We start from the raw sequence: 72089 nt of genomic DNA on the forward strand, positions 1-72089 counted from the left end.
CAAACTCGGCTCCGCTCGGCTCAGCATTGCTCCGAGCAATTATTAGGGTTGGCACCACTTGACTTCCTTTTGCGTGCACGACCACAGATAAGATAATCACTTGATTTTTGACAACCCTAAATAGCCGAAAGGGATAGTGCCATATATTAGAAAGGGACAGCATTATTCGACCCTGAACCGCTGTCAAACTTCGTTTTTGTAGGAAGTTTCCTTTCTGTACGGTAGTACTATTAATTATTCTGTGGTTGTGGTGGTTAGTTTAAGTGTTGCCAGAATGCAGCACTAGCATGTATTGTAAACCATAGAGTAACTTATGGCTTTGCGCCGCGATTCCCACACGAGTGTGGAGCGGGCTAAACAGTTTTTTGTCAACTTTTCACTATGACATTGATGCATCAAGGTGATTTGTTTACAAACGGCCTGCCGCAAAACGCGATAATCGAAAGTTCGTTATCTGCCTCTCCGTCTATATGCAGAGAGGCAGATATCGAGTGATAGAGGCAGAAATCGAAATTCTTATTTTCGTGTTTTGCAGTAGGTCCTGGGGTTAGTGCTAGTAACGCCCCCTACGCAGAATTTTGCATAATATTCCCTATTTCCTGCCTAAAATTACCCAAAGGCACTAACTACTGAAATAATACAATAAAACTCTTCGTATATTTTATTGTTCTTAAGTATATTAATGAATATGGGTGGTATTCCACCATCCTGTCCAATTTCTTTGTCCAATGTCATTGCGTCTCTCTCTCATTAAGCTTAATATTAGCCTCAATACACATTGGGCAAAGAAATTGAATAGATGGAATACCATCCTAAGACGTGGAACGCGTCAGGGGGACCGCTAAATATCCCAAATAAAAAAATCATCTATGAGCCTCTCTTTCGCACAAATATATATAAGAGTGATAGAGAGGCAAATAGATTAACTAATGAAGTGGTTTGCAGCCACTTTTTATGTTCGAACTTTTATGAACATAAAGGCATGGCATGAACAGCATTCATCACGCTACCTAAAAATGTCTATCAAGGACTATTGGGAGTTTTGTTTTACTGGTAAGTCTACTGGATACAAAGTCCCCAATGGTCTTACTAGTAATTCATGATAGCATAGCATAGCATCTAAACTATCACAAAGTATCAAGCGGGAGGCGATGACTGAAGGTGGTTCTTCTGTGGAGTATGACACGAATCCCATAGCCTGATCCCTAGGCAGTCTAGGGGTCCTGGTTGCTGCTGCGGACTCTGGAGGTATTATAAGTTTGGTGTATTTGCCTTGTATTTATTAGAAAACCTAATTCCCCCAATGAGAGTGCAATTGGACGGTCGACGCAGTCTTAACAACATTTTGCCATCTTATTGGGTTTACCCTTGAATTGCCGACAGACATTACATCGAATATTATTTCGAAGACAACGTTTCAAGTATTTTCATTTCGTCGACAAGTTATTGCGTCGAAGAATCGATACTAGGAAATTTAAATCGGGGAATTTTAATTGGTACTTTAGTTATTTGGTATATAGTTTATATCGTGGTATTTCGTTACGGGTTTTCTTATTTCATTTTGGATTGTATTTAATAAAATTTACTACGCGTAAAATTATTTCAATTTGTAACATTTCGTTATAGAAACGAAACGCAATCACGTCGGTCGGCTCACTCTGCGCGATTATAGCTATGTGGGTAGGTAGTTTAAAATATAAAATTGTTTATCTGGACGAATGGTTGGTCTGAAGTGATTTCATTACTTGTGTATATTATTGTGTTATGAAAAATGAGTGATACAGAAGAGATAGTTGTATGCGAATTATTTAAATCAAATAGAGGAGCATTAAAGCTGTTTGTAGACGGTTTCACGTATAACAGGAATAAGTCCCGAAATGGCAATTTTTACTGGTGCTGTGAAATGTATCATAACAATATTTATAAGTGCAATGCGACTGTAAATACCATTGTTAATGAGGATGGCAAGCATATTATAACGAAACAAGTGCAAAATCACAACCACGGACCTGATCCATTGCGAAAAGACATAGCGGTGTTTAAAGAAAAACTCAAGGAAAATTCAAGCTCGGGCTTAAAAGTGTGCAATATAGTTCAAAATGCAAAATCAAACACAGACCAAGCTGTTTTAGAGCAATTACCATCTACCTCAGCCCTTAAACAAGTAATATATCGACAAAAAGCAAAAAATATTACATGTGCAGTTGAACCGACAGATATTAACTTTGAGTTAAATGCGGAAGAAACTCAAATAAGGGGTAACAATTTTGTCATTAAAGACAAAGTATTCGATAGTAAAAAAAGAATATTGATAATGTCTACACTTGAGTTAATGAAAACATTGAGTAAATCTCATTATTGGCTGTTGGACGGCACGTTTAAGGTATCACCGGCAATTTTTACTCAGTTATACACCATACACGGCAATGTGTTTATTGAAAATAAGAAAACTTTTCCATTGGTCCATTGCTTATGCACACACAAAGACAAGAGAACATACGATGTTATGATTGACCTGATTTTGGAATATGGATCTGAAAATGGCATAAACATATTTCCGAAAATATGCGTACTTGATTTTGAGAAAGCGGCAATTTTAAGTTTGCGCTCTAATTTTGAAAATATAATATTACAAGGCTGCCATTTTCATTTTGGCCAAATTATAAATAGGTTGGTAACAATAATTGTACTTACTAAGCCGTTCATTTCTGTGGGGGGTCGCAGTTCTAACCTAACCTAAACCTACCTTGAAAGCCGTTCGTTTCTGTGTGGGGTCGCAGTTCTAACCTAACCTAAACCTACTTTGATAGCCGTTCGTTTCTGTGTGGGGTCGCAATTCTAACCTAACCTAAACCTACTTTGAAAGCCGTTCGTTTCTGTGTGGGGTCGCAGTTCTAACCTAACCTACACCTACTTTGAAAGCCGTTCGTTTTTGTGTGGGGTCGCAGTTCTAACCTAACCTAAACCTACTTTGAAAGCCGTTCGTTTCTGTGTGGGGTCGCAGTTCTAACCTAACCTAAACCTACTTTGATAGCCGTTCGTTTCTGTGTGGGGTCGCAATTCTAACCTAACCTAAACCTACTTTGAAAGCCGTTCGTTTTTGTGTGGGGTCGCAGTTCTAACCTAACCTAAACCTACTTTGAAAGCCGTTCGTTTCTGTGTGGGGTCCTAGTTCTAACCTAACCTTAACCTACTTTGAAGCCGTTCGTGTCTGTGTGGGGTCGCAGTTCTAACCTAACCTAAACCTACTTTGGTAGCCATTCGTTTCTGTGTGAGGTCGCAGTTCTAACCTAACCTAAACCTACTTTGATAGCCGTTCGTTTCTGTGTGGGTTCGCAATTCTAACCTAACCTTAACCTACTTTGAAAGCCGTTCGTTTCTGTGTAGGGTCGCAGTTCTAACCTAACCTAAACCGACTTTGATAGCCGTTAGTTTCTGTGTGGGGTCGCAGTTCTAACCTAACCTAAACCTACTTTGGTAGCCATTCGTTTCTGTGTGAGGTCGCAGTTCTAACCTAACCTTAACCTACATTAAACGGCGTCCGTTGTGGGGTCGCAGTTCTAGCCTAACCTATGTAGTTCATTTTTGATATTATTATGCAATAATATTAATTTATTTTTCAGAAGAGTTAAAGAGTTTGGCCTTGCAAAAAAATATGCAAACGATGCAAAATTCAATCTCGAAATAAAATGTCTAGTAGCGTTGAGTTACTTAAAGGAAACTGAAATTCCTATTTATTTTCAAAAATTTTTAGAAAGTTTGCAAGATGACGATACTAAGGAAATAGCAGGTTGGTTCCAAGAAAATTACATTTTTGGAACTGCTAAAAGTCAGGCTAAATTTTCACCAGAATTTTGGAGCTGTCATTTAATTAACACGATGAACATACCAAGGACCCAAAATGCAGCCGAGGCTTGGCATCATAAAATAAATACATTGATAGATAAACACCACCCCGGCACATATGCTCTTATCAAGGAACTGATGAAAGAAACGATATCCAACTTAGCCGATATTGACAAGATTCTATGTGGTGACCCACCGCAGTGCAAAAAAAGGAGATACATCGACAAAGATACTCGAATAGATACCATTTTACAACATCAAGCGGAATATTCAGAAGTGAAGTTGCTAAAATGCATAGCAAAAAATTTAAAAGTATAATTAAAAGAATCAATAAATTAATCTCGCTCCTGCATTAAGGTGTGTTTTTTTGTTTTTGCATTAAGGTGTGTTTTTTGTTTTTGTAATAAACGATTTACATCAATCCCTGCATTAAGGTGTGTTTTTTTGTTTTTGCATTAAGGTGTGTTTTTTTGTTTTTGTAATAAACGATTTACATCAATGATTCTTAGTTTTATTATATTACCTATTTCTATGATATAATTAAAAATAAATTCTTAAGTTCTGTAGGTACATATTATTAAATATGGTGTATTCGGGTAATACCGAATGTCGGATAATTCCGAAAATCAGATGAAAATCACCCTAATTTCCATCATAATAAAAGTCTCTTTTCGAAATTATCCGACAGTTTTCGACATTCGGCATTACCCGAGTAAACCTTAAATACTTTTATACAAAAAAAATTAAATACTTAATTTGAAAATACTTACAACAGAAAAAGTGTATAATTGTGTAGTACGACATATAAAAATGTATTCAAGTAATACGTCGAACAAATGAATTGCTATGTTTTGTAGTTGTGCCAATTAAAATAATTTGAAATGAATCAACGATCAAGTAATATTCGTTGAATAGTATTTCTACGTAGTAAGAATAATTGAAGTAAATAGTATATGAAACAAAATAACGCCAATCAATATTACGAGTACTAAAGTTTCGATGAATCGTTGTCGATGAAATAATATTCGATGAAATGTCTGTCGGCAAAACAAGGGTACACCATCTTATTGACGTGCATTTTTACATATCAAACAGCAAAAAATAAACTATTATTGAATAGGTATTCATAATCTCCTTAGATGTGGCTGCTACAGTCTTGATTTGCCGAGTGATCATCTGATCATCGCTTTCCGGTTGCAACTTGGTGCCATCGAGGAATGTCCATGGTACATACATGAAAAAAAAATTGTTTATAATACCATTCATTGTATCACAATACCTATTTTGAGTCTATCGCGAAGATACATACACACTTTGCAGATCAAACGTACCTAACTAAGACGACATATCGCCAAACGTGAAATACGCGTCGTTAAGGTGTTCCGTCTGGTCTTCATCAAATGTCACTCACTTTCTTTAATGTAAATGCTTGATTTGTTGGTCATCATCATCATTAGTCGTGTGTAATGTTAGCCTTGCATTTTACAAAACTTACAATCTAGACGAAATTATTAACACCCTAATACCTAACAACTTAAGTTTTTATTCTATCAAACAGGAATTTACTAAGCAGCAATTACTAAGGAATGAGACATGAAAATAGACACTGGTACTATAGGAATAAATTCTTGCGGGATGATCATTCACAGAGGTAGAAAGACGGACAAAGAAATATGTGGGTCTTACCAATCTTATGATATGAGTATGACCTCTGTTCCAAGGGCTATGCTCGTTTGCCTCCTATTTAAAAAAATAAATACTACTTTACATAGCGCTGTTTTTTGGAAATGCTGTAGGTACATACATACATAATATTACAATTTGATTTATCTTCAAAGGATCGTAGACCTAAGTATATAAAAGGTTTAAATTTCAACTCGATACCTCCACTCGTTCCCGAGATAAAGGGTCTCGACAGACGGACGGACGGACGGACGGACGGACGGGCTGACGGATTGACGGACAGACGGACGGACGGACAGACGGGCAGACGGACAGACAGACGGACGGACAGACGGACGGATCCTTTAAGGGTTCCGTGTTTTCCTTTTGAGGTACGGAACCCTAAAAAATTACTTTTGGTTATATCATAGCGCTCTTTCTTCGGACATACTGTGTATGTATATATGTGTGTTCTTATTTCTCACGTAGTATGCAAGTAGGTACGTACTACTTGTATACGTGAAAGACATCACTATTAAGGTTATACTACTATTATTTCTAGAATCAAAAATTATACTTACCTACAGAACTTACCTATATATTTGAACTTCTAAACTAAGTAGTGGCTTACAAAATATACCTACTTTCCAAATTCGTTATCTTATACTTTTTGAATAAAATAGCTGTGACATATGGACAGACAGACAGACGGACATAATAATATCAATATCCAGTGAGGAAAACGGGAAATATGTTTGTATGGAGAACCGGTCATTCCCTTTCCTCTTAATAGCTTAATATGCTTCGGCACATGATTATACATATTTATTTGTAGGTAAGTACATGCCTATCTTACCTTAAACAGAGAACCAGACGGTGACTGCTGGATATTGGTTTCTGAATGTGATGTTCACTTAACATCATTAATCTAGTTTACTTTTAGAGGAATTATATTGATTATAGGTAAATAAAACAATTTATTATTCGGTCCATACAGAGCGCCCGTAACACCGCGGCCGCCATCATGCGCACCAGTGTTGCCAGCCATCTGCTTATTTATTGATGAACACCACATCTCTTCCTTTTTAACAAATTTGAAAGTGTAGGAGAATACATAAAATGAATCATTGTACAGTACTGTACAACCAAAATTAACTTGCAACACAACACATTTCTAATCAGCATTTAGCTTTAACCAATTGAGTGATAACAATTTGAACAATGCATTTACAGACACTGACATAACTATTAAACTCTTAAATCACGACACACTTTTATAACTCAGTGTTTATATGATGATAAATATGAAGAAGTCGATACTCCAATTACAAATAAGTAAACTTACAGCTTTCCACATAGTCTTAGAAACCTTATTCCTTGTAAATATACCCTTTAGTATACAAAGATAGATAAATAGAGATATTTATTTGCATACCAGGTATTTTACATACATATACATGGACCCTGAAAAGGGTGTAGTAAAATAGGAAGTTTACAATATCACAAGTCCATACGTATGACTAAACTACTAATAGTTAATTAATTTTCTAATTGCTGTTATAAGTAATCAAGTAACATATACATTTTTAAAGTAACAACTACAATACAGATAGCCTCTTTAATATGTTTACAGTCTGATTACAACTATATATTATCTAGCCAGCCATCATATGTTAAGAACAATGAGTGATGTTAGACCACAATATTAACCACTAGTTTGTAGTACAATATATATTTTTACTAGAGTCTAATATAGTCCTTAACATGGTTAAGGTAGACTGCTCACTGACACATCAATAACATGTAACATCTGTAACAATAACTGTTTCTTACTTATTAGTATTTACATACATGACATTTATTATTATTATCTATTTCCTCTCTCTTTCTTTAAAATTAAATTGTATTACAATGTATACTAGCAATTATCCCAATAAGCCTAGTTTCCCCTCTGGTTTGGAAGGTCAGATGGCAGTCGCTTCCGTAAAAACTAGTGCCTACGTAAATTCTTGGGATTAGCTGTCAAGCGGACCCCAGGCTCCCATGAGCCGTGGCAAAATGCCGGGATAACGCGAGGAAGAGAGAGTAGGTATACTAGCAATTATCCATACATATAAAATCAGTTGTATATTAACCCTCTACAGTTAAATACATGTAGAATATATTATTTTCATAAAAATTCCATGCAATAATTTAGTAGTTTAAAATATTTATGTAGGAGCCAGTTACCTTATCAAATTCCTAACATTCTATTCCATAATTTTAATCAGTAATCAGTCATTAGTTGCTTTCATAGGTACATACATAAGGTGGTACATTTGAATAAGAAACAGTTATGAACCCTGTATGGGCACTGCAAATAACAACTTTTAGTAACTAAAACTCTTAGCTTGCTACATTCTATAAAATAACATTTTATATTATTTAGTTTAGGTAAAAATATTAGTTTAAATGCCACTTTTATTACCCCTATAAGTATTATTAACAACTTGTACCTAAAAGTGTTTAATGCGACCAGATTGTCAAAAGCATCAACAAATAGTGAAATTGTAACGTAGTATAGCTTTCTTGGACAAGCCTGAGCTTTAGAATTTTCCTTTGCACCATAAAAATAGCATATTTCAAAATAAATAATAAATAGTGAAAAACATCTCAACAAGTTTCACATAGTTTTAAATTCCTGTATCATACACAGTTCTACAAGTAAATATAAAGATAAATATGCAAACAACGCAAATGCGCTATAATCGTTAAACATATCTTTAGGCTACAGACTTCTGTCACTTATCTAGTGAGAACCACTATAATCTGTGCATAAATTTTACATCATTGTTCATAAATAATTATGTATAGTTACTTACTGAAAATTTAAATATACATAGTTAAATATATCTTACTATGACTTTGCTGTTATCATATTAACTATGACTGCACTTTACAGATGTGTAACACTGAAAAGCTTATGTAGTAAGGAATTAATATGCTGAATATCTGGTCCAAATCCTGTGTTGGTATATCTATTAACAAAACTTGTTTATTTACTACTTGCCTTTGTTGCCTAATAGGTACTCGTGTATGAATATGATCTAAACTTGTAAATTTTAATCAGTTGTCTGGTCATATAAATATATACAATGTCGTGTCGTATCGTTATTTACTTAATAAAGAATCCAATACCAAACTTTGGAAACACCAAACAGGACTCCACAGACCTTTCGCCAGAAATCTGAACAAGCGATATACTGTAACGCACATGGTTTTGCATCACATCCCAAATGGACTGTTTAGCACGTAGCCAGTTGTCAGCCGCATATTCCAACATATCTTTGGCATTGTCACACTTACCCTATTTCCAGACATTTAGGGTTGTACAATATACTTTCCAAACATGGCTCGTAACATACCATATGTGATGAGATCCTTATACTTCACGCTGCTAAACCAGTCTCCATTTCTGGTCACTGATATTTCTTCGAAAATGTCGTACAACACCTATATAGACGTCTTGCAAATATAATTATATAGTTAACAACATTGTACTTATTTTAGTTGCTAGTCTGAATGTGTTAAACTATACTTTTTTATATTATATTTAGGACATATTGTGACATATCCATGATTTTAACACTTGCAACAACATCCAATATCTACATTTGCTCCGTAAGTTTGGAAAATCTGGTGATGGTCAAGAAACCTGAAAACTTACACAACCTGTTAGTCCATGTTTGCCACAAAACTGTAACGAGCACAGTTACACATTCCTGGAGTACATATAAGAATCTAGTAGATTCAATATTGTCTTGAATCTAATCTGGAACATTACTTTTATTTATTAACATTTAACTAAACACACAACATTGTTCTGAAACAATCTCTATCTGTCAAGTGTCAAAAGTGACACATCTGTGACATCTGACAGTAGCAATGGACTCTATAGTACTATAGATAGTTTAGCCAGGGACTGTCTCATTTCAACCATAGAGAGACAAAATCATACTGTCTTTTTCTTACGCTAGAACTAGCACCCAAAGAAAGGTTGAGTAGTTTTTCTATTCCATGTTACTAACAAATTTGTGTTTGCCAGCTTCACATTACAGGATTTGTTAAGAACTAATAAAGTACAATACAACTCACATTCACTTCTTTACGCTCCATTTACTCATGGTATTAAGTATATTATTTATTACATCATTAAATGTTGCTATTACTTTGCAAACTCAACCGTATGAGTTCCTTAACATCATAATATATGTAGGTATGGAAATTTCCCATTAACCATCTTGTTGATTCATGATCAACCATTAGTTCCCATCATTTTATGGGGTTGATGATGTTATCCTTTACGACTTGGCGTACAAATCGTTAACATCATCATTTCGGCAACAGCCAGTAGTCATTTTGACATTTTTCGTTTCAAACGATTTTTTCCCATCATTTTATGGGGTTTATGATGTTGTATTACAACTTGGCGTACAAGTTGTTAACATCATACTTTCGGCATCAGCCTAAGCCAATAACTTGTTGGCATTTTATGTACATATATATGTACACACAATCACTGCAATCGCTCATAGATCTTGAATTGAATAGCCTAGATGACAAACATTGTAATTAATTATATCATTTGTGCCAGTATATTTTGAGAATCATTAATGTTTACATGAGATCCGTTAAAGGTCAACACAAATGTTCTTAGTTTGACCATCATACTCCAAGCACAAAACAGACTTTACTATGCAGTACCTACAGCAGGTACTTAGACCTTTTGGAAATATGGAAACAAGTAAATTTATATTTTGCTGGTGAATATGTACATCGTTTATAGTTTGCAAGGCAACTACATAGGTACATGTATTCTTGCATAAAATGTAAAAAAGTATTTGAAACAGAAACTGCTACAAAATACAAGTTATTATTTTATAGAACATCTTGTATTTTACCATATGAAATAGATAAGGAATCTAATATTTGATACAATTATCCATTCTTCCCTTTTAAAAAGAAAAATAACTTTTAGTTATAACTTAATCTTGTATTGTATTTCCATATACTTAGGTATTTCTATATTATCAAATTAATTTTGACGAATTGCTCTATTATTTCAACAGACTGTATTATAAAATTCAACATTTGTCATCTACCAATGTACTTTATTTGGTTGAATGTCCAAAAGAACCATACACCATTTCCTAATCCTCAGACGCCTCCGAGTTACACCCATTACAGGCATCTGAAAGTCACTCATATCTTGTATTTCTCACGATTTCATTGTTTTGTACTTTATTTTGTTCTGATATACATGCGTTCGTTTTGCAAATCGTCGGCCCTGTTTACAAACCAATATGGCGCCAATATTTCATCAATTTGCAATTTGCGAATTTCATAGGTACTTACTCACGGTTTTACCTCGTCGCCACTTGTGATGTTCACTTAACATCATTAATCTAGTTTACTTTTAGAGGAATTATATTGATTATAGGTAAATAAAACAATTTATTATTCGGTCCATACAGAGCGCCCGTAACACCGCGGCCGCCATCATGCGCACCAGTGTTGCCAGCCATCTGCTTATTTATTGATGAACACCACACTGAAATCTTGTTTTTGTTTTACCAAACGTTGTTTAATTCTGTCGTGAACGGCTTCGAAAAAGTCTTGGGTCATATGTAAATAAAGCTCTTTACATCATGTTGTGTATTCTCATTTTTCCGAACGTGTCGACCAAAGTGGATGTACTCCCCATTACCTAGAGTATGCAGTAGCCTCTTCATTAGTCATTAAGGCAGCCAGCGCCAATATTTTGATTTTATTATTTCCTTCCATATCCGCTTACTTCCGATCGAACCATTTTTTTCAATCTGATTGACAGTTATTATGACATTTGTCATGAACAGTCAGCTCGGACGTCCCGGTCGGCTCGGATAGTGTTGGGTAGGACTCGAGTCCTTTCAGTCCTCTGCTTGAAGACTACTCAGTTTTTCAGACTCTTATAATTAAGTTAAAACTCGAGTTCTTTTCAACTAGAGAGAGACCCAAGTCTCTTGTAGAGACTTGAGTACTTTTCAGAGGACTCTCGTATTTTTCACTAAAAATTTCGAAATGCATTGTCTTTATGTATAACTTGTAGATTAGATACAGACATAAATCATACACTAACCCTTAATTTATTTACTGTTATACAGGAAAAACCTATAAAATTGTTCACGGAGTCTTTATTTGGAGGCTTGAGTTCTATTGATTTGCTTTTAAAAAAGACTACAAAGGACTCGACTCAGGAGAAGTTTTTTAAGCGCAGTCTTGTAAAAACGAGCTGTTCTTCAAATTCAGGCTCAAAGGACTCGAGTTTCTACAAACACTAGAGGCTCGGACATTGCTCGGACAGCACTAGTGTTAATGTAATAAACTAGTGTCGGGAGGCCCTGACACCCCGGTCACGGAACGGCCCGGTCACGGTGGCACTCCTGACAGCCCCTGTGTCGGCTCGCTCCGGCCCGCCCCGGTCCGGGCACGGCCCGGTCTAGCGTGAGTCATCCTTAACACAACCAAACGTCCCGGGAGAGCTCTGGACCCAAGGAGTCGGGTTTACAGTATGTATGTCTTCATTTATTTGCTTATTATAAATGTAGCAGAGCTTATATACTTAGTGTGGTATTGTATTGTATTTAATAAGGTTTATGTTTTATATTAAGTCCACAGTCTATACAGTCATCGCAGTCGGTGTAGGTGTAGACTACCTCCTCAAAATACCTTCTTTAGTCGCTGCAACTATCATCTGATCGCGGTGCTCCCATTTTGATCTGATCTGGTCATCGATTCCATATTCTCATTCTCACCTACTGTTTTTAAAGATTTTTTCCCTATTTCTGAGTTGTATAGTTGCAGCCCCACCCCGTATACAGGGGGTGTCTGACCATGGGGCTTTAAATCCAGGGCTCGATTCTACTCACTAAGTAAACTGAGCTACTTTTATTATGGCACCAACCCCGAAATCCCGAATTTTTTTTTACTTTTTCATACATTTTGGCTGATTAAAGGTCGACGTTTTCTATGGAAAAGCCAAAAATTTTTCCTCGATTTTAGGGTTGGTCCCATAGTAAAAGTAGCTCAGTTTAGCGAGTAAAATCAAGCCCTGAATTGAAAGCCCCATGGTCAGACACACCATGTATAAGTGCAGGCAGGTAACCAGCCACATGATGGCGTGCGATGTCGACGTATTGCAGGAGTACTACAGGAGGCCGGAGCAGACGGCGGCGGCGCTGACGCCGGACGGCTGGTTCCGGACCGGTGACCTGCTGCGGAAAGACGAACATGGATTCTACTATTTTGTGGAAAGGATCAACATACTCATTACATGTGGACTTCAGCGTGTAAGATAAATATATCACATGTACAATACAGGAGCACTAACCTATACTATAGGTGTAGGTGTAGGGACCCGTCATATGTACGCCGCGTCGTTTAATTAATGTAGGTATTGTATTGTACAATCTTCAGCCGTCTAGGTCCATGTGAATCATGTGATTAAGTAAATAGCATCAACATCCGTATGACTAGTTTCTGAACGAAACTGAATGTGTCGTGTTCACGAGCATGAGTATATAGGTTCCTGGCCTATAACCGCGAAAATCGAAGTTCGCAAATTGCGGGCATATTTCTCTGTCACTCTAATTACGCCTTCATTGGAGTAAAAGAGAAAGATCCCCGCAATTTGCGAATTTCGGTTTTCGCGGTAGCGCCTCTGTTCCTGTCGACGTCATAATGATACCTCAATCTGAATTATTTTTGTACGTACTGCGCAGATTTTCCCTTCGGAGGTAGAAGCAGTGATACTGAGCCACGAGGGCGTGCAGGAAGTGTGCGTGACCAGCGTGCCGCACCCGGTCGACCACGAGTGGCCGGTGGCTGTGGTCGTGCGCAAGCCCGGGGCGGCCGTCAGCGCCCAGGAGATCAAGGACCTCGTCGCAAGTTAGTATCCTGTCCCTGCGGCGGGTTGTTCGCACCCCTCACCCCGTGCGAGTGGCCGGTGGCGGTGGTCGTGCGCAAGCCCGGGGCGGCCGTCAGCGCCCAGGAGATCAAGGACCTCGTCGCAAGTTAATATCCTGTCCCTGCGGCGGGTTGTTCGCACCCCTCACCCCGTGCGAGTGGCCGGTGGCGGTGGGCGTGCGCAAGCAAGAATTAGCTCATTATTAATTGCAAAAGTAAGATTAGCCTATGTACATTGATCAGTATCATAACATAATAAATGCGTGTTGTTATTGATCGGCAGGTGAAGTATCGGTGCAGCTGCTTGGCGGCGTGTTGTTCGTGGCGGAGCTGCCGGCGACGTCGACCGGCAAGCTCGCGCGCGCCGACGTCACCCAGCTGGCCCGCCACGCACACACACACGCACAGCTCCAGTGACCGAGAGGTTGATGCTGGATGGAATTACAGAATACTCCTCTATTTACCAACAGACAAGAAAAAAATTATAAACTTTAACAAGGTTGTGTATTATTTTCACACACGACACAAAACCTCCTTATTTTTGGAAATGGTTTGAAATCGTAGCCCTTCGCTGACGCCTATATCACCCGGGCTATAAACAACAAGGTCCAAAAATAACACAATTCAACAATAAACCACCACTAATTGATATTGATATACTTTGTATAATTCAACCAGACGATACCAGAACCAGGCGAACCAACGATTCAACGGAGCCACGCCGTTTTGTCGCCTAAATAGTGTTTAGTTTTTTTAAGTTTATATAAAAGCCATATATATTGACGACCAGTCTGGCCTAGTGGGTAGTGACCCTGCCTACGAAGCCGATGGTCCCGGGTTCGAATCCCGGTAAGGGCATTTATTTGTATGATGATACAGATATTTGTTCCTGAGTCATGGTTGTTTTCTATGTATTTAAGTATTTATACAGGGTGGAAAGGCACGACGATCCTTTCCGGAAATGGGAGATAGTTTAGCCTAAGCTCTATATTTTCTCCATAGAAACTATGTTAATATGGGCAACCGTTTCTAAATTATGACCTTTTAAACATCCACGCAAAAAACTACTTTGTTCTAACCCTAACAGGTGACAGGGTCAATGAACTTACTTGTAAACAATCAGTATTCGACAGGAAATTATGCTAATTTGTTGCCATCTAACCATTTTTAGGTCTGCTTACAGCACGGTAAGAATCATTGCAGGATTTTCGCTTTCTTAGTGGTTCCACTTGTTCAATACTTGAATGAAATAGTTATGTTATTCCTTAATATTAATAATACTAACCACAACATTGTTTACAACGACAGTTCAAATGGTGACATTGACAACCACTCAAAAGTACGCAATCGTCTTATAAATATCTCTGGTTTCCTTGACTGATAAAAAGGTTTTAGTTTCTTAACACGTTTCACAAAATTATTTTCGAATAATTGGAAACTATCTAAAATAATTAAAAATAACAAGTAGGTTGTGTTAGTTGCACCAAATGAACTTGCAAAAATTAAATACTAAGAATAAATCAAGAATAAATACTTCTTAAATACCTAACTAACAAACCTTCTTGCGTGGTAGGAAATAGACAGACCGTCTGATGTTTGAAATTAAATTTTCATTGAACTATACTTATTGAATGTCATATTCTTCAAATAAAAATGTTAGATGCTCGTGGCTATTTAAATTTGTGGGGCTGTGTAAAAGATATGGTGTACCAAACCAAACGGAATGTGAAACTGCGGACGAAATGAGACAAAGGCTAATTGGTGCTTTCTGCGGAGGATAAATGACGAAGAGCATACACTATATCGCATGTGCATCGACATACTCGGGTACGGGCTGCGGCGGCGTTGTAATACACGGAGGTACATTTGAACACCGTATGTGAAAAGAAGATAGTATTAAATATTGGAAAAAAGTAATTATCTAAGAAAGTAATAAAATTGTTTGTAATATTTTTGCATGCATTTGATTTATTTGACATTTATGCGTCATTCATACATCATTGCGATACTGTCAACGATCGGAAAAAAGTGTAAAGTCCCGAGCTTTCCCGACGGAGATCCTTAATCTAGCCGTCATGTGCACATGCTATAGGGTTATCACCACAGTTAAAAAGTAGTATTTTTGCAATTTTTATTTTTTACTCAATTAACGATTCTTACCATTACCAATAGTCTCTGTATCACTTAAACGACCTAATACTTCCGGGAAGGATCGTCGTGCCTTTCCACCCTGTATATTCTATATATCGTTGTCTGAGTACCCACAACACAAGCCTTCTTGAGCTTACCGTGGGGCTTAGTCGATTTGTGTAAAAAATGTCCTATAATATTTATTTATTTATTTATAAAAAAAAAAAAAAAAATGTTAGTTTGTAAGGTATTTGTAAGATGGGCCTTGTTACCTGATTAAAATGTGAAATAAATAAATAATACCCTCTGTTTTATTAATATTTTTGACCTCATGAACTACCATACCCTTCCCTGGGCCCTTTATCTATTTCAAAAAAATCTTAACACCGCGATGTTATGCGCTTTGGCAAAGAGAATTCTTTTGGAACAAAGTGCCAACATTTAACTTTTTTTATTATATATTATATATAGTATGTAACTATCTGTTATTCCAAATATTTTACTGTTATTTGTCTTCTCAACCAAATTAAAGTAGGTAGGTACCTAAATAAATTTTCCAAACACCTACACTAACGCCATCTAAGGGCCTATCAGTGATTAGTGAATGAAGTCAATCTATGAAGTAGGTAGTAGGTAAATAAAGTAAATTTAGTGCCTAATGCCCAATAAATTAGCACGATATGTGATATGATAGCTCGTCGCCTAGAGTCTGGTGTCTAGTCTAGCCGCCAGAGCTCTCTCTGCCGGTTGATTTAAATAAACGTTATCTTATCACAGTGATACGAGTGACTCGTCTCGTACCAAAGTGTTATCGTATTTTTTCGATGCGCGCTTGTTGCTATGCCTAACTATAAGTAAGTATACGGGTAAATAACCAATGATGCACTTCATTTCAATTTAATATTGCGCTTAATTTTAAACATTAGTTAGTATATAAGTTACGTAATTCTTGTAAATAATGTTCGTCTATCTAACTGTGTCCTTTTAGTCTTCAACTTTGCAAAATTGGCAAAATCAAGGACATCTGATATAAGTTTGTTACAGAACCGGGGAAATTAGAGTTAGACTAAGTAAAGTCTGCAACGATTTTTATAGCATAGGTACTTAGGTACACAGTGCAAGTGTTATTTGTACGTCATAATTTCATAGAAGTTTATATAAATAAAATAACACTTGCAATGCGTGTGCTATCAAAATCGTTGTAGACTTTTCTCGGTCTAACTCTACCAAACAAATTTTCACTCATTTAGTACATTAATATAAATAGGTAGGTATGTAAAATGTAAAACAATAAGACACCTGTTCGATTAGGTTTGCGAATGTAAATGCACGCAAAATGCAAAACAATCTGCCATTTTCCCCCAAAATATCAATGTTGCGTCACTGTACCATCAGCAACACGCTTGTAACTGATCTTCGGTGCACCCTATTGTACTTGTAATAAGGTTGACGAATCGTCAGTTCACACTGTAGCCGCTACACCAGTATACCTACAGTATATACACCCATGATTCATCAATCGGTAATGTTAGCGTGACTTGAGGAAATCTACTTTAATAATTATTGAGTATTATTTAACCGATTACAGATGAGTAATGAATGTATTGTTTCCCGTGTAGTGGTGTTTGGGGGGCGATAGCGTCGTCGCCGCGAGTGGTGGGAGCGGCCGGGCGCGGGCGCGGGCGCGGGCGGTGCATGCTGGTGGCGCGTACTCTGCGTTTGTTTACCGCCGCGCTCCCACACTTTTATAATTGTTCTGTGCTATTTAAATACATTACTAGTGAATAAGTAGTGCGAAAGTGTTCTGTTGTGTAGAGTTGCAGGTGGACATCAGGAAGGGTGCGGCGGTGACGCCACCGGCGCGCCCCCAGGGCGAGGCCGCGCCGCGCCGCCCTTATACTTGACGAACTATGACCTCTGCAGGTAAAGCTCTGTATAACTATTAACTATTCACAATACGACATCACTGCCACATACAGTTCTGTAGTTTTGTAAACAGCGAAGTGTTCGAAAGTGAGTTTGAGTTGTTTATATTGGTATTTGAGTCCCCTGCATCGCACAGCTGGATCGTTTCATAAAGTTTTCAACTGCAGCAACTTCATAGCGATTCAGGATTTACCTGTAACTGCTAATGATGTACACTTGTATACTACTTTTACATTGGTAATCCATTGAAGTATACAATTATTTATATTGTTGTATAGGTATCGACTAAAGTGGAATCTTTGTCAAAGGGAAAACCCGGACTAAAATAGGTACGGAATTTCCTCTCGTTCGAATATAATGTCAACATTCTACAATCCTGATAACTACGAAACGGCCAAAGCTGATCTATATTCTGGAGCAGCCAGAGGGCCTACCGCGAGCCACGCTCGACGTGTTGCCTCTCTGTCGCACTTGTACATTTGTGCGTAAGTGTGACAGGAAGGCAACACGTCGAACGTGGTTCGCGGGAGGCCCCCAGGGCTACGTAAAACAGTTAATCACAGATTTATGAGCAATTGTCGTCATTGTTCCCAACTATTAAGTAAACAAATGCCCATAATTTTGATACACTCCAAAATTAGATCGGAAAGTTACTAACAGTTTTGGACGAAAAATTCACTCTTTCGGGAAAAAAGTGGATAACTTTTGTGTTTGTCTGTGTGACTGTGTATGTATAGATCGAAACGCAGACAGGAAATGTCTCAGCCGCTATCGGTTTATCATGCACACATTGTACACTCATTTGTTTTCTCGTCACGTCAAAATTACTGATCGAATTTTAAGCATGTTTATGGACTGACTGGAAAGATTTAGCGTTTTGATTTTTTTTCATCGTATAGTATTTACCTAACAATCCATTTTTGAAAGAGCCGTTATAGTAATAACTTGAAATCAGTATTTAATTGAGATGAGGCTTAACATTTTATAATCAGATTGCATTACATTGGTACTCTACCGACATCGACACGGTTCACTGGTATCAAGCATTATGACAGCGTTCGTTCGGTCCGCGTAGATAGATAGTGTAGATACTCGTAAAAATTAGACAATAAGACTTGTGGTTTGATGATTCCAGGCAAACGTACACCATCATCTGCCTCCGCGTGCCTCAACGTGCGGTGGTGGCGCGCGCGGCTCGCGCCTCTCGCGGCGCTGCTCGCGGTGTCCGCGCTGCTGCTGCTGCTGCTGCCGCTGCAGGACCCGCCCCGCGTCACGCTCGTGTCAGTTACGGCGCCGCTTCAAGTCCAAGCGCACGACCCGTCGCGTCCCGTGAACGAAGCGCGACCGACCCTGCCCCCTGAATGGACAAGTGACAAGGACGACGAAGTGCTCCCCGCGGGCGCGGTGCGCACTCTCGACCGCTACGTGCCGGGGCACGCGCGCGCGCACGCCGAGTTGTGCCCGGCGCGCGGCGTGGGCACGCGGCTCGTCGTGCTCGTGCCGTCCGCGCCAGTGTACTTCCGTCAGCGCGAGGCCGTGCGCCTCACGTGGGGGCATGCGGCACGACGCGCCGACATCACGCTAGCTTTCATGCTGGGCGCGCCGCCGGCCGCCCTGCGCGCCGCCGTCGACGCCGAGGACAAGCTCTACGGCGACCTCATCGAGGGCCACTATGTGGACAGCTACGGGAATCTCACTCTTAAAACCCTGTCGATGCTGGAGTGGTTCGTCACGTACTGCCCGCTGGCGGGGCGGCTGCTGAAGGCCGACGACGACATGTTCATCAACGTGGACGGAGTGCTGCGGTTCGCGGAGGCGCCGGCGCGCAGCCGCGCCGCGCGCACCGTGTGGGGCAAAGTGTGGCGCGACGGGCGGCCGTCGCGCAACGCCAGCTCCAAGTTCTTCGTGCCCGCGGAGGAGTTCCCGGGGGCGACGTACCCGCCGTACGCCAACGGGCCGGCGTACCTGATGTCGGGCGACGCGGTGGGCGCGTTGCTGCGCGCGGCGCTGGGCGGGCGCTGGCTGCGCATGGAGGACGTGCTGGTGACGGGCGTGGCGGCGGCGCGCGCGCGGGTGCTGCGCGCCGACGCGCCTGCGTTCCTGCGGCGGCGCAAGGACGTGGCGCACGCGTGCGCGCTGCGTGCGGCGCTGGCCGTGCACCAGGTGTCCTATGCCGACCAGTTCGACCTCTGGCGCAAGCTGCACGACCCCCACGTCAAGTGCCCCCCTTAAGCTATTGGTTAAAGTTTTGTTTGCAATATAAGGCTCGTGATGCACTCTGGGTATTTTAAGATCGCCTGGCTACTCTGGCCTTGGCGTTTAAAGGGTGAAAATCCAGTCGATGTGGAGAATTCAGTAACGATAAATGTACCAAGACTTTTAATTGAAAAAAGACGGACTTGCTAAATTAATATACATATATTATGTTTTATAAAACAGCTAAACAGAGCTCAGTCGTAGGTTCTTAAAAAAGGCTTAAGGTATATTTGGCTGTGTATATACGAGTATGTATGATTAAATAGGTATAGTTAAGTTAATCTTAATACAGAGAGTGCTATAGGCCCCGTGCATGAACGATAGGGGGCAGCATACGAGACGTCAGATTTTTTGCGCGAGGCGTAAATGTGTCGTTTATACTTCCGATGTAGCCCACAAGATGGCAGAACCTACTATGCACAAGGAAACGTACAGACGAGAACGGAAGATGGTAGCACTTGCTTTGGCAATGTACATATTGTGCACATATGTTTCCGATTCAGGCTACAAGATGGCAGACCCTACAACGCTCGCAATGGTCCGTATTTAAATCGAAAATATTGAATTACAATACTAGGTACATCAATACATTATATTCAAAAACTGTGTTACTTAATATCACCACAAGTGTCATAATAACTATGTATAATAATGTTAAGTAAGAACTTAGATATTAATAAGAGTACGTGTGAACCCGACAAGGGAGGCTTAGGAGCGAGCCAAACTCTGCCTCACACGTACTTGGTTTTCCAGTCAAAAGGTAACAATATCACCGGGCAAGAAGATGACCAAACTGCTGAAAGCGGTCGAAAAGAGAGCATCAAAGTGTTTTGCGGTAGGCCCTCACCCTCAGGCCTGTCATCGCCAGATCCTTTCAGATTTGCTGTAGGTATATATATAGTAATAGCAAATGAATTCTGCGCACATTTGCTTTACATAATATATTATAATATGGTTAGGCGCTTGGAGCAGAGTCTAATCAAATGACCACCGCAGGCAGTGTGTAAAGGCGTCACTTTCTGATGCAGTCAAGTTACACGTTTAATATAATTTTGGTAAAAATCCTGAGAGTTAGCGCAATGTTCCGTTTTAAATCGCTAGACAAGAAAACTTAGTTTTGTTAATGGCCACGAGTTCGGCGAGGTGTGGGCGAGGTGGACTATAGTGGTAATAGGCTCTAGGTTCTCGTTTTACGCTATACAAACTTTAATAGAATATCTAAAAGAAATGGTATGTACCTACGCCGTATCTGTTATTTGCTACTGCACAGCGTCATAGAGAAATATAGTAAGAATAGAGTGCTCACTCCATACATCAGTTTTAGTACCAAAACGACTATTATTTTCACAGTCGACATCTAGTATCGAGTAGCGGAATTATCAGTACCGCTACTTGATACTAAAATTCTCTAGTGTCGCGACTCACGAAAATTGTATTGAACAACAATTTACAACTAATATTAAAAGCAGAAGGAGTTGAAAATAGAGTTCCGGTTAATCTGGATATATAATATTAGCTGAAAATTGTTAAGCTTTTAGACTTTTCGATCGTTGCAACATCTATTGTCAAGCACTACCATATGCAGTACTGCTAATTCCACTACTCGATGCTAGATGTCGACTGCGAAAATAATAGTCATTTTGGTACTAAAACTGATGTATGGAGTGAGCACTGGGGCCAAATTCGACACGTACTTATCTGACATTTGAAATCCACTTCATATCCTCAGTTGATTGTATCGCATGTTCGTCGAATCGCATTCTATCGCAAACATGCGATCGAAAAAATAAGTAAGAAAAAATCAACTTTGTTTTATTACTACTATACGGTTTATTATAACTTTGAACTCGGGGTATGTCGGTTACGTCGGTTTGGTTTCGTTGTCACCTAACTGTGGATTGCTAATGTCAAATTTTGACAGGTGTGGATACTATCGCTAGACTTTTTTGTCCATGGGCTTGGGCACCATCTTGGAGTTTTTGACGTGCGAAAGGGTATTTTATAGCATAGAGTAAAGCTTTTTTTTTTAGTATATACGTTTACAGGAATTAATGACATCTTGTGAGCGATAGATGAACTAACGCGCTATTCACGGTGCGGCGGCGAGTAGTGGAACTATACGTGACAATTTCCATCAATCAAAAGGGGACTACACTGTTGATGGTCGATAAAGGCTATTATTAATTGAATTTTAACAGCACGAACGCCTTATTGACAAGCGTTCTTTTTGTTAAACCCACACCTATACGTCAAATAATGCTCGCTCCACACATTCACCTATGAACGCTCAAAAATGCTTATTCACGTTCATAAACCAAGTTGTACTTTAACCATATTTAGAAAAGTCCGTTTTTTATTACTGGGTGGAATTAGGGATAAAAATCCCGGAAAAAATCAAATGCTTATCGATCATTTCACAAAATTTAGTTTTTCCGGTTTTTTTCCAGTTTAGGATGACTCATGTTAGACCGGGCTGTGGCCGGGCCGGAGCTTCCGGAGCTTCGTTTTCTATGCAAAGCGTTATGTCATCACCATGCAGGGCTCGGGAATGGCACGGTGCGGGCCCGGCCCGGTCTTGCTATGTGCAAAGCCCTGACCCCCCGGAGTTTCTTCACAATTTTCACTATGATATTGATGCATCTAGGTGATTTGTTTACAGTACCTATGTTTACAGATGGCCTACCGCAAAACGCGTTAATCGAAATTTCGTTGTCTGCCTCTCTGTCGATCGAATGGCCAAGAGTGATAGGCCCTGGGTTGTGCTATTATTATTAACACTAACTGTCCCTCGCCTTCACTACTGACATGGACCGATACGTCCGTGCATTACAGGTAATGCACAAATACAAATAGTTTGACGGTAATAGAACCTTGCGGTACGTGGAGTACCGCAAGGTTCTATTTTGGGTCCATTATTCTTTGTTGCATTTATAAACGATTTAATATCTTATATAAATAAGCAAATGCCGCGTGTAAAGGTTGTTGTTTTCGCCGACGACACAAATGCAGTAATTTCGGCAAGTAGTATAACTGAACTCAATGAAGCAGTAAACGCGGTTCTTATGGGTTTCAATACGTGGTTCGGAATAAACAATTTGACATTAAATACCAAGAAGACAAGCGCAATACTATTTTCAGCGACAACGAGACAGTCGGATATTTTAGATGTTAAGTTAAATGGAGTCAGTATAAATCAAGTAGATGTGATTAAATTTTTGGGTATCCATATAGACTCACAATTAAACTGGAAACACGAAGTGCATCATGTAAACAGTTCGATGAGTTCTGCTTGCTATGCGCTCCGTAGTTTGAGAGACGAACTGACAATAAAACACTTGAAGATGGTATATTATTCGCTAGTAGAGTCAAAGCTTAGGTACAGCATTAAACTATGGGGCAATGGTTATAAATACAATGCGGACTCTGCATTCAAGATGCAAAAAAGGGCTATTCGTACCATTGTTAGAATCTCGCAAAGAGATTCTTGCGTGGATCACTTCACCGAACTTAAGATCTTGCCTGTGCCGTCCCTGTATATTCTTGTCCTGCTCTCTGATCTGATAAAACATTTACATCAGGTTGAAAACCAGAGCGAAAGAGAGAACAGGCTCTTGTCTAGAAGAAAAGACATTCCTAATAAAATTATAGCCAAGTTCAATATACCGAAGCATGCTGCTTGTGTCCAGGCTATTCAATTATTTAATAAATTACCAATCGAGTTGAAATCTATAGTAGATCATCGTATTTTCAATGCAAGGCTTAAAGCGTTTCTTTTAAGGAAGTCCTATTATTCTGTCCAGGACTTTATTAATGATAATAATCTTTATTGACTAAACCTATATTATACTTAACATTTCAATAATTATTCTGACATACCATATCTGTAAATATTATATAATAATATTATTAAGTCTTGTAAAATAATAGTTATAGCTGCATGATATAATTTAAGTTTTATTTTTAATTTTAATTATAATTTATATTCATATACAATGTAAATTGTGACTGAATAAATGAAATGAAATGAAATGAAACGGTGCATGTCATGTAATGCACGGACGGTAACGCCCTCTACGCAGGGTTTTGCGTAATATTGCCTATTTCCTGCCTCAAACTACAGTGCGACAGAAACCAGTAGAAAATAAATGAGGGCGCCACTTTCTACGTTACTATCCCTTTTTTGACGTAAAATGCTTAAACATGGCAACAATTTAGTATTGAATATTAATAGTTCCAGTTTATTTAATTTCTACTATTTTATGTCGCACTATACCCAAAGGCACTAACTACTGAAATAATACAATAGTACTCTTTGTATATATTTTTTTTATAATAAACTGAACGGGCATTGGCTCTAGTCACACCTGATGGAAAGTGAAAACAGAGCCTAAGATGATGGAGCTTACCGGCTCAGTAAGTAATAGCCTATTCACTCTTGCTTTAAAGAGACCGAGGTCAAATTTCCCAGGAAACACAGATGACGGAAGCGCATTCCATTCCTTAATCGTCCTTACCAAAAAAGATGAGGCAAATCGTTTTGTGCGGACAAATGGAATATTAACAACGAACGGGTGCATTCGCTCCTCGCGCCTGGACGTCCGGAAAGGGAAAGCTGGGATCAGGTCGTGCAATTCTTTTGAGCACTCCCTAGAAACACCGATAGACATGTAACTCGTCGGCGATGATATGAACAAGACTTTGTAACTTTGATTTGACAGCCATCGCCAAAAAGTATATGAGCCCGGCGCTCTATCGAGTCCAGGGCTGCCAGCTGATACTTGGCGGAACCGTCCCATAGGTTGCAGCAGTATTCCATGCACGAAGGGACCTATGCTTGGTGCCGCCTCACCTTAAATATTAGGACATCAAGTTTCTTGGCAGCAGTCCTGAACTCAATAGTTGACCCGAAATTTAGGTTGGATTATTATTCTTCTAATACAAAGGCCGCAATGAGATCATAGAAATGATCATATATATGGAACCCTATTTGATAGCAATCCTACAATTATGATCATACACGCCAAATTTGTTAAAATTGTGTGTGGTACTATACAGCACGTCCACGGATGATTTTATTATTTCTTTTGCGGTACATATTCATGAAAAGAAATGTACTTTTATGTACTTATGTTTTTAAAAAATGTACTCGCACGGTTTTGGCATAGCGACATACAGGTCGTGCTCGTGCTGGGTAGATACTGCCTGGCACGACCACACTATATTTATGGTTAATTTAATGTCAAATGAATACAAAACAAATGTACTCAAATTGTACTATGTACAAGCACATCAAAATGTGACAGTCATACTGCAAAAATCGCTGTCATGATTAAATAAGAGCACCGTGAACAAAGTTTTGTACGGTGCTCTAAAAAGGTGAACCTAAGGGCTGATTTAGACGGCGCGCGAACTCGCATGCGACTTTCATTACATTTTTTTTGATCGGCTGGTTGAAATAACTAAAATCTCATGAGAGTTCGCGCGCGCATAATGTCTAAATGTGGGATCATCAATGTAAAGGGACCTTATTGTCGATGGCGTTTACGCCGCACTGCGACGAGCAGCGTTGTATTTGTATCGGAGCATCGTTTATAATGGCGGAAACGATGCCACCAGCCGATCAAAAAAAATGTAATGAAAGTCGCATGCGAGTTCGCGCGCCGTCTAAATCAGCCCTTAGGTTCACCTTTTTTAATCATGACAGCGATTTTTGCAGTATGACTGTCACATTTTGATGTGCTTGTACATAGTACAATTTGAGTACATTTGTTTTGTATTCATTTGACATTAAATTAACCATAAATATAGTGTGGTCGTGCCAGGCAGTATCTACCCAGCACGACCACGACCTGTATGTCGCTATGCCAAAACCGTGCGAGTACATTTTTTTAAAACATAAGTACATAAAAGTACATTTCTTTTCATGAATATGTACCGCAAAAGAAATAATAAAATCATCCGTGGACGTGCTGTATAGTACCACACAAAATTGTTGTTATTACACCATCATCTGTAAATATGTAGTTAGTTAATAAATTTGTGTGTATGCCTACTAACATTCGTTGAAAGATTAAAATTAAAATGACGAAATTGATCCTTTGTTGGTCTTAAATCAATTTAATTTAATTTTTAATCATAGGGTAATTAAATAACAACAATTTTAACAAATATGGCGTGTATGATCATGATTGTAAAATTGCTTTCAAATAGGATCCCATATTATATTAATATGATCATTTATATGATAGTTTAATTAATTGCCTTGTATTTTTTAGAAATCATAATTGCCCCAATGAGGGTGCCATTGGACGGTCGACGCAGTCTTAACTAATAACATCTTATTGACATACATTCTTACATATCAAACGAGAAAGAATAAACATTTTTTTTAATAGGTAGGTAGGTAGGTAGGTAGATAGGTATATCTTTCTTTGACGTGGCTGCTATAGTCTTCAGGATTTGATTTGCCGTGTGATCATCGCTTTCCGGTTGCAACTTGATGCCATCGAGGAATGTCCATAGTATATATATGAAAAAAAAAAATTATAATACCATTCATTGTATGACAATACCTTCTACTACTAGAGGGCATTCCGGGAGTGGGCAGTCAACGTTAAAAAATGTTCAAACGCTGGAAAGTGCAGGGGTCAAAATGTCCATACGGAACCGGCTGTCTATGCAACTAGACGTAACTAGACGGAGCCCCGCTTCGCGGGGCTCCTATTTCTCGGCGGTTTGCCCTTCGGGCATCTGAAGCTACCTAACGAACCTAACCTACCTACTTTTTGCCACATAGACAGCCGGTTCCGTATGGACATTTTGACCCCTGCACTTTCCAGCATTTGAACATTTTTCACGTTGACTGCCCACTCCCGGAACGCTAGAGGGCACCTTTAACCTTCTTTTGGCAGTGATAATAATATATCCTTACAAAAATAGGTTAGGTGTCTAATTGTGTATCAATGATATTTTCAGTGGCTCATCTCTGTAGCTTACTGTTATATATATACTAGCTTTTGCCCGCGACTTCGTCAGCGTGGAATTATTAATTTAGGTAGGTAGCTATTATTTTATTCAATCAGTTAAAGGGTGATTTCTTGAATGAAAATAACCCTTTGTCGTTCCCCGGGAGTCAAACTATCTCTATTCTATGGTGTACTTTCGTTTGGGCCAAATACCTTTTGCCAAATTTCACTTCCCAACAAACTTATCGCAATAGTTTCATTTCCCAAAGGAACCTTTAGCAAAGTTACACTTCGCATATAATTTATTTGGTCAAATTATCACTTGGCATGATTTTACTTTGTCAAATGTTGTTAGGACAAAAAATTATTTAGCAAACGATTTTTATTGACTAATATTATATTCCAAAAAAGCCGTTAAGTGGGTTAGGTTAGGTTTACAGAAACGAAATGCTACTAGAAAAGTGGGTTTGTTTAGGTTCGAACTGCGATCCTCACAGAACCGAACTGCTATCAGAGAAGTGGGTTAGGTTAGGCTAGAACTAAGACCCTTACAGAAACGAAATGCTACTAGAAAAGTGGGTGGTTTTACCTCCTTTTCTACATAGTGCACCATCTACAATAATCTTTCACCGGCCCCCATAGAAATCGGTATTTTTTTTCTTAAAAATTATAATGTTTATGGTTCAACTAATCACATCCGTAGGGGGAAGCGGGGCAGCTTGGTACACCTTTTTTTGAAATCGATTTTAGGCCTCAAAATGAACTCTAAACACTTTGATACATTACATGGGACACTTTGATACATCGTTTTGGGGTACTTTGGCACGTGAATCAAAGTGCCCCGTAAGTGTTTCAAACTGCCCCGCAGAGCACACTTTACAGATCAACTCAGTTAGCTGACCAGTAGTAAACTTTTTAAACATTACAAAACGTCTATTAAGTGCGGTGCTATTAGAACATACTACAGTTATGTCAAAAATGCATTTAATTCGGTCGACCGCGGTGCTCTGTTAGCAGAAGTAAAAAAAGAGCTACCAGAACTTTACAAATACATTTGGCAATGCTACGGAGCACCTTCAAAATTACTTTTTGGAAATGATATTATCTTGTCAAGTATGGGCTGCCAACAGGGAGATCCGCTTGGGCCTGCCATTTTTAGTTTGGTCATTCACCCCATCATCTCTAGTCTAAATTCAAAATTCAATTGTTGGTACTTAGATGACGGCTCCCTTGGCGGAGACGCACTAACCGTACTACAAGATATACAATCTATCATAGATAAATTTTCGAAAATCGGGCTTGCATTAAATTTCACTAAATGCGAAATTTTTATTCCAGATCACGTTCCATTGAATACAAAAATAGATATACTAACAAATTTTAACGCAGTTTTACCTAATATTTCCGTTCATTCAAAAACATCCCTCACCCTTTTAGGCTCACCAATTTTTGACGAATCAATCGCACCCGTCATTAACTGTAAATTAAATTTATTCAATAATACATCAGACCTCCTATTTAAAATAAATTCCCATATGGCTCTTTTCATCATTCGTTTTTGCTTATTTACACCCAAATTTATGTATTTACTCCGCAGTTGCCCAATTTGGAAATTTCCGTCCATCCTGTCTTCCATAGACTCCTCCCTTCAGGCAAGCCTTTCCAAAACACTGAACATTCATCTCGACAATAGTTCATGGACCCAAGCGGTTCTACCCATAAGGCTGGGTGGACTGGGCGTTCGCACTTCGGCCAGTTTGGCTCTACCCGCGTTCCTGTCCTCAGTATACGGCTCGCTATCTCTCGTCGGTATTATTTTAAACCTTCCTCAGATACCTGACGATGAGATAGCGAATCTAAGTGAGGCCAGGGAGGCCTGGTGTGAGTCGTGTCCGGGTGAGGACATCCCAGTCGCCCGTCACATTCAGCGGGCTTGGGACTCCCCTCCCTTAAAAGCAGCTCATACCACACTTCTTCAGGATAGTCCGGACGACTTCGAACGTGCCCGAATTCTAGCCGTATCAGCCCCCGAGTCGGGCCATTGGCTACGAGCACTCCCTTCCCGTCAAATAGGCACCGTTTTGGACCCAAGTAACTTGAGAATAGCTATATGCTTAAGGCTTGGGTCCAAAATATGTGTCCCTCACACTTGCGCCTGTGGCAAAAACGTCGATCAGCTGGGCCGACATGGCCTTTCATGCCCCAAAAGCGCCGGCCGCCTATTTCGCCACGGTACCATCAATGATTTGGTCCGTCGGTCGCTTGCCACCGCGTCTGTGCCTGCGATTCTCGAACCCGCGGGCATGGCGAGGGACGATGGCAGGCGCCCCGACGGGGCCACATTGGTGCCGTGGAAACTAGGTAGGGCCCTGGTGTGGGACGCAACGTGCGTAGATACCTTCGCACAGTCCCATATCCAGGCGACCCGCACCCAGGCCGGCGGCGCGGCTGACCAGGCCCAGGTTCTCAAGCGCCGCAAATATTCGTCCTTACTTAAGGACTACGAGTTTGCGGCGCTCGCGGTAGAGACACTGGGCCCTTGGTCAGCCGACATGCAGGCCTTTGTGAGGGCCCTGTCGGGGCGGCTGATTGACGCCACAGGGGACCCCAGAGCTGGCGCGTATTTCTCGCAACGAATCGCCCTGGCGGTTCAGCGAGGAAACGCCGCCAGCGTAATGGGTACCATGCCACAGGCGGACCTGCTAGAGGGGGTATTCTTTTTATAATTAGGTTTTTATTTTATAGGTAAGTTTCTTTTATTTTAGTTTTAATTTTAATTTCTTTGTAGTTTTAGTTTGTTTTAATAAGTTATTTTATATTCAATATGTTACATTCGTAAGTTAAAGTTAATTATGTTTGTCATGTTGGTATATAGTTATTTCGGCGTTTTTTTACACGAAGTAAAATAAAAAGTGCTGACAACCAGTTATTAAGCAGGTGCACTAAAACTACAAAAAAAAAACTTTTAATGAAATCAGTGTCAGTTTTTCACAGAAAGCTACTTTGGTTGTTGGTTGTAACAAAAAAACTGGCAGGGGCACTTAGATACACTAGAGGGGCACTTTGACATGTTCAAAACTGCCCCAATCTTTATTGTACCAAAGTACCCCAATGGTCAAATAAATGAAAAATAATTTATTAAAAATATACTATTAAGTATTAAGTATTAAGTACTTTAAAATAATAAGCTTACTCTATTACTGAATAAACGTACTAAGCGCTCATTACGATGTTCATCCGGTAAAGTCTAAAATTTCGCACCACAACTCGATTAAAAAATCATAATTTATTTACTATGCGACCGCGGAAACACGTTTTCACGCACTAAGCGGCAACGGCTGGCAGGAGAGATGTGCCGAAGCTGGTACCTCACTCACACATACAAAGCCACGTTTTAGTGTTGCAGAAGGTGAACATAAGTTTTTAGTTAAGGAATTAGTGTGGGTGTTCAAAACTGCCCCTTGTGCCTATCTGCCCCGCTTCCCCTCTATGCGTAAAACATAACCAAAGGTCGGGATTAAGTATTTCAAATAAAACAAAAATAAAAATATCTATTGGTATGTAAATTGTATCCCATGCAATGTTATGCTTATTTGACTAAATAATACTTGGTAAAATGAAACTTGTCCAAGTAATTATTTGCTAAACAATAACTTGCCAAAAAAGACTATTGCTAACTGAAAAATTGCGATAAGTCGTTTTGCCAAACATTTTTTTGGGAAATGATAATTTGGGAAACATAGTTTGGGATGTGATACTTTGGGAAACGTTTTTGGCCCATTCGTTAGTAAACCCTATTCTATACCCAACTAAATCGTGCACCAGCGCCGGTACTACACCGCGCGGGCGGGACAGTTCCTATTGACAAAGTTTGTTGTGCAGTTGGTGTTAAGTCCCCATACAAAACACCACCCCTTTAAGGGATGATTTCTGGAATAAAAACTATCCTATGTCCTTCCTCGGGACTCAAACAATCTCTATACCAAGTTTCAAATAAATCGGTTCAGCGGCTTAAGCGTGAAGAGGTAACAGACAGACAGACAGCCACACTTTCGCCTTTATAATATTAGTATGGATGGACATGCACTAGTTCAAGGACGTGTAAGGGCCATTTTATTTAAAGTTGTCCCATACACTTTCTTATTCATATTTGGGATTTTTTATGTTATTTCTACTCAGAATCATGAGCTTTTTTGATCCTAATAGGAGAAAAAAAGTGTCCCGAAATTTCCATAAAATTTTCGATCTTTACATTCCGTGACTGCCATACAAAGTCTATGAAAAATGGTACCGGAATGGAAATAAAAACCTTGGCACACTTTTTTTCTTCTAGTAGGATAGAAAGAGCTCTTGATTCTAAGTAGAAATAACATAAAATTTCCCAAATTAAAAAAAAAGTGTAGGGGACAACTTTAAATAAAATGACCCGTAAGCGATAAGATAGAGATTCCGTGTCGGTAATAAAAGAGATAGATAGGTATATTAATAGTTGATCGCTGGCTGTTCACATTGCACGAGGACTCTCTTTAAAGTACTATGCCTTATGGGAAACAGTCGAAGAGATAGCTCAGAGCCGGAAACCGCTACCAACTTTTAGTATGTTGTTGCGCATGGTATTGGGTCTCCAAAACTGCCGGGAGACAGCGGCGCCGGCCATCTACTTCAGGCCTTCAGCGGAATGATATCATCAAAATGACTCCCGTCTCGTTGCGAATATTGCATATTGCACCCAAACTATACATGGCACATACACGTGTGGGGTATTAAATGAAAGGTAATGAAATATTCTATACTTCATTTATACAGTGTGTACCAAAATATACAACAGTTTAAGAGCTATTTACAAAATAAACAAAATGAGGTAAAAAAATATTCGATTATTTGGATTTTATAACCAAACCAAAAGTCGGACGTTAAAGAAATGTACTACAACATTAAAGATGACATCTCAAGGCATACACTGATATCAAAAAAATCCAAATTTGACCAAATATGTGGAAATTATGAAATGAAATGTATTATAAGTCACCTAAACATTGTTTGCAGAAAAAAAATATGGTTTAAGAGCTATAAACACAGGAATACCATTTTTTATGAAAAAAGTAGGTGTATATCGATTTTATAGCTAAACCACAGAATAAATGTGTCGCTTAACTTCAAACTCGGGTAAATCCATTCGACCCTCTCAGCAAATATCTACCCTATTACCTTTTCTTAATACCAAAATCGCATAATCTGACAGATGGATTTACCCGAGTTTGAAGTTAAGCGACTCAAATAATAGTACTATCGTACAGAAAGGAAACTTCCTACAAAACCGAAGTTTGACAGCGGTTCAGGGTCGAATCATGCTATCCCTTTCTAATATATGGCACTATCTCTTTCTGCTATTTAGGGTTGTCAAAATTCAAGTGATTATCTTATCTGTGGTCGTGCATGCAAAAGGAAGTCAAGTGGTGCCAACCCTAATAATTGCTCGGAGCAATGCTGAGCCGAGCGGAGCCGAGTTTGGCCGAAGTCAGGAGTTTCGCACCCCTGGCTAAACTAAAAACGTTAATAAAATGTTGCGTATAATATTAAAGAAACCAGTTATTCAACTATACATTACAATTTAAATTTTAAATTTCCGATAAAAACTGTGAAAGTTGTAGAAAAAAAACTAAAGCGCGCCAACAATTCTACTATTTTTGTATTTGTATTTGTACAATTCTATCTTAATGCGCTCTTATTATGCAAAGAATTGTTCTAATTATCGAGTATTAAATGAAAGGACATTACATAAAATACATGAAAACGACATTTTCGACTGGAATCTTAATTTATAAATTGAATTTGCTTGTTAAACAAGCAAACGAACTGTACCTTCCTCCTTTGATAGTTGGTTAAAATGTGGCTTTTGTCACCTGGGCTACAAACACGAATGAATTGACACCTCGTTTATTAAATCAGTTCAGTAGTTTCATGTAAACAGTACATGCACGCATAGACAGCAAATTCTGCCGTAGTTGAGCACAAGATTAAAATTAATTAGACCTTTATTATCATTGCCTGGCACTACAAATATAAACTATAAACTCTGTGCGGAAAGAGAAGAGTCGTGGAACATAAGGGAATCAATACATTCTATGAGTCGTCTCTCTCCGCACAGACTCTAAGAGAAATAAAAAGCAGTAGGTAGTACATCATTTCTCTAACATTGAAACCCTCAGGCCATAGAGTAACTGTTAGGGGCTTAGCGGGCGTCGCCTCTATGAGTTAGCAAGATGCCTTATGGAGGTTTCAAATGACCAGAGGGCTGACCTGTATGTATTTCAGAGGATCAGAGGGAAAATACTGCCAGCCTTCACAGCCTTGAAGCCCTTGCAACACTCAAGATTCCACTTTTCGAACTACTCGCTACGCTCGTAGTTAAAATTTGCTTCTATAAAAGGCTAATCGAGGCTGAATGAAGTAGATGGTCGGCGCCGCTGTTTCCCGGCAGTTTTCGAGACCCAATGCCATGTCCAACAACATACTAAAAGTTGGTAGCGGTTTCCGAATCTGAACTAAATTCCCATAAGGCAGTGCACTATTACACTCTTTACTCGCAGCGATAAAAGCTGTCAACGATAAAATCGCTCAGCGGTAGGTACTCGCTAAGCGATGTTCGCTTGGCGGTCGGAGAGACAATGCAACTAGAAAAAATAGTCGTATTGTTTTACCACATCTATATCGATATTACTAACGAACCTCTGTAACTCGAAAAAAAAGAAACTGTATTTCTACGTTTCTATAATTACCTGCCTAACCCAATTTTTTAATGTGTTTTTAAGACGAACAAAAACCTACAAGAACCTCTCTAAGTCGATGCCCTCTATAAGACGAAACCTCGTTAACACGAAGTTTTTGACGTTTCCCTTGAGATCCGTGCTATCGAGGTTCCATTGTACTTCTATTCTGTGACTAAGGTTACAATACTTAATTCACGAAGGCTGATATTTCCTTGTAGACCTTGTTAACCTTAAATACAGTGTTTAAAACGTCAAACTCGCATTCGACCACTCGCTTTATAGCCGGGCGACAAAACTATCAGAAGTAAGTACCAGAACTATACTCGCTTCTCGCTGCTCGCGCGCCATCTTATTTCTAGTTTTTAGCTCCAATCGCTTCTCGCTCATCGTTCTTGGTGAAACCAGTGCCAGTCCATTGAACCTTAAAAAATAATATATTATATTTACATTTATAACAGGAGGTACTATAAATATACCAATTATTTTACACTACTGAAAACTGCAACTAAAACGTTCGATATGTTTCGGAAATGTTTGGGCACAGTCATTTATAAGGTCAAACATGCCTCCCATCACCCATCCAATTAAATGAAATGTTCCGTATGGTGTATGTATAACTGTATACAGGTGTATAAAGACGGGCCAATAACAACTGCTTTGTAGGTATCTATTGTTTTATTTTTGAAGATTCTCTACCTAAACCTACGTAAAATTGACACCAACTACGCCATTTTTGGTACTAGCATCCCGCCCCGGCTCCGCACGGGTTACAATACCTTAACAAATCATACACCTAAATCTTCCTCAAGAATCACTCCGTTGATAGGTGAAAACCGCATGAAAATTCGATCCGTAGTTTTTGGGTCTATCGCGAACAGACACACAAACAGACGCGGCGGGGGACTTTGTTTTATAAGGTGGAGTGATTATATACTCGCTGTGGCCAAGGCTTTGCCCGTGTGGAATTTGGTCAATGTCTCTTCCTTCGTCTCTCCCCACCCGGGAGGATATAAATAATAAATAATTAAAAGCCTAAGCCCAAACACCTATTAAATACTTGGCATGGACAAGTTACATTCTGGTCTTCATGAAAAAGTTCCATTCACCAAATAGCACTGTTTAAATGCAAATGTAAATAAGTTTTTGGCAAAAATTTCATTTTTGGTACAAGCTTTTATCGCTGACTGTACTTTTCTTACGATAGACAACTAATACTCATCGAGACAATTCTAAAACCCCTACACACACACAATTAGGTTGCTTTGTTTCATCACAGAGTTCCTATGGCCACCTGCTGTCTCCATCATCAGATCATTTCGACAGTACCATAATATTATTGTATTGTCATCAGAACTACATACAGCTGCCAATTTTCATGACGCTACGATCCTTGGAAGATGGTTAAATTAGTTACCTTAGATTCCATTACATAGTTAGTTACATACAGGTCGACCTAATAAAAGCTTTAAAAAAAAAATACTATCATCATTCAGGCCTTTAACATCTTGACAGATGATTTATGCAGCGTCTGTAAGCGAGGAACAACGTCTCTCGTGGCTGTATAAGCCAATGCGGGACCGGCATTTGCGACCGCATTTGTGGCAGTTGAAGCTGGGAGCCATGTCGGCATCATCAGGTGGATTGTGCCTCTTTACGCGTTTTCGGGAAATGTTTCATGAAACCATGCTTTGTCGTGGAAAAAATATACTATAAGTACCTGTATATAAAAGATTTGAAAATCTTTGGACATACCTACTGTACAGTAAATAATAATCGTATTTACTTTATTCCTCTTCAACTCGATACCTCCACCCTTTCCCGAGATAAAGGGTCTTGACATACAGACGGACGGACGGACAGACGGACGGATGGACAGACGGAAAGACAGATAGACACACGGACGGACGGACTCACAGACGGACAGACGGATAGACGGACAGACGGACGGACGGAAAACGAATTGATCCTTAAAGAGTCCCGTTTTTTTCCTTTTGAGGTACCGGACCCTAAAAAATTACTTCTGCTTATCATAGCACTCTTCCTTTGGACATACTGTATACCTAGTAAATAATAATACTCGTATTTACTTTATTCCTCTTCAACTCGATATTCCTCCTCCACCCGTTCCCGAGATCAAGGGTCTTGACAGACGGACGGACGGATGGACGGACGGATACACGGATAGACGGACGGATTCACAGACGGATAGACGGACGGATTCACAGACGGATAGACGGACAGACGGATAGACCCACCGACATGCGGACGGACAACGAAGTGATACCTAAAGGGTCCCGTTTTTTCATATCTGTAGTTAATGCAAATGCTCTATTTGTCAAAGTAAATAAAATCTCTTCACACGATCAGGGTTTTGGGCATGTTTTGGGGGACAAAAACATGGAAATAACTTGGGTGCGCATGTTTCGGATAGATAACGAAATCCTAAAATACAGGCAGATAACACAAACAACCTACACGATATTATACTTAAGCAAATACCTTAATTAGTACATTTTATGTTGTTATGTTACTCTTGCGTAGGTATTTATTCATACTTTAGTAGCTTTCTATAAATAAGATCACTATTTTTTCTCTTGACATGTTTATTTTACTATTCGAAAAACATGACAGCGTCAAATATTTAAAAGTCGAAAAAAGTATATAATTACGTAAAAAGGCTTAAGATAATTAAGAAAAAACCGGACAAGTGCGAGTCGGACTCGCCCGTACGATGTTCCGTACTTTTTAGTATTTCTTGTTATAGCGGCAACAGAAATACATCATCTGGGAAAATTTCAACTGCCTAGCTATCACGGTTCATGAGGTACAGCGTGGTGACAGACGGGCGGACGGACGGACAGCGGAGTCTTAGTAATAGGGTCCCGTTTTTACCCTTTGGGTACGGAACCCTAAAAAAAGTAAAACCGACTTCAAGCCTTCATCAGCAGTTCCACTTTATCAAATGGCACTTTGTAACTGTAAATGCTTAGTTATTTAGTTGATGAAAATACAAAACTCGCTGTATGTATGCTTATAAGATTTGAGGAGTTCCCTCAATCCCTCATGGAACCTATCATCAGAGTGAACCTTGATAAAAATGTTCTTTATAAATCTTACGGGCTTAGTAAACTTAACCAAGAGTACAAATCGCCAAAGTGAACTATGCATCGTTAAAGAGTTCCGTTTTAATCATCGTCAGCAGTTCCATTTCGTTAATTGTCACTTTAACTGATATAAATAAAAACTGAATGTAAATACCTACTTGCTTTATTGATGAAAACACAAAAAACGCTATATGTATGCCTATAAGATTCGAAGAGTTCCGTGGATTCCTCATGGATCCCATCATCAGAACTGGGATAAAAACGGGACCAACTTGGAACTATGTATATGTCGCAGTCGGATCGTATAATCCGCCGTATTACATTACGGCTAGCCGTTTTCAAAAACAGGGGCGTTTTGAAATGCGGCGGTTTAACGATTAGCCGGATTGAATGCGGCTGAATGGGAATCCGCCGGAATGTATTCGGCGCCATACGTTCTTCAACACGGCTAGCCGTAATGTAATACAGCGAGTCATTAGCCGCCGCTTTGACAGTTTTTAGTTCCCATTTTTAACACCCGTGGCGCTGCCTGACAAACGCTGGGGTGTACATCAAATCTGGAGTTCGTCGGACTGTTTCTTTTCAAAAAACATTTTTTTTCGCAACTTAACTAGACGGAGCCCCGCTTCGCGGGGCTCCTATTTCTGAGCGGTTTGCCCTTCGGGCATCTGAAGCTACCTAACAAACCTAACCTACCTACCTATTGATTAAGTGAGACGTCCGTGAAAACATTACACTTCGGGGAAAAAAGCGTAGGTAGGTAAGTAGGTTAGGTTCGTTAGGTAGCTTCAGATGCCCGAAGGGCAAACCGCCCAGAAATAGGAGCCCCGCTTGCGGGGCTCCGTCTATTTAAGTTGTGAAGGAAATGTTTTGGAAAAGAAACACATGTAGTGCGGTGGGACCATGGTAAAAATAAATTAAATTGCAAACATTGTCAAACTCCGGTTACGTAGGCGACCGAAAGAACTGGTCACTCTACAATCTAAAATAGTAGTACGATGCGGCTAAACGTTGGCCGCCTTATTGAAGAACGTATCGCAATGACAATCCGGCTAATCGTCGAACCGCCGCATTTCAAAACGCCCCTGTTTTTGATAACGGCTAGCCGTAATGTAATACGGCGGATTATACGATCTGACTACGACATATATACTTCCAAACTAAAAACTAATTTTCCAAATCGGTTCACCACCACCAACCGGTTGAACTTGTAACCTAAGTAGAGGTTTACAAAATTAAATATACTTAAGGTCACTGTGGGCAAGACCGGCATACTTTTTTTTCACTTTGGAGTGATCTAGTTCCGTTAAGAGCCAACAGGAGTGGTCATTCCTCCATACAAACGTAGTCCTCGTTTTCCTCCGTGGTTTTTGAAGCTAGAGCAATGATTTTTTCAACACAGATTAATATTGTCAATATCTGTGTCGGACCGTTTTGCTTTTTTTGATATTTTTGTTTTTTAAGGCGCTAGAGCCCTTCAAAAACGGCCAAAATGGCCTAATAGACTATGCCGCAATGAGAGGCGTGGTATTCAAAACTGATATCAATTAGCCAAAAAAGCAAAACGGTCCGACACAGATAATTTCATAATCATTTAGATTTCCAAATTTGGTTACGATTGGTTAAGTTTTGGGGGAGGAAAAAGAGGACTACGAAACCTCGATTTTTGTCATTTTTACGCAGGATTTTTCGCCTCAGCTGCAGTTGTCCCTATCGCACTAATTTTAGGGGCGGAGTCAAGTTTCTAAATACGTACACAGCCAGAAAAGTGATGGGCAATAGTCGACATTTAATGTCGATAATCTAGTGATGTAAGAAGTTATCGATAAACCGTCTTGTGTGAAAATATCTAGATCCTAAGATACAAGGGGTTTTGGGTTGAGAGTAGGGAACACATTTTTGTAGTTATGATATACAATCTATTATGAACTTTTTGATTCTAATATTTCAAATTAGAAATCAAAATCAAAAATATTTTATTGCATGGTTAAAATGGGTTAACAAAATTTTTAGGTACCTACAGGCACGCTTCGTAATTGTCGAGCAATTTAGGGTCCTAGCTGAATTGGTTGTTCCATACTTACTCGTGCTCTATGGAATGTCCAATTTAGCTAGAACCCTAAATGGCTCAACAATCACGGAGCGTGACAGTACTAATGATTCATGTTCTGTATATCCTGCCCTACAATGGCGTTAATATTTGGTTGTCATGTCTATACTTCGTTTTTAAGCATTATTGAAAAAAAAAATAGTAAATACTAATATTAACCACTAAGTACATAACTATTACAAAAAAAGCTAAATAATTATACGATTGCATGCTTAAAAAAGACACGTCACCTTCACTCTAATGCTAAACAAACGAAGAATAAGAACTAACAGCGATAAGACCGCCTGTTGCTACCTTTATCTACATTGTAAATCGGTTTTAGGGTTCCGTACCCAAAGGGTAAAACACGGGACCCTATTACTAAGATTCCGCTGTCCGTCCGTCCGTCTGTCACCAGGCTGTATCTCACGAACCGTGATAGCTAGACAGTTGAAATTTTCACAGATGATTTATTTCTGTTGCCGCTATAACAACAAATACTAAAAACAGGATAAAATAAAAATTTTAGTGGGGCCTCCCATACAACAAACGTGATTTTTGACCGAAGTTAAGCAACGTCGGGCGGGGTCAGTACTTGGATGGGTGACCGTTTTTATAAATAATGGTACGGAACCCTTCGTGTGCGAGTCCGACTTGCACTTCGCCGGTTTTTTTAAAATTTGTTTTTATGTTTGTGGTGTAATAAAGAATATTTTAGAGTCAGACCAAGAAAAGTCTACAGCAATTTTGATAGCACACGCAGTGCAAGTGTTATTTATATGTCATAATTTCATAGAAGCGACGTTTGAAATAATACTTGCACTGCGTGTTCTATCAAAATCGCTATAGATTTTTCTTGGCCTAACTCTACTTTAAATTACAAAGTAAGGCCTAAATTATAAAATAAGGCCCATCAATGTTTTTTTTTTGTGTTTATTAAACTTGATATTTTGTCTATAGTATTAGCGGACATGGCCTCAAAATTTAAACGCGCTTAAGAATCGGGCCTTATTTCGTGCATTATATACAATACTACCCATTTTTGTGTAGTCATTATTTATACTATAGAAGCATTGTTTGAGTAGCCAATTATTTAAACAGTATTTTTTTAAAGGGCAACGGTGGCAATATTTTAAGGTCTGGATAATAAGATACAGATCTTAATAAGGATATCAATGTAAGTGAATGTTACCATGACTACCAAATAAACAAATGTGATAGAATTTGCCAGCTGGCATTGTAACATTCAGACAGTTACCTATGTACCTAATCTGAAATATGAATAAATTAGTAATATTTTAAACAGGAAAGTAAACCGAATTTTGGCCTTTTGCTGGACACAATCACAATAGTAATTTGTTTTACAAGAGGGCAAAGTTTATCGCCACCGGTTGATGCATTTGCAGCACCAATGGTAGAAAATGCAAGCTCATCATCAACTGCATAATCGACGTTTGATATGACTACTGAATCCGAGCTTTTTGATCATGAATCATGATAAAACAAAATTTTAGAAGGTCGCAGAATAGTGGATTTAAAATATTTATTTTCTGTGATCTCAAATATCAGGCACGATCATACAAATTGTACATTTGCTGATCTTGCCTTTGTCATTGAAAGACGTAAGGGTTTACACAGAGAATATATATTTAAGTGTAATATGTGCAAAAAAAAGGAAACGATACACTCTGAAGACCCAAAAAGAAAATGTTAGTAAATACTGCTCCTCCCCATGGTTACTTGGTTCCTTATTCAACCTACCTGAAATTAAACGAGTAGGTTAGTAAATTATATCATTTTACATTATAAAGTTAAATGTTTAGGTATCTCAATCACTTACTCACTGGTGGACATGGACGCAAAATTTTTGCCCATCTACTTATACTATCTTATAAAAAATGAAATTTTGAAAGTTAGCACGCTTAAAGTTCGTTTTTTTTGCATTAAGGTAACAGATTTTGACATGTTTTATTAAAAATTACCATTGAAAAATAAGTCATAGCAAATATGTTAGAATTATAAATCATATTAATCATATTAATGAGCAAGAGCACCCTAAACCGGCGAGCGTGTATGAGGAATGTTATGAATGTGAAGGAAGCGAAAGTGGTATGTCAGGATCGTAGCAAGTGGAAATCCGTGGTCTCTGCCTACCCCTCCGGGAAATAGGCGTGATTGTATGTATGTATGTATGTATGTATTAATCATATACTTTTTTATATTCTTTTGCTTTCATAAGTAATATAAACTAATTTTTGAAAGCGTTTTTCAATAATTATTAATAAAAAGACACGTCATGATTGTTTACCTTCTTTCTAATGCTAAAAAATAACGAACTATAATAACCGGGCCTTATTTGGTACAGCACCTTGATTTGATAGGTACATCGGATATTCTGGGCCCCTGAGTTTGTTACGTAAAGGACAAAATGGTGACATGTGGTTAGAGCTGATACTGTTAAACTAGTGGTTCTGTGCGCTAAGTATAAAAAATAAGCTTCAGCGAACTCATTAAGCCTAGAAAAAACCCTACACCCTACTGCCACTTAAGTCAGTCTTGAGTCTTTGAATCAATTTCCGTAGTAGTACTACTACTACTAAGGTACTAGGAGGTAATAAGGCCTATAGTAGGTATAATAAGGCCTACCTGAAAAATAATGTTCTTACAACAGTGTAACCGTGTTAGTTATTTGAGTAACATATATGTAAAGTGATACAATTAAAAGCTAACAGCAAACCAGTACATAAATTATATCTTATGTACTTCTTATGAATTACACTCTTATAAAGGTTTCGGCTAATTACGCTTAATTACTTGAATAAAGGTAGATGAATTGCGTGCGGTCCAATAGGTAACCACAACTCACAGAGTCCAAAACAATAAGCTGATCAGCAAAGTCAAGTAAACAAAGCCAAGTCACAGTAGTAGAAAGATTATCGAGTTCCGTAAACGTAAGCCGGGTCAAAAAATTCAATCGCAACACAGTAAGTAATAAGTGAACGCCTCGTGGCAGTAACGCACGAAAAATAACATTGCAAATTGTCGGCAATGAGGCGCGCGCGGGTGCACGCGTACGCATCTGTGTGCGTGCATTACACACACAAATACAGTCTCTCACGCCCCGTCAGAGCGACGGGTATATTCAGCTTGAAATCTCAAAATTGACTTTTAGCTCAGCTCCCGTTTCGTCTTAATTATTAACCTACATTAACGCTTGTAATCGCATACGATGAAGAATTTAATAACTAGTAGTTCGCCCCGAACTGAGAACTCGCGGTTAACCAAAAATTATATAGCGATTGACTTTATTGCACCTACTTAGGTACTCGTATAGTGACATAAAATAACTCGTAAAATAATAGAAAATAAATGAGGGCGCCAGTTTCTACGTAACTGTCACATTTTTGACGTAAAATGCTTACACATGGCAACAATTTAGTATGGACATTTTTGAGTTCCATTTTATTTAATTTCTACTATTTTATGTCGCACTATAGGCGGCAACTGACAGATTTAAGCAAAGAGTAGTATGTATAATATAGTTGGTCAAGCGGATCTTGTCAGTAGAAAAAGGCGGCAAATTTGAAAAATGTAGGCGCGATGGGATATCGTCCGATACAAAATTTGAATTTCACGCCTTTTTCCACTGACAAGATTTGCTTGACCATCTATATATAGAACAAAATTTGAAAAATGTAGGCGCGAAGGGATATCGTCTGATACAAAATTTGAATTTCACGCCTTTTTCTACTGACAAGATTTGCTTGACCATCTATATACAGGGTGACCTTAGCCATTGGACAAACCCTGATATCCCACGTAGGGTTACTTCGCAGAAATGCTCTAACGGTTATTATTATTTTAATTAAAAAAAATAAATTATCATACAAAAGTTATTAACAATAATCGACAACAAAAAGAAACATACTGTATTAATGTAAAATGATGACATTTGTCAAAAGTCAGAATCTTATTAATGTCATAAATAAAAAAAGATAATCAAAACGGTCCAAGAAGGTTTTAGACTTCCGGTTCGAGCGCCATCTTGATGGCATGCGGCGAGATTGATTGATTTGTTTTTTGCTCATTAATATTGTTTAAAGTGTAATATCGATAGCCTATTATACAGTAAACTAATGTGGTAGTGTGCAGTGAATGGAGAATTTATCTTGAAGCACGTTTAACCATCATTTTGGAGTCAACGGCCGGTTGTCCACGTGTTTCTTGTAAAGCCTGCTATCGCTTTACAAGAGCTAAATCACCGTACACTGTCTTGTACTAACCGTACAATTTCAATCGTTTTACCCTGCTACTACGACGGGGCGAAATAGCCCCAATGGGCTGAAGCCATAATTTTAAAAGAATGAAGAAGGTTTTATACTATTTATTACCTCAGGAGCTATTGACACAGAGGTTGCTCCAAAGTAAAAAAATTGTAATTTGTTAATTTATTCGTAACCGCTACACCGATTGTTATGATACTTTGTATACTGGTTCTATATACCCTGATGCATATGTACATTTCGGCTTTGTCCAATGGCTAGGGACACCCTGTATAGGACAAAGAGACCTTCTCGTGGAACTTTTTTGCATCAATTTTGAAGCGCCATCTGTAATTCTTAACCAGAAACATCAACGTCAATATCAGGGGTGAAGGGGCATAAATAGCGTCTAAGGACCTATGTTGCGAACGTAAAAAACTTCGACTTTGAAGAAAGGCTTCAGGATATTTATTAATACACGAAAACAGGTACTTTTAACTTGACTGTTGATGTAAATAAAATACCTATCATACACGGCTGGAATAACACACAATTGACCACGAAACACAATTGAACGCAGCACAGGTTGTGAATCTACCCGCCCTGATTTTTTCTGAATTTTCTGATAATAAAGTTCTCAGCAACTGTGATGGCGTATGAAAACTTTGTTTCTTTTAACATTGTAAAACTGAAAGTATTTTTATTTATATGAATTATGTCGTAGTACAGACTATAAATACGGTGTTATAATATTTTGAGTTTTATTCGACAAAGTTGTTTTTTTGTGACAATTGCCTCCATGGCAAGTATGGCAACGCGATAAATAATCTGTTCTATCAGATGTTTATTTGTTTGTTTCATGCCCTGGATACAAGACTTTTAAGACGTTCTGACGAAATAAAGTGAAGCCATATTAACAAAAAAAAGTTTAGCGTTAAGTAATATAGATGGCGCTATTTTTTCGAATAAAGGGCTTTGTATACGGCTGTCCCTCCCCTGGACTTAAGTCACCACCATAGAGATAAAAATAAACTGTATCTGTGCTAACCTGAAACATTTCCTGTCAAATGTCAAATACTTATGTTTATTTTATTTTTATCTTGCTAATTATTCCAAAATGGTAAATTTAAAAACGATATTATAAAAGTGTAAACCAAGCACTTTCATTTGATACCAAACTCGACCATGTTTCATGCAATTAAAATTACCAGAATAGCAAGACCTCTTACAAACAGCTTTTTGGCCTTCTAAGCTCTTCTAGCTCAATAACCCCTTGATCGGGCCTGCTCATAATTTAATGACTAAAATATAATGCCGTCGACTACACGTTTACCTAATTTCATTTAAATTAGAACAAATTTACTTAAGTTATTGAGTATCAAACTATCTTCTGCCAGTTCAGCTTAAAAACATCGAAATGCCAGGACGTGCCCCTAGCCAGCCGCGTGTTCAAAGTCGAATGTAAGTACTTCGCTTCGCTTCGCTCGCTCGTTCGATTAATAGTTTAGCTTTAGTGACAGATCATTTCAAACACAAATTAAGCAAAAACAATAGTTTTATTTTTTTATTTGGCGAGTAGACGGACTTCCCGTGCAGTTTAAGGGAAGTCCGTCTAGTAATGATATCAGCCAATCTATGGGTGCGTATATTATGTTCGTAGTCAAATTCCTAAAAGGAACGAATCAAGACAATGAAAAGTGTACTTTAAACTTGTTAATATGGGGTGTAGATTAGAAATAAACACCATTTTTCTAATACAAAGGCAAGTCGCCCATATACTACGAAAATGGGGTGGTAAACTTTTTTTGGCAAATAATTACACGTAGGTAATTATTTTTTTGATTTCCGAAATAAAGGATCAATAGTCATTTAAACTGAATTTCAATCGTTTCTTTTAATTTACTGAGATCAAAATTTAATAAAGTACCTAACACCATGCGAAAAGGATTCAGGCATCAACTCGTCACACCAAAATTTTGTTATAACCTGTCACACCGCCAAAAGCGAAATTATTTGTTTCAATTCGTCACAAGTAAATTGAGTTCTCAAAAAAAAGTCACATCATCAGCATCATCACAAAAACGTCAGCGTCAGTCATTAAGTCACATCATAGTTTTGTAGCTATTGGTCACACGGCAAATCTGTTCCTATTCGTCATCCCGTCAAACAGTTCTAACTGGTCACAAGCAGGACTGAAAGGCCGTCGTGCGCAGTGATCGATTCTAACCTATGCCTAACCAGGCCTATGTTTCAACCCTCCCCAATTTATCGATATCGATAAAATACGCAAGCATGTAGCATACTACACTATTTAAGTCTGTTACAGGGCTCGGAAACCGTTCTCAACGCTCAAACCGGTTTCGTTCATTTGCCCGGGAACGAAATGGATTTCGTTTCCGTTTGCGGTTACCGGTTAAAGAACTGTTCTTTTGAAATAACGGTTTACACCAATTACGTTCTCGTTTCGTTCTTGAGGAACGAAATAAACCGGTTAAATTGAAAACGTCGCAGCAAGATAAAATGAGTATTATTATTTGTAACCGGCAGAATATCAGTGCTTTCCTCGAAAAAGCGAAGCCTATCGCTGCGTAGGAATCCTTTTGCGTCCTGCAGTACGCTGTGTGCGCCGAAATATGTGTTTTTTGTTTATTGTTTTTTTATTACTTTTCTACTTATTAATTAATTAGTGCATGTTTGTTACATGTTTTTCCTGTTTGTTAATAAATAATAGTTTCAGATGTTTTATTTTATAATTTTATTTAATAATTTTTTTTATAGCAGCTTTAGAATGATTATAGAAGAAGGTATTATTAATTATTTTTATTATTGATTAAAATCAACCAATTATTTATTTATACAAGAAAACTAATCAGTTTCATATTTGCCACCATCAATTAGCCCATCTGCTTGAAAATTAAAAAAAAAACCGGCCAAGTGCGAGTCAGACTCGCGTTGCAAGGGTTCCGTTCGTACATTAGAAATGTAACATTACACAATTTTTAACAATGTATTTTTTATGTGAAACGTGAGTGAAAAACCCGTAGGGTCGGATCAAAAACGAAGTAATTAAGTCCGACTCACGCTGGACTGCACATTTCTAATAGATTTTCCTGTCATCTAATAGGTAAAGAACTATTTTATGAATTTTTTTCAAAAGTTTAGACCCAGTAGTGTCGGAGATAAAGGGAGGAATGGTCAGTTTTTGCCTATTTACTTGAATAACTTCTAAAATTTTATCCTAAAATTATTAAAAAAATATATTTGGATTCTCACAACTTTTATTTGATACATATCAACACGATTTAGTTTGAACTTTTTTATTTTTAAATTTTCTCATTGACCCCCTAAAAGTGGCCCCCATGTTTAGTTAAGGTATCATAGTGGTTATCCGGGTCAAGGTCCGGGTCCGAGTCCGAGTCCGAGTCCGGGTCCGAGTCCGGGTCTGAGTCCGAGTCCGAGGCCGGGTCCGAGTCCGGGTCCGAGTCCGGGTCCGAGTCCGGGTCCGACTCCGAGTCCGAGTCATGGTCCGGTTCCGAGTCCGGGTCCGAGTTCGGTTTCGAGTCCGGGTTCGTGTCCGGGTCCGAGTCCGGGTCCGAGTTCGGTTCCGAGTCCGGGTCCGGGTCCGAGTCCGGGTCCGAGTCCGAGTCCGGGTCCGAGTTCGGGTCCGAGTCCGGGTCCGAGTCCGGTTCCGAGCTCGGGTCTGAGTCCGAGTCCGAGGCCGGGTCCGAGTCCGGGTCCGAGTCCGGGTCCGAGTCCGGGTCCGAGTCCAAGTCCGGGTTCAAGTCCGGGTCCGAGTGCGGTTCCGACTCCGAGTCCGAGTCCAGGTCCGGGTCCAGGTCCGAACCGGATCCGGGTATGAGTCCGGTTCTGGTTTCGCGTCCGGGTCGCAGTCCAAGTCAAAATCGAAATTCGAAATCACCAAACGTGAACTATGCGTCGTTAAAGAGTTCTGTTCTAGTCATCATCAGCAGTTCCACTTCATCAAATGCGACAGTTTTTAATGAAAATGCTTGATTTTCTGATGTAAATACAAAAATCTCTATACGCATGCCTTTAAGATTTGAAGAGTTCCCTCGATTCCTCATGGATCCCGTCATCAGAACTCGAGCTTGACAAAAATGTGGCTTAAAAACTTAACTTGCTTAACAAACATAACGAAGACGACAAATCGCCAAACGTGAACTATGCGTCGTTGAAGAGTTCCGTTCTGATCATCATCAGCAGTTCCACTTCATCAAATGTCACTTTTTTGGATGTATATGCTTATTTTGTTGATAAAAACCCAAAAATCACTATATGTATGCCCTTAAGATTTGAGGAGTTCCCTCGATTCCTCATGGATCCCATCATCAGAACTGGGTTTTGACAAAAACGGGACCAATCTGTATGCATATACGTACAATCATAAAATAATTTTCAAAATCGGTCCAGTAATTAAGTAATGACGGAGATATGGAGTAACAAACATAAAAAAAAACATACAATCGAATTAATAACCTCCTCCTTTGGGATTTGGAACTCGGTTAAAAAGGATTAACAAAATTCAAAATGAATATCTATAGACAATAAATAATTTGCACGCCAGCGTGTCAGCATTGTTTGCTTAATTACGTCCACCAACATTTCATATTCTTTTTAATTTGCATACAAAATGCTAGGAGGAGAGGAGGAGAAGCTGATAATACAATTCAGAGCGTTATATCCTTTCAGACTAGGATTATAAAAAAATGTGTACCCACTTATTTTACTCACAGTTGTCAGAATCGAAATTATCGGTCTCTTCTTCATTGAAAAATGGTTGACTGTCCGGAATATATTTACAACTTTGTGAATCCATTTTAAATGTAACAAAACACCACCAACACCAACAGTCAAAACTCACACGCCCAAAAAGTATAAATAAGAAAAACTGGGCAAGTGCGAGTCGGACTCGCGCACCAAGGGTTCCGTACCATAATGCAAAAAAAAAAACGAAAAAAAAAAAAATGCAAAAAAAACGGTCACCCATTCAAGTACTGACCACGCCCGACGTTGCTTAACTTTGGTCAAAAATCACGTTTGTTGTATGGGAGCCCCATTTAAATCTTTATTTTATTCTGTTTTTAGTATTTGTTGTTATAGCGGCAACAGAAATACATCATCTGTGAAAATTTCAACTGTCTAGCTATCACGGTTCGTGAGATACAGCCTGGTGACATACAGACGGATGGACGGACGGACGGACGGACGGACGGTCGGACGGACGGACGGACAGCGAAGTCTTAGTAATAGTTTTACCCTTTGGGTACGGAACCCTAAAAATAAACAATTCAGTCAGCAAGCAGCACCGTCAAGTCAACATCGAGATCGAGTACTTAGAGCGGGTAGCCGGATAATGTATTAATATTGTAGACGGCTGAGATTAACCGGTATTATATCGATCCTCGAGAACGAAAACATTTGGTTCTCTCAACTAACCGGTTAGAAGAGAGAACTAAATTTTAAAGTTCGCGTTCCATCAATTAACCGGTTTATTAATGAACGAAATAATATAACGGTTTATGAACGATATTAACCGGTATATCAATACCGGTTCCGAGCCCTGGACTCTGTTATGTTGGTACTATTGTTCTTTGACAGTTCTTTGTCGTACATGTTGGTATGGTTGGAGAACCAAACTCACACACAGACTGACAAAAACTGATTCCAGTCGCTAGTATGGAAGTCCCGTCTCTTAAAACGTAGTGATTAGGTATCTCTTTGATGTTGACGGGCTTGCCTTGTAGACGGACTTGCCCACAGTGACCTTCCCTTCATTATCTTATAGTTTTGAGTAAAATTGCTGTGACATATTATGGACAGACAGACAGATGCATGACGAAACTGTTAGTGTTCCGTTTTTGCCATTATTGCTACGGAACCCTAAACTTACAGTGCTTAGTAAATTTCAACTACCTATTATCGACAAACAAAATATTTTTCCCAATAAGTATGTAGTTTATTTTTTGTAACTGTTAGACAATTCGTGTAATGAGCTTAATAGTTAATATTTACTTACTCTTTTTTTTTACTTTGAGAGCGCACCACCGACATTCTTAGTGGTGAACGTATTCGCTGTGGCCGAAAACGTGTTTGTAGATGATTGATTATCTTAAATCGCTACTTTAAAATTTTGTTACATTCCCACAGCCATCGGAAATTTCTTCTCTTTTATTTAAACTTTAGATTTTCACGCGTTCCTGAAACTGAAAAAATCTGTACACATGAACACTGAAGAACGTGGGATTGATGGAAGAAAATAATGCCAAAACCTGACAAACTGAAATCTAAATTTGTACAATGTAGCAAAATGCATTGGGCACTACAGTTTGTTGATGCTAACTACCTATATTCCATAATATAAATATCCAGAGAGGAAAATGGGGACTACGTTTGTATGGAGAACCGGTCATCCCCTTTCCTCTTAATAACTTAATATGCTTCGGCACATGATTACACATATTTATATATGTAGGTACGTGCATTGTATTTCCATATCTTCCAAGCGGAAAGCCAGACGGTGCTTGCTGGATATTCGTTTCTGAAATCTTCGAAAGAGTCTTGGGTCATATGGAAATAAAGCTCATTGTATAATATTCTCCTTTTTCTGAACGTGTCCACCAAAGTGGATGTTCGTCCCATTACCTAGAGCATTACCAGAAGCATATAGGTATAAAGGCCAGCGCAAACCGGCGGAGCGCAGCGCAGATCACCGAGGAGGATTTACGCCGCGCAGCGCTCACCGGCGAGGTGAAATCCCCCGCGATATCGCGAGCGCGCACAGCCCAAGCGCTGGCGGCCGGCGCACCAGAGAGCACTTCGGCGCAGGCCGGGAAATGCCGCGGCATGCCGCCGCGTGTACTCTATCACAAGTGTACGCGCGTGTACTCTATTTATAAACGATCTTGCTGATTGTTTAACATGCCCCTGCTTACTGTATGCAGACGATCTTAAAATTTTTAAATCTATTAATGATATGAGCGACTGTTTAATGTTACAAAAAGATCTTACACAGATATCAGACTGGTGTCATCGAAATCATATGTATCTAAATGTTAGCAAATGTCATGTAATCTCATTCTCGAATAAGAAGTGTAAACTCATTTATGACTATGAGCTATCGGGACAGAGTCTTGACAGGAAATCAGTCGTCAAGGATCTTGGAATACTGTTTGATGATCAACTAAGTTTTCGGCCACACTATGATTATATAGCTAGTAGGGGCAGGCAATTGTTGGGTTTTATCTGCAGAATAACCAAGGGCTTCAGGAACCCAGATAGTATGCTTGTATTGTTTTTCAGCCTGGTGAGGAGTGTACTGGAGTATGGTTCCCCTATATGGACCCCGCATTACTCTGTACATAGCATCGCTATAGAAGCGGTACAGAAGCAATTTTTGAAAGTTCTTGCGTGTAGATTTAAACTGGGACGTACATACAGATCGTATACTAGTCGACTAATCAAGTTCAATATCCCCACACTAGAGGCTCGTCGTAAGATGTTTGACTTTTTGAATTTATATAAAATTGTACACTCAAAAATTGACTCTCCTGCACTATTATCATCCATTACCTTTAACACGCCTAGATTTAGAGGTCGTAACACTAAACTTTTCGCACTTAGAGTGTACAAAAACAACACTTCATTCTATAATCCAATCACAAGAATGTGCCGCCAATATAACGATTTAATAGCCGGGGATCATCGCGGTAGGGGCACTGATACTGATATTGATATTTTTGACCCTCACATCGCTAGGTTTAGGAAGTGCTTGGCTGGCGTCCTCTTCCCCTCTTCTCCCACTTAACTGATGACATCTGCCTTAATCCTCTAAGTTTGTTTCAGTGATGTTTAATAGTCTTTATAATGTAAAGTTCGTTACTCGTTATATTGTAATGTTTAGATAGTTATTTCTTCTCTGATATTTTTCACTGTAGCTATAGGAATATGGTGTTAATTAGTTTGTAATATTTCCGCTCAATTGTAAAACATGCTGTGTACACTTGTTTTGGATCTCGTGCTAGATTTAAGCCATAATGTGCAATTGTATTACTTACCCATGATATTGTACGATGTCTGTTTAGTGTACCTAATAAAGTAAAATAAAATAAACAAGGGATTAGTGACTAGTGTGCACGAGTTCTCCCCCGTCGTCCCGGCGCTACTCCGGCGCACGCCGCGGGAGGCCTCGGCGCATGCCGGGGGATGCCGCGGCATGCCGGCGCCTACCGCCGCGGTATCCTCTAACGTGCTCCTCGATGCCACGGAGTAACAATCCTCCGTGATGCTCCGAAGTCGGTCTCAAAGCATTTAAATTTATACCTGAAGGTAATTGAAATAGGGAAGAAAATACATTGATAATTTTAAAGTGATCTGCGCTGCGCTCCGCCGGTTTGCGCCTCTACGGGCCCCCAGGTTTCTACGGGCTGTGGTCGTGGTAGGTGCAGCATGCGTGGGGCAGGCAAGCCGAGTGAATTATGTACCTATTTTACCTTAACTTTGTTCACCTGTGTATCCTTTCCAAGATAATCATCTTTTTTAAGATGTAACCCGTATAATTGGTATATCATTTTAATTCTATAATAAATGATGCTTTACATATTCAGCATTTTTTTCTTGGATATTAAATTCTTTACTTCGATTGACGTGTTTATTATTTTCGTTACTATGACAGCGTTAATATAAAAAAAAAAATTATAACGTGAAGGTTGAGTACGCAGGTGATAGTACAGTGACATTAGAACTCACACAAGCAAGAACCACCAACGACGATTTAAATGAATATCATAAACATTTAAATACTAACTTTTTGGCGTTTATCGTGCGTACTTCGTCTTTGCGGAAAAATTACCACAAACAATGGGCCTACCGTGAAACACAAAATTCCAAATTTTGTTAACTGCCTCTCTATCACTCTTGCATATCCGAGCGATAGAGTGGCAGATAAAGAAATTTCGATTTTCGGGTTTCGCCGCAAGCCCTCTGTAAACAAACCGCCTTGATCCATCAATGTTATATAGTTGGTCAAACCAATTTATCAGTCAGTAAGAACCGGGAAAACTATAGTCGTCCTTTTCTTTTGGATGCTAGTACTAGTGTAATGTGTAAGACAAAGATAGTATGATTGTCTCTGTATACGATTGAAATGAGACAGTCCTTTGAAAAAACTATATTTATTCGGAACATCTGTGAAAACTTGATTACTTATGTATGCAAATTTTCAGCTTCATTGAACATCCGGGAAGTGGGTCTTTAGGTTTGATTGTTACAAACAGACAACGGGACAGGTGAAAGTGAAACTACATAAAAACTTGTAAAAATGTGGCTTTTAGTTCAATTTAGTCCAATTTCTATTGGAATTTCTGATGAAAACGTCCTTATTGCACTTGAAGCATAAAGACGTGCCCTTATTTTATGGAAAGCCACAAATAACAACCAATTCGAGCCTACTAGGTGGCAAAATACGAGTAGGTTAAATACACGAGTCTAATCAAATAAGGATTTAACTATTTAGCCAAATATTCTTTATTGTGTTATCCCGGCATAATTGCCACGGCTCATAAGAGAGAGCCTGGGGTCTACTTGACAACTAATCCCAATAATGGGCGTAGGCACCAGTTTTTACGAAAGCGACTGCCTTCTGACCTTCCAACCCAGAGGGTAAACTAGGCTTTATTGAGATCTAGGCTTTATTGTGCCAAAGTTACCTACTCGTAATACAAACAATAAGTTTCACAGAACAAAATTACTTACATATAGGTACCTAAACAAGTAAACATATTACTTTTCTAATAAAAGGACTGAAGTGTAGTGCTGCGAAGACGGTATTTTAATGATATATGGATATACATGGTAAAAGAAGTAGGCATATTTTGCGTGGTCTGACGCACCTGGCCGGTGTTTCCCGATTTTCTGTCAATGTCTGTGAAGACCTTTCTTCACAAAATACCTAAAATGAATAATAAGTAAAGTTTTAAATTAATCTAAAACTCTCCAGTTTGCTATTCATTCAAACTGAGAAAATCCAAATTTCTAAGTCGGTATACGACCGGTGTCTTATATGCCATTGAAAATTCAACATTAATAACAACTAATTAGGCATAGCGTCCAATGTAGAGTATGGCACAGGCACTAGTTCTTACGAATTTTACCTGAATTTATTAATCAAAGGAGCTGATGTAAAAGTGAGTTGGGAAAGTTGGCAGCTAGTCGCCGAAGCTCCGGTTTCCTCGAGATTAGCCCCTAAGCCTGCACCTAACATACCCTGGCTCATGGCTTAGGGCTTTTAGCTTGCTGTTGTGACAATTAAAAATTTTATAAAAGAAAACTAGTCTAACAACAAAATAAATGCTTATTTTCAGGCATTCTTCACTATCTCTCCCTGCCATCTAACCCAGAGGGGAAAAATATATACCTTATAGTAGCTACTCCGTCTTCCTCGTGATATTTTACTTCACCGAAAAGCAATCGGTTAAGATAGTTACAACAAGTTCATTGTTAATAATAGCCGGGGTTAGGACCCACGACCATTGGTTTACAAATCAAACTTTTTACCTATATCATTTGTAAGTATGTTTATAATAAATCTGTTTTCTTTTTGCCATTTTGGAGTATATGTATTGCTTTATGATATTTGTCAATTATTTTTTTAATCATAGACAATTGTCACAGTCATGTTCGTTTTCATGATAGATCTACACCCACGCAACCACACGCAACTGCATGTCATGTTCTTGCGGTTTATTTTTATAACGCCAAGATGCTAACTCCATCTTGCGTCCAGTAGAAGAATCAAAATATTGTAGAAAAATAAGAATGCAGTTTACTCTATGCCGTAGGATCCCCTTTTGAATGTCATAAATCCAAATATGGCGGCCATACCCATCGACAAAAAAGTCTAGTGATGATGTGATTTCATTGACAGTTACGATCGCACGCTGTCAAATGCAACAACTTGCGATCCATTGCGATCCTAACTAGAGCTGGGACACGTTGGCAAAATGCGTACCAAAAGTACGTTTCTATGAAAATACCAGTTTTACGTGTACCACCCCAAATAGGCAATTTAAGTGTTTACCGTACTTAAGCGTCTTACAAATAAGGGTTATTTATGCAAATATCGACTTTTCATTAGTAGGGATCCGACGTATCGTGACGTTTTGAGTCAAGGCCATTAATCAAATGACATATTAACAATGTAAAAATTATTTCCATTATTTTTTGATCCAACAGATACCCGTACGACTGTCAGTTAACAAAAAAATATTTTACTTAAAGTAAAGGTAAGAATGGAGGTACGAGGTGTTGGCAACTTCATATTTGTTATATTTTGAAAATTAAAGTCCGTGCTTTTAAATACTCGACAAACAAAAAGTCGTCCATTAAGAAAAACCTGTCCCAAAAACTATTTCAGTACAACGCCCCACCTCTAGTGAGGATATAGTTCACTGACAGATGGCAAGTGTACGCAATTCGACAAGTGACGAATTATCCGCGTCAACTGGATATTCCATCGAAACGTCAAATGTGCCTTCTGGAATTGGCCCCCTGTTGGTATATTACAAAAATCCAAGTCTACCTTCCATTTGTTCATTCATTGTATAAATACATTCATTCACTCATTCAGTCAATCTGTCATTCGTTCATAATCATTATTCTTGATTCACTTGAATACAGAACGTTGAACAGTCAACACGTATTTTTACTTTGCCGACCCTACCTATACCTATAGGTTATGGGCCCAGGCCACGTGGTTGTTAAAATTCCGTTTTAAAATTACGTTCTAATATAAATACGTAACAATGGATCAACGAGCAAAAAGAAATATTCAACCGTTTAATGGCGACCGTTATAGCACGTGGAAGTTTCGAATCAAATCACTTTTAGCTGAACTTCAAGTATCGTCCGTTATCGAAGTACCAGTTCCCGAAAACCCTGACGCCGTGTGGACGCGAAAGAATCTCATCGCTAAAGGTACAATTGTGGAATATTTGGGTGACGCATTTTTAAATTTCGCCCAAGACACGGATTCCGCAAAAACCGTTATTGACAATCTCGATAAAATATATGAACGGCGAAGCTTGGCTACACAGTTGGCGTTACGTAAGCAGTTATTAAATTTAAAATTGCAACCTGACGTGAATCTGATCCAGCACTTCACAAATTTCGATAGCTTAATCACTGAATTGATTTCCGCTGGCGCCAAACTCGAGGAAATGGATAAAATATCTCATTTATTACTTACGCTACCTGCTGCTTACGATGGCGTTATTACTGCTTTGGAGACGCTCGCCGAAGATAGTTTAAACCTATCATTTGTTAAAACGCGCCTTTTGGATCAAGAAGTAAAAATCAAGAACGAGACGGTCACTGGATTAAAAGTACTTCATGTGGCAAGTGACAAATTCTCAACACACATCCCATTTCACAAAAGGAAGAGACACATGGATCACACATCGAGCTACGTCCCCGATTACAAAAAGAAGAAACCTAATTACAATCATCAGTTCAAGACAAATCCACAACCTAGAAATTCATCGCATCATATATCTAGAATGTATTGTGACTTTTGTGGACGACGTAATCACTTCAAGCAAGATTGCCGTTACTTCAAGAAATCACAAGGAAACAGTAGTGGCGGCAGCAGCAGCGCGCAGCAGCCGCAGCAAAACATCGCCCACGCTGCCGTACCGGAACAAAACAATGAGGACAGTTTCGCTTTTATGTTCTCGCAATGTAAGTCTTCAAAACCTAATCATAACAGTAATGAAATTATTTTTCTTTTAGATTCTGGAGCCACGGACCACATTGTAAACACACCGGACCTTTTCTCAACTTATACTGAATTTACCTCACCCCTGAAAATAAATATAGCTAAGTCTGGAGCATTCATACAGTCAATAGGACGAGGTCGCATTGATGTTACCACTGACATGGGAATACAAGGTTCCCTCGAGGATGTTTTATATTCGACGGAGGCTGCCGATAATTTAATGTCAGTAAGTCGAATGCAAAAAGCAGGTATGGAAATTGTTTTTAATAAAGTAGGCGTTCGTATTTATCAAAATAATAAGTGTATTATGTCTGGCATAACTTGCAATAACCTGTCTAAGATAACACTTGCTATTAATTTGCAAAAGGCGTTGAGTGTAAATGTAAACAGAAATTCAAACTTATACAATTTATGGCATAAAAGGCTTGGTCATATCCATAAACAGAAGTTCATCAGTCTTAAAAATATGATTGATGATTATTCTGTAATTGATAAAATAATTCCACCTACCGACGAGTTGTGTGAGCCATGCATTCAAGGTAAACAATCTCGACTGCCTTTTGCAAAGTCAAAACCAGAACGCACAAACAACAGGCCCTTATTTATAGTTCACAGTGATGTATGCGGCCCTATAACTCCCACTACAGTTGACGATAAAAATTATTTTGTAAATTTTATCGATGATTATACTCATTACACAGTTACCTACTTATTGCATTCGAAATCTGAAGTCTTAAAATGTTTTCAAGATTATGTTGCTAAAAGTGAAAATCTATTTAATTGTAAGGTAGTTAATTTATACTGCGATAATGGCCGAGAGTATCTGTCAAATGAGTTCAAAGATTATTGTGTAAACAAGGGAATAACGTATCATTTAACTGTGCCCTACACACCTGTCCAAAATGCAGTATCCGAACGCATGAATCGTACGTTAACCGAAATGGCTAGAACCATGGTTGCAAGTGCGAAATTGGGTAAACAGTTTTGGGGTGAAGCCGTGTTAACATCAACCTATTTAATAAACAGGCTACCCACTAAAGCGCTAATTGGCAAAACCCCGTACGAAATGTGGCATGGTGTAAAACCGAAAATAAGTCACTTGAGGGTATTCTACTGGAATTTCCTAGAGTCCTCACGACACAGGCTTGACCTAGTGTGAGGGCTACTGCTAACCAACTTGTAATATTTTATGTGAAACTGTTTTGTTAAGCCTATGTGTCATCTATACCTGGTAACGAAATAAATTTTTTGTATTTTTTTTTTTTTTTTTTTTGTATTCGGTTCCACTGCATATGTTCATAATAAAACTAGAAAGACCAAATTTGACGAAAAATCATTTAAATCAATTTTAATTGGTTATGTGCCTAATGGTTATAAATTATTTAATACTGAAAATAATCAGTTTTTAATTGCCAGAGATGTATTGTTTGACGAGTCAAATTTTGGTGAATCTAGGCCAATATGCAGTGATGACATTCCTAATAAAATCAGCAAGCCGAACAATGAGTCGGTGGAGTTGATCAAGCCAATATGCAGCAATAATGAAATTCCCGCCAAAATCAACAAGCCTAATAATTCGGTGGAGTTGATAGGCAATACACAAAGTGACGTAAATAACAAGTCGCAAAATGACAACAATGAACAGTTACAAAGTGACGTTAGCAACAAGTCACTCGACACCGAACACAGTTGTTTACGACGTAGCGATAGAATTCGTAATCTACCCCCTAAAAATTATGAATTAATGAATGACCCAGATTTAGCAGTTTTATCGCTTTGTTCTAAACAACAGTTACCATTACTGGTGCATTTCAATGATATTTTCAATCGGCCAGATACAAATGAGTGGTTAAGTGCAATAAAAAGTGAAATTGATTAATTACGTAGCAATCAAACTTGGTGTCTTGTGGATAAACCTAGTGGTGTAAATATTGTAAGTAGCAAATGGGTTTTTACTATTAAAAATAACGAGTTAGGTGAACCGATACGATACAAGGCCCGATTAGTAGCGCGAGGTTTTAGTCAACAGTATTTAGAAGACTATGACGAAACGTTTGCCCCAGTTGCGCGGATTACTACGTTTAGAATGATTTTAGCGTTCGCGAATCAAAATGATTTACTTGTCCATCATATGGACGTGAAGACTGCATTTCTGAACGGCATTTTAAAGGAGGACATTTATATGCAGGTTCCAGAGGGTATTTCTTCTAAGTCTAATCAAGTGTGTAAATTAAATAAAACACTCTATGGCTTAAAACAGTCTTCACGATGCTGGTACGAACGTTTCGATCAGGCGATTAAGGGCATGGGTTTCGAAAGCTCGAAAGTTGACCCATGTTTGTACATATTGAATAAAAATTCGATTGATTTGAATGTGTATATAGTTTTATACGTTGATGATTTATTAATAGTAACTAAAAGTGTACAAACAATGCAACAACTTAAGAACTGTCTAATGAAACAATTTGAGATGACCGATTTAAATGATATAAAATTGTTCCTTGGCATACGAATTGAAAGAACCAAAGATAAAATAACTTTGGACCAATCAACATATCTACAAAATGTTTTAAACAAATTTTCCATGAGTGATTGCAATCCCTCAAAATCACCTTTCCCAAATAAATTAAACTATGACGCATTGAATAGTGATGTACAATACAATGCACCCAGTAGACAAGTCATAGGTTGCCTAATGTACGCAATGCTTTGCACGCGTCCTGATTTGTGCGCGGCTGTTAATATTCTAAGCAGATTTCAAAGTAAAGGCAATGAGGAGTTATGGAAATGTTTAAAGCATCTTTTAAGATATGTGAAGGGAACTTTAAATCTTAAATTGAGTTATCATAAATGTGATTATAAACAGCTAATGACTGGTTATGCGGACTCTGATTGGGGAGGCGATGAAACTGATAGAAAAAGTACAACAGGATATTTATTTCAAATGTTCGATAATTGTACAATTTCGTGGTGCACACGTAAACAAAATACAGTGGCCGTTTCCTCAACAGAAGCCGAATATATGGGTCTATTTGAAGCTGTAAAAGAGGCTATATGGATAAAATCGTTACTTATTAGTGTATACATAAAAGTAACTAAGCCTATACTTATTTATGAAGACAACAATAGTTGCATTAGCATTGCTAATAATCCCACAAATCACAAAAAGTCAAAGCATATTGATATAAAATATCATTTTACCCGTGAACAAATAAACAACAATGTAATAATGCTAGAACATATTTCCACAGGAAACCAACTAGCAGATATGTTCACGAAGGCGATTCCAATGACAAAGTTTCATGAATTAAGAGTAAAATTTAATTTAATTTGATTCTATTATAATTGCATAATATAAATGTAACATGATTGTATAAACTAACAATATAAAATGATTAAAATGCAATATTGAGCTTGTATAACAATACTCTTAATTTTGATTAAAAATAGTTTGATTAGAGTGTATATTAAATGTATAAAATACTTGAATTTTTGAGGGGGACTGTTGGTATATTACAAAAATCCAAGTCTACCTTCCATTTGTTCATTCATTGTATAAATACATTCATTCACTCATTCAGTCAATCTGTCATTCGTTCATAATCATTATTCTTGATTCACTTGAATACAGAACGTTGAACAGTCAACACGTATTTTTACTTTGCCGACCCTACCTATACCTATAAGCACTCTATGTATTTCTGTCTCTATGATAGCGTATACGTGAGATACTGTTTTATTACGGATTCTACCATTTGGTAGACCGTCTATCGTTAGGTAGCGGTAACTAGGCGGAAATAGCAGATCGGTCGGTGGTTCCACTACTCATCGAAAGATGTCTAGTTTAGCTAACGTGATTAGAATTTTAGCACATATTTTTTTCTTCAAAATAAGCATGTACTTATTTATTTTATCGTTTCGTAAACTAAGTTTCTACACAGTTTACATAGGTAGGTATATCAGCATATCACTGGTTGTACTAGTTAGTTCGTATTCGAACGAGCCAGGGCAGGGACGTTCATAGTTCTTACTCTAACCTCTCAAGTGCGAGAAGCTTTAGTTGTGTTTTTGAATTTAAAACTTTTGCCTGTCAGCAAATCTACAAAAATGTTTTTATTACGTTCGACCCTGTCTTGCATACATTTCATTCGTAATAAAAAAATAATTTATAGCGCGTGGTGCGCGGTGATGATTTCCATACAAATGGAACTAAGTATGCCCAAAGTCAAAGATTAAAAATGTTTACAAAAACACTGAATTTGGCATTTTAAAAGTATAAATATAATGTTTTAATGATTATCCATGCGTTGCGGCCAAATCAGCTTTGTTTGACCGAAGGAACAATCGTGCCAAGCGGCGTCGCCTGAGACAAAAGTGCATACTCAAAGCGTTTACTAACCCTACTACTTATGTGTGGTCTTGGCAAGTGTGGGGTGTTGGGCGGCTAGATTTTTATTTTGAAAAAACTTTTCTAAACTATCAAAATCTAACTAATATAATTAAACCAGCTGAAATTAAGATATTAATTGTCTATAAACGAGTTCAAACGTTGATCTATTATGACCTACTATAATAAGTAGACTGAATGTAACATAAGAAGAAATGTTTGTAATTTAAGATCTTATGTTATTATAATATAGTCATTGTGAATAAACGATTAGGTACATTTACTAATTCATTCAACTCAAAATAAAAATGTATTAACTTTGGAATGCATGGACGTGCCTAGTTGCAGTAAACACATAATAGCTCGAATATTTTTTATATGATAATCTGACAATGATTGATGTTGGGACATTGTTGACAAATCGTTGATGTTGGGGTGAAGACCGCCAGGCTAAAGTGGGACTGGGCTGGACATGTCTGCCGGATGCATGATGACAGATGGGCCAAAATAGCCACTAGCTGGCATCCCCAGGGTAGTCGAGGCAGAGGCAGACCGAGAAAGAGATGGCGGGACGACCTGGATGCATTTCAGCGGGATTGGCGGGATCTTGCTCAGCACAGGGAGGACTGGAAAGGGAGAGGGGAGGCCTTTGCCCAGCAGTGGGACACACACATGGGCTAGTAAAAAAAAAAAAAAAAAAATCTGACAATGAATACCTATATAATACCTGTAACAACAATTATTATCAATCAACTTAGTCTCACAGTAAGCTTGGATTAAGATTTAGGATATTACCACCCTTAGGGCGCGTCGTGATGAAGTATATAGGTATGAGTCTCGAGTAGGTGAGGGTCCACAAACCTCCACCTCGCCAAACAGTTCTTGTTGTACAATAAGCTGCACTAAGCTGCAGAGACAACTGACCCTGCATAGAAATATGTTTGCAGGGGGGAGGGGGGGGGGGGGGGGTCAGTTATCGCTGAGGTCTCTGATTGCATCTACCAATCTGTTTGTATGTAATAAATAAATAAAAATAATCAAATTGATTTTATTTCAGGCAAGCACCCATATAAAAGACAAAGAATTACCTATCAAATGTAAAATGATACAAAAGTGTTACGCATTACTGGAAGTGGTTTAGACTTAGACCAAGATAAGTCTACAACGATTTTGATAGCATTCGCAGTGCAAGTGTTATTTATACGTCATAATTTCATAGAAGTTTGACGTTTAAATTAACACTTGCATTGCGTGTGCTATCAAAATCGTTGCAGTCTTTGCTTGGTCTAACTTGCTTTTGAAATAGAAATATGACGTGACCTTAGGTATATGAAATAGAAATACAACACGCATATATTCTGACGTTTTATTTCTTTGAGAGAGATAGGAGGTCCTGTCATTCCTGTCAAGCGAATAAACCCATGTGCTCTGACTTTTTCTATTCCTTTGAAGGTAGCTTTAGAAAACTACTATCAAACTAATTTAACTTCGGAATGGCCCTAAAGAAGACACAAGGAAAATGTGAATAAAATCAGCCTCAAAATTATTTCTACGTGCAACCTGCATGCTAATATTTGACCATAGCTCCTGAGCATTTGACACACCAGCAAGTCGCTCGGCAAGCGACAGAAATAATACCCTTAATGCCCTTTAAGACACGCCTAACTGACCATAATTACACCTTATCTCGTTGCAGTAAGGTCCACAAAGGTCAGTTCCCTCCGCTATCTACCTACATAGCGCATTACAGATAGCGCGGGTCAGGGGCGGACAATGCATGACAACACAATTGAAAACACACAGTGGGGTATAGCTATTTATTACAAGATAGGGGTGGGGCGGGGTGTGCGGGGGGGAGGGGGGCGGGCGCTCACTGCTTGGTGGCGGCCTCGTGAATCTTCTTCTGGACCTCCTCGGCCTGCATCACGAAGTCCTCGTAGGCCTTCTTGACCTGCGGCGCGAGCTTCTTGTTGGCTTCGTCGGCGTTGGCGGCGATCTCCTTGGCGAGCTTCTCCGTCTCCTTGACGCCGGTCTGCACGGCGGCCTGCAGCTGGTCGCGCAGCTTGTTGGCCTGCTGCTCCACCTCGGGGTGCGACTTGCGGAGATCCTCCACGGCCTTCTCGATGTTCTTCTTCGATGTCTCCAAAGCTTCCTTAGCTTTGCCGTTGGCGTCGTTGATCTGAAATACAAAGGGAGTTAGTAAAGGGGTCATGGGCATTAAGTCCGTCGTTTGTACCTTTTCCGATGTGCAAAATGGTTAAAATAAATAAAGAGGTCGAGACGAGCACGCGGGTGAATTCAATAAGAAGTAACCGTTATTACGTTGTTATTTTAAAGATAGACTACTTAATTTGACTAAGACAGCATAGGATAGCTGATAATGGCTATCCGCGACGAATGAAAAGCCTAAAACTCGTTTATTATGGTTTAGACTAGATACTTGTGGTCGGATGACACCTTAAACCTTAAAGGACGTGCTAAATCCGATATCAACCGCAAAGTGCATTAAGGTACTTATTTGATTTAGATACATCCAACTTTGGAAATGAATGACAGTATTGGCTAAATGCAAAGTACCATGGTTAAAGTAAAGTAGGTAGGTACTCACAGCATTCTGTAAGGAGGTAGAGAGCTGCGACAGCTGCTTGAGCACCTCGTCGGAGTTGTCCTTGATGGCCTTGTTGACCTCGGCCGTGTTCTTGCTGTTCACCAGCTTGTTCCACTGCTCCTGGATGGTCTTGCCCACCGCCTCCGCGTTCTTCTGGATCTCCTCCCAGGGGTTGGCGGGCGCGTCGCGGCGCACCATGCCCGCGTTCGCCTGCAACACAACTAACTCAGACAACCACACTAATATAAACGCATATGAATTAAGACGTCTACGCTAAGTTTACACAGACTTAGTAGACAATGGACATATGGCTGGGCCATACCTACTTGACGTAGAGCTTGGTAAGGAAGTTCTTTAAATACTAGCCTACAAAAACACAAAACCATTGGAGTCCGTTAAGCTAACTCTGCACCGAATTTGCAGCGCTAAAGTGTAGAAGTGTCACTATAAAAGTCTTATTTTCATAGGAATTATAGTTTATGGTGGCACCTCCACAGTTACGCTTGCCGAGTTCGGACTCCAAAAGCTAACAGGCACAAGGGTGAATTACTTTAAATAGTTCAATCACTCACCACAGCCAAGAAGGCGATAAGGACGACGAATTTAGCGGCCATTTTGTAGGACGGAGTGTGACAGCTGAACAGTGTGCTGAAGCTGCAACAGAGCAGGAATGATGAGCGACCGGCGGGTGGCGGGTTATATACCCGGGCGCGGCGTGGCGCGGGGCAGGGAGAGGGTAAGGTTCCTCGGCGGGAGCCCTGCGCCCGCGCCCCGGCCGTGACCGCGGAAGCTACTTCGCGTTGTCCGCTGCCCCGCGAAGTAACATCACCTTCATTTGACATTTCTCGCTGCCGGGTGAGCTGTCGTCAGCTGTCTTCTCCACTACATCTAGAAAACCGCTCGAAGTTATATCTATTTTCAATAGATAGATTTGGACTTATCGTATCAGTTAAGTAGGTGTAAAACAAGTATAGGTACGCTAGGTACGTAAAAAATTCGCCGCATCACGAGTGATCTTCTTAAATATTTATATTTACTTATCGCGAATATCACGATGCATATCGGCGGGAGATATACATCTGAAATTTTTAAGTCAAAACATACTAGCTGTCCGAGAAAGTATTGTTCCAAAGTGAAGGAAAAAGTGCCAACAATGAAAATACTCATGTTACAATTACAATAATATTCGATTAGAATACAACTTTAGCAGTGTTTTTTATTTAACTTGTGAATCTGTACCCCTCTACAGGTTTTAGATATTAGCTATTGAAACCAAAAATACGGGTCAAACAGAAAACTGTGTTCGCCCACAAGCTGTTAACTATTGCCCACAGGAGAGAAAACTAGTGTGTTCGCGCGAACTGTACATTTCTCCCCTGTGGGCAATAGTTAACAGCTTGTGGGCATGTAGAGGTAAATTAAACGTGTTTTAAAAAACTTAGCTATTTTCGTGAAGATAGCGGCAGTCTCTAATGAAACACCATCGTCCAAAACCGTTTGTAAAACGCATAAGGTTCGGCGGTGGGAAGGTTATGAATATTTATTAGGATTTAGAGTGCAATTAAATTTACCTATGTACAGTGCGTTTGTATATATTATATATAGGCCGGTACTGAATTATCAATTTGTTACGTATTGATCTTGTTTTGAAACGAAACTTGTTTTGTTAGATGCGAAATGCAACGAAAGTTGTGCGTGAGATGCGCAAGATAACAAGGTTAACACCATGACAAACAGTTTAATCGGAATTGGCTTCCGGGACAGTACATACATACAGACGGCCCGATTCGAACTTTAAGATACGTCAATTAATAGATCTAGAAACGATATGGATTAGATATGTCAGTGTCAAATGTGAAGTTTCTTCAAATAAAACGTCACGTTACAAATCAACGTTTTGTAATGTTTTAGGTTTTACAGTTAGTATTTTCCTCGCGATGATTGTAATTGAAATTGAAATCATTTATTGCTTATCACATAGTAGGCTTGTGAGGTGGCTTGTTTAACCATCGTTCCTTGAAATCTTCGCAACGCTTAGATTCCATTTTTAGAACCACCCGCTACCCGCTACGCTCGTAGTTAAATTTTGGAATCTTTGCTTGCTCGTGATATGAGTATTTAGCACGAGGAGTTAAACAAAAAAATTGCCTCCTTGTAAAATAAGTACATAACTATAAACTACTACGGCAAGCAGTAGGTATCCACTATCCTGGCGAGCAGGCGAGGTATTATGGATGGTTTTATCTACATGATAAAATAACTGTCGGTAAATTGGTCTATAATAGACAGAACAACCATAAACCATCATATCTGTACAGTAGTACGTTGTATTGTTTTAAAATCCAGGTAGGTGACGTGTCTTACGACGAGGATTAGCTGCATGGCTCGGAACTACATATTTAAGGTCGGTTGGGTTTCAAACTATTTCTTTTGTTCTAGCTCGGTTAGTTATTCCTTACAGTCCTTATCTGAGGGACACTAATCACCCGTAGATAATGTTACTATTGATTGATTCATTGAATATATTTGAACAAAGGATTGACTCTTGTGATTTGTATGAGTTTTGACGTATTCCACACTATTAAAAATATTTAGATTAATCATCTGTCCTGAACCTGAACCTGAACGACTGCTGATATCAGTTTTTAAACCGAGCAGTCTGAAACTAAGGAATTATATATCTATACCGAACTCTATAAAATTTCTTTGCCGACTTCTGAAAGATTCATTTTGGTAACATTTTTTCATAAAGATGCAGCGCTGGCTAATAGTTTCCTAATAATAACGATGATCGATAATTAATGATCGATAATAACGCAAGAGGTGAGAACCAATTGCAGTTACTGTAGGGGTCACGATCGAGGTCACGACCTCACCACTTGATCTACATATATGTCTATATACTGCACTCTAACATGATGGGATCATCACAAGCACTATTAATCTAAAGCCTTATCATTGTTAGACCTAATCAAAACGAGATTTGTTTACCAATGACTAGGTGTTTTGCCGTCAGTGCGATAGATTGCTAAAATAATGAAGTATGTACTGTACCTACCTAGATATGCAAATATAGCAGATAAATTGATTATATCACGCATATCCAGACAAAGAGCGCATGGAATTGTGGTGGTAAACAATCAGTGTTTATGGCCATTACGACTAATTTCTAATTGATTGTATTTTATCGACACGTTATATAGTGAAATTAGTTCGCAAATTTGTCAAAAAATGACGTGATTTCATAAAAGGCAAGATTTTTTCATCTACATGTATTTATTTAAAACTTGTTTCAAGATAAAATTATTATTTGTTCTTATAAGCCTAGTTGCAAAAACGTTCATTAGATTAATTTTCGCCTTAAGACGAATATGGACGACCACCGCCCTTAAATCGCCTTTTCATATAAACATAGGTAGTCTAGTCCTCTCGGTCTTGCGATAGCTCTCGCCAGTCGCCACGGCCGAGGTTGAGCAGGCTCCAATTTCACCACGGTGACAGGTGCGACAATTGTAAAACATCACTGTTGCTGACGTCACAGGTATCCATGGGCTACGGTTACCGCTTACCATCGGGCGGGCCGTATTCCTGTTTGCCACCATCATTGTTTTATTTAAAAAAACTTTATTATATCGGAATAAAACAGATATTTCTCTTGCTAAGTTTATGACAATTGTCACAAGAAACACTACAATTGTCACGAAATTCCGACATATAACTCATTACCTGTCAAGAATTACCTACAATTCTTCTAAATCTTGACAATTGTCAGAAACTTCGCAAAAGAAATGTCTGTTTTTTTCCGATATAATAAAGTTTTTTTAAATAATACAATGATGGTGGCAAACAGGAATACGGCCCGCCCGATGGTAAGTGGTAACCGTAGCCCATGGATGCCTGTGACGTCAGCAACAGTGATTTTACAATTGTCGCACCTGTCACCGTGGTGAAATTGGGGCCAGGTCTTGAGCAACTACGTCGTTTCAGCGGTACCTAGAACGTCCACTCGGGCGTCTCCCATTTTGTTGTCCCAAGTACCTGCGCTCTCTTCACGGCACGATCCTCTCCCATTCTCTCTAAGTGTCCGAGCCACCACTGAATTTAGCCGCTTTTGTCTCTCAATATTTCGCCACTATATCGGACCACATCCTTATTTCTATGGCAACAAAATTATATTACGATATTTGGCTGACTGCTGACTGTACATTTGCTTATTTTTATCAGGTCGCTCAATAATATCTGAACATGCACTTTAATCGACCTACATAACTTACTATCAACTTTGTATTTTTGGCCCATCTCAGCATTCTTAGACCGTTCTCCGGACGAATGGCAATGTTTGCCGAAGCCGTGAAAGTCAATCTGAATAATATAACTCAAAAATAAATTTAAAACAACAAAATACAAATTGATAATAATAATATAGTAATTGACGGGATGTGGGATGTTGACTCGACGATCATTGTTCCTATAGTCGTGTCAGCGAACGGTCTCATAGTGAAGAGTCTCGACCAACACCTAGAGAGACTCTCGCTGGGTGGTTGGATCAAGGGTCAGATGCAGAAGGCGGTAATTTTCGACACGGCGCGTATAGTACGTCGATTCCTCACTCTGCGGCCCTGACCACCGGCAGCTTGGGCCCTGCCCCGCTGCCGGCGGCACCCTAGGTTAGGTTTTTTATAATGTGTTTATATGTATTTTTTTTCTGTTTTTTATGGGCTTTTGTATTTTACTTTTATATTCATGTTATAAACAACCTACCTTAAGAAGACAAATAAATAAATGATATAGTAATTACTTTGATTGATAAAAATGATAAGTCATATATGACATAAATCACTCGTATGGGCTCTATAGACTAAGGTTGAGGTTGACAGGACTTTTTATTTTACTTCGTGTAAAAAAACTCAGAAATACCTGTATACCAACATGACAAACATAATTTAGTTTACTTTAACTTACGGATTATTTGGTCTAATCTGTAGCACCGCCAAACGAAAGCAACCGAGAGTTGCCGAGAAATGGCCGATCTCGTAAAATGAAGATTGTTATGAAAATTTCTTTTCCTTATTGTAAATTAAATACGCATCGAAAGCGATAGTTTTTATGCTCATATTTAGATAATAGATTTGAACAGGTTTTTCTTATCATAATACGTGCGTCATATTCGAGAAACGTGACAAAAACTTTTTTAGAAATTTGTAAGGCGCCATCTCGCTTCTTCCCTCGTTTTTTATCCCGTTCTGGTTTTTCAATTTTATATATATGATAGGTAACAATTATTATAACAACTCGTAAACTTTATTACAAAGGTTTAAGGTCCACAGTGTCCAAAAGGGTCATCATATGGGAAAAATATATCCTGCCTAAAGTCCGGACATCACCAAAAAAGTCCAAACATTTTGTGGACGGCCAATTGTCAAAATACCTACTTAGTTACTATGTAGAGTATGTAGCTAACTCGCCACTGCGCTGTAGCTACCTATAGCAATTAACCTGCCCTTTCCTCTGGCCAACTCTAAACTTTTAGCTGGCTTCTAGTGGTTAATAGTTGAGGTAATAGCAGTTAACCCTGACAAAGGACGAAAAATCCTGACGTATGGCCAGGATCAAATATCGGTGATAGCCACATAAATATAAATGTCCGTATATACTAGATTTTGAACCCGAGACCTCCTGCTTTGGGGACACGTTCACCAAGGCTAGGAGACCGTTAAGCTGCCAATGTAGGCCCAATAATGTCGTCAACAAAAATAAATAACTCCTAAACGTATGCTGGGAGGAGGTAAAACTGCTGGAAAGACCAAAGCCTGGTAAAGATTTAAGATTAAAATCTAGAGCAGTCCTCTCTACCTAACTTATTGCATCGTAATTATCTAATCACCTAGTCAACACATGTCTAAACAGCCAATAAATATTATAAAAATATGGCCTGAGGAATACTCGAGTCTGAATTATTAAACCTAAATTAGCATTTATTTAGAATGTTTACGTAGAGTGAGCAACGGAAATAGGTAAGTGGGCGCAATGTGGTTAAATATTATCTAAATAAATACAACATCGGTGTTGACTGCTGACAATAACAACCTGTTATCAAAATGATCTATAATTTGTACACCTCGCCCGCTAACTTCCGTATCCGGACCGGAGCGGACGCGGTAGATATTAGTTATTTACGATACAAGTGCGGAAAAGAGGAAATTCAAAACGAGTGGCGATAAATTAAAACACGACCGAAGGGAGTTGCGAATTGCCTATTCGCACGTGTATCGTACAACGTTTTACAGTACATATGGCCCTTTAAACTTTTGACATATGCACGGAAAGTGCTATTTTACGCACTAGTGCGGGAAAATAGGACCATATGTACTGTAAAAATATATTCGTCAGCCGAAACAACGGGGTGTTGCCCCGGCGCGAGATTATAACAAAATCCTTGACATTGGCCAGCTGGACCAACGATAAAGCCGGTCGCATATCGATTAGGACGAGTTTCCCAATACAAACATACATGTAAAACATACGCCGAGGTCTCATAAATATCCAAAAGACTTTTGATAAAATAGACTTGTTTCAAAAAGCAAACGAACTGATTTGAATGTTCCCGTCTTCCATTGCCCGTAATAAGATATCAGGATAGAAATTATAGTAATTTAATTTTGGTACAATTTCGTACCTTATCAGTGTCAATAGTATGATGTCCCTGGCGAGTCTAGAAGAAGGTACCAAATGGTACCTACTGAAATTAAATTATTTGACTGCATAGATATTCCGCAAATTCTGCAATCCTTATTTTTATCAAAAATTCAAATATTCATTTCATTCATCAAAATCAGGAGAACACAGTACATTGCACATCGAACACCACACAAGCTATGTATATGAGCGTTTAGCAAAAATTTGGAACATACATAAATACTCGTAAAATGCACCCTTAGTTGACCTTAGTTGCGATGCGACACCCTTTGCTTCGTTGATAATACTGTAAGTTCAGTTCAAAATAATTATTTTCGATCGCCTCAAATATGAATGCGGAAATGTTCCCTTTTACGACACAATAATAGTTGTAAACAAACAATTAGTAATAAGCGATAGCGAAGGTAGCTCGTATCCGGGAGCATCTTCACATCTTGCACTTGCCATTGCACATATATAACGAGTAATAATTATGTCAACTAAACACATTAGAGATAACCGTGGAATGATATCGGCCACAAAGTCCGCAGGCCACGCAAACAAACATCAACTATCCCAATAATTACGAGTGTTATAATATGTAAGTAGCTCGCCAATATCAAGGACATATATCTAGTTCTAGCGCGGAAAATGCCAGGCCTTTTGGCTCTACTTGTAGTTTAGTAGGAGTACAATTCCATTGGCTTAGGAAACTTACGTTTCATGTTTCACGTAAGTATTGTATTACACAAGTACAAGTAGGTACCTATATATCTTAGCCCCAGGAAAAAAATTAGATACGCGGTACCTAAGTATGTCAAGCCAAGTTTCAGAAAAAGGACTTCACGTCACAGCAGCCTTGTTTACTTATTCTGCGCCTAAAGCTGCCGTGTCACGCCAAACTCCGTTAACTCGAGTTACATGAGTTACGGATAACCAGTCTAAATCGTCTTAAAAACCATTCAATATATATCTTCTAAAAGAAACTTTTGAAAATCTTCATTATTTACTGAGAAAAGCATATGGCTAACTCATGTAACTTCATTTTTTTGCCGATGGCGTCAGGCACAACTAGGGTTGCCAACTTTTTTTTGGCGGTGGAATATAGTATTTTTCAGAATAAGGCATCAAAAATATAGTACATTTCAAAAAAATATAGTACTTTTAGATAAAATACTAAAAATGAGTGTAATATAAGTTTAATCGGAAATATAGTATTTTAGCGTACTATATATTTTTCCTAAAGAATATAGTACAGAGAGCCAAAATATAGTACAATACTATATAATATAGTACGGTTGGCAACCCTAGGCACAACTCAGTTAACTTGAGTTGTATGACTGACACAACCAAAATATCAACATTGTTTCTTAAGTTACCGGAGTTAGGCATGACTGGCCGAGCGCTTTGTTTATACGACAACAATATTGGTATAGCAAAACATGTCACGTTTGATCACGCGTATGTCATGTAACTTGACTTACATGACTTCGTGTGACCACTATAGTATGGAAGAGTTGATCATGCGAAATCATTTAATTCGAATAAAATGAAAACTATTCAATAATGTGAAACAAAAATTAAAGGGCCTAATCTGTGACCTTAATTTCCTACATGTAGCTTAGAAAAAATAAAAAAAATACGACGAACCGTCAACGATAACAGAGCGAGACACGGCAGAAAGGGAAAAATACAACGTTCGGGGTTGAATGTGTTCAAGAAACAGGTGCTACAACTACCTACAAGTAATCCAAAAGGATACCTGCAGCACAAAGCCCCTGACATCGGGGAATTTAGGAATTAGGTGCGCCAGGTACCTACCGTCATACGGTAATTTAACGTTCAATAGAGGTAAGGTTTTGGGAAATCCCGTCCAAGTTGGTCGGGATTTAAAGTGTTTACCTGCGTAGGTACACCTTTTGTTTTTAAACAAAAGTAGAAATAGTGGTATATCGAACCACGAGGTGCTGCTTGAGGAGCTTATATATAAGCTAGGTACAGTCAGCATCAGCATCAAAAGTCGTCAAATGTATCTACCGTTCTCTGATAGTTTAACAAAAATTCATATATCCCTGTATAATCTGTATTAAGTATATCAATTGAACTATTGCAAATACTTTAATTTTCAAAAATAATAAATGTGAACTGTTGGGCATATAGCTCAGCAGCAGTTCGCATTCCATTCTGAAAAGAAAAGTATTCGAAGGTGGCAGATAGGTGCTTTTGTTGCCTTGTTTCATACGCCACTGTTAATGCTGACTGAACTGCTATGTTTCTACAATATTGAAGGCATTAAGGTATCTGAATGTGATGCATGAAACATTTGGGCACATTATTCTAAGTATTCGGATAAAGCAATGTTACCTGCGAGTGGTGCGACACGCGGCGCGGCAGCAAACTGCCGGACCTCGGCCACGGCCGGGCCGGGCGCGGCGCGGGCCCATTGTCTGCCAAATACAGACTCATATACATTGTCGCTAGGGCTGCCGATGCTGATGCACTATCTCTTCACTCTATATGTATGTTTACTATATTTGACCCTTTGAACGCCATCTTCTCAATATATCGTTATTAATGAAGCGCAGTTAAGAAGCTGTGCTTAGTCTTACCTAACTTAATTGATTCATTTGTGTTAC

The 72089-nt window shown here is 38.8% G+C and overlaps 3 protein-coding genes and 1 long non-coding RNA gene across 4 annotated transcripts in view; 2 read left to right on the forward strand and 2 right to left on the reverse strand.

The window, feature by feature from the left end:
• LOC134800345 (uncharacterized) overlaps positions 1-15853 on the forward strand; it is a 30713-nt gene extending 14860 nt beyond the window's left edge. Inside the window, exons 10-13 of the mRNA XM_063772845.1 lie at positions 12030-12095; positions 12729-12875; positions 13308-13473; positions 13775-15853. Coding sequence (XP_063628915.1) covers positions 12030-12095; positions 12729-12875; positions 13308-13473; positions 13775-13908 — 513 coding nt within the window. The 3' untranslated portion in view covers positions 13909-15853. The remainder of the gene's footprint in view (positions 1-12029; positions 12096-12728; positions 12876-13307; positions 13474-13774) is intronic.
• Positions 15854-17328: 1475 nt separating this feature from the next.
• LOC134800393 (beta-1,3-galactosyltransferase 5-like) lies at positions 17329-19823 on the forward strand. Its single transcript, XM_063772892.1, has 2 exons — positions 17329-17544; positions 18683-19823. The coding sequence occupies exons 1-2, from the start codon at positions 17532-17534 to the stop codon at positions 19777-19779; spliced, it is 1110 nt and encodes a 369-aa protein (XP_063628962.1). The 5' UTR covers positions 17329-17531; the 3' UTR covers positions 19780-19823.
• A 5187-nt stretch (positions 19824-25010) lies between these two features.
• Positions 25011-36169, reverse strand: LOC134799826 (uncharacterized). Its single transcript, XR_010145474.1, has 3 exons — positions 36038-36169; positions 33851-33959; positions 25011-26298 (listed from the first exon to the last, which is right to left on the reverse strand). It is a non-coding gene; the product is annotated as an uncharacterized LOC134799826 (long non-coding RNA).
• A 25831-nt stretch (positions 36170-62000) lies between these two features.
• Positions 62001-63635, reverse strand: LOC134799828 (apolipophorin-3-like). Its single transcript, XM_063772227.1, has 3 exons — positions 63351-63635; positions 62779-62988; positions 62001-62349 (listed from the first exon to the last, which is right to left on the reverse strand). The coding sequence occupies exons 1-3, from the start codon at positions 63618-63620 to the stop codon at positions 62041-62043; spliced, it is 789 nt and encodes a 262-aa protein (XP_063628297.1). The 5' UTR covers positions 63621-63635; the 3' UTR covers positions 62001-62040.
• Positions 63636-72089: the final 8454 nt, after the last annotated feature.

Source organism: Cydia splendana, chromosome 19 (assembly GCF_910591565.1).
Source record: "Cydia splendana chromosome 19, ilCydSple1.2, whole genome shotgun sequence".
Classification (NCBI taxonomy): Eukaryota; Metazoa; Arthropoda; class Insecta; order Lepidoptera; family Tortricidae; genus Cydia; species Cydia splendana.

What these genes read in the sequence shown, in the direction of transcription:
- LOC134799828 (XM_063772227.1), bottom strand. Translation starts at nt 63,620, where the DNA reads ATGTCAAATGAAGGTGATGTTACTTCGCGGGGCAGCGGACAACGCGAA. An exon ending in TTATCGCCTTCTTGGCTGTG is followed by an intron (nt 62,989 to 63,350) that starts GTGAGTGATTGA and finishes GTTGTGTTGCAG; the next exon opens with GCGAACGCGGGCATGGTGCG. An exon ending in CTACCTCCTTACAGAATGCT is followed by an intron (nt 62,350 to 62,778) that starts GTGAGTACCTAC and finishes TTTGTATTTCAG; the next exon opens with ATCAACGACGCCAACGGCAA.